The 72089-nt window shown below is 44.6% G+C and overlaps 2 protein-coding genes across 3 annotated transcripts; both read right to left on the bottom strand.

Annotated features, from left to right (window-relative positions):
• Positions 1-16680: 16680 nt before the first annotated feature.
• LOC100274190 (uncharacterized) lies at positions 16681-42910 on the bottom strand. 2 transcript variants are annotated; one of them, XR_004851764.1, is made up of 7 exons: positions 42099-42910; positions 41103-41158; positions 28603-28712; positions 28263-28422; positions 28094-28186; positions 27452-27579; positions 16681-21086 (listed from the first exon to the last, which is right to left on the bottom strand). XR_004851764.1 is itself a non-coding variant. In NM_001357783.1 (7 exons), exons 1-7 carry the CDS (start codon positions 42811-42813, stop codon positions 21033-21035), a joined length of 1320 nt encoding a protein of 439 aa, NP_001344712.1. In that variant the 5' UTR covers positions 42814-42852; the 3' UTR covers positions 20540-21032. The 2 variants fall into 2 exon arrangements, 1 of the variants encoding a protein (NP_001344712.1); NM_001357783.1 differs by having other exon boundaries at positions 20540-21086; positions 27452-27583; positions 42099-42852.
• LOC100502317 (uncharacterized) lies at positions 16682-18035 on the bottom strand. Its single transcript, NM_001196795.1, has one exon. It carries the CDS (start codon positions 17443-17445, stop codon positions 16993-16995), a length of 453 nt encoding a protein of 150 aa, NP_001183724.1. The 5' UTR covers positions 17446-18035; the 3' UTR covers positions 16682-16992.
• Positions 42911-72089: the final 29179 nt, after the last annotated feature.

Consider the following 72089-nt stretch of genomic DNA (forward strand, 5'->3'; position numbering starts at 1 on the left):
GAGGAGCCATGCCATGTACAAAGATGCCCCAAGACTGCCCTAGGGGACCCGTCGTGCACTACTGCACGAGGCGTCAGCTGCGGACTCGCTACAGGGACATGAAAGGCGAGCGGTGCCACGTCAGGAGTACGACCGCACATAGGGCCCATGAAGGGCCCACCATGGCAACCAAATCTCTCTCTCTCGGCTGTAAGTTTCATCCCTTGAAGTATAAAATGGAAACCCTTTTATTGTCCTACACATAAGCACACAATCTACTGCAATTCCATGATCAGCACTACACTAGACTAGGGCCCCGACCTGAACCGGTATAAACTCGTGTCTCAGATTTCTCACCGAGTCCCAGTGACTCACCATTTGGAGTGAGTCCGCGCTTGCATCCCCCACCGAACAAAAATTTATTGTCCCCAGTTTTCCGAAACCACGATAGATGTCTACCAAATTCTTGTACTGGTTGGTGATCTTCTTCCTCTTTGGAACCATCGTGCCTCTCACGAACGGGAAATAGCAATGGTTGGGATGAGATTGAAGGTTGAAATCAAGGAGGAAGCAAATTTAAAGTTTCTAGCGGAAGCAGATAACCGAAATAGATATAACCCCAACTCCAAGTTTTATGGTAACATCAGCACTCGGAATTCAGTCAGCCAAGAAACACAACTGTTCCTATTCTTAGTGCACAAGATATCAAGCGTGATTAGGGAATCAAAACTCAGAGAAACACAAGCGAGGAGACGAAATATATATTACACAAAGGATCAATTCATCATGAACGACCCCCATAGAAGACCTCCATCATCCCTACTACACTACTACTACTACTACTACTACTACTACTACTGCTACTACTACTACTACTACCACCACTACCACTAAACTATACTACACTACTTAAGCCGATGGCGCTTTGCCACCGGCGCTGCAGCCACTGGCGCCCATGCTGCCTCCGTCGCCCTTGCCATTGTCGTCATCGTTGCCACCGCCCTTGTCACTGCCACCGCCCTTGCCCTTGCTATTGTCACCGCCTTTGCCGATGTCACCCTTGTTGCCTCCTCCTCCTTCGTCTCCTGCTTGTCCTCGTCCAACTCATCAGAACTGGCAAGGCCCTGATGCTCCACGGCCTTGAGGAAGGCTCACTCACTTGGGGTGACACCCATCAAGTTGTCGATATTAACCAATAAGGAACTCGATGGCGAGTGTGGAGGCGACGAGGAGGTACCCCTTAGAGCCGGTGTACTCCTCTTCAAAGTACTCTGAATCTTCGAAGGACTCAGAGAATGGTGTAGGCACCTTCTTATGCTTCCCATCGCTGGCCATGGTGCTGGAAGAGTGGGTTTTTCTCTGGTTTTGAATAGAGGGAGAAGACCTCAAAGAAGTGGGAGTGGAGCGAGTGATGAAGGCAACACTAGGGAGTCCCTCATTTATTAAGGTGAACGGGCGTCCCTTCGTCTCCCATCCATATGATGAACAGTCACAAGTAATCAAGAGTTGCTTTGATTTCCAAGAAAAGACATATCTCTGGTGAACACAGCAAACACGACATCATAGGTCACTAACATGCATCATTACTTTATGTCAACTTAGAGAATTGTTTTATGGAAAAGACAGCAAGCACACCCATTGGGCACACCCATTGGGTGCACCACATTAGATTTTTCTAAAAAGTCTGATTCTGGGATAAAAGCAAGAGATTTCCAATCCAGTTCGCCACCGGTCAGTACGAACTCATCAAATGTCGGTCGGTCAGACTTAAGTCGGTAGAATCTCAATCAGTTAGAGTTTAGTCGAACAAAATTCAGTCAGCCGGACCTCAATTGGTTGAATTTCAGTCAAGTGAACTTAAGGATTGAAAGGGAAATAGTCTCAATATTTCCTATAATCGATTTTGGTGTTTGACGACCATCACAAACCTTTTGGACTAACCAGTTTGCCTAGTTGATCATTTCACAGGTGCATAAGTTCATCTACAACTATTCTAAATCGACTGTCCGGAATACCGTTCGGGCCCTTGCGGCGGACCGTCCGCGGCACTAAGGTGACCCTCGGACATGAACACCGCAAAAACACAAGTCTACAATATGGACCGTCCGATGGTGAAGCGAGCACCGTCCGAGACCAAGCGCGGACCGTCCGGCCTCAGGCGTGGACTGTCCGGTCGGTGAAAACCAAAAAAACCCGAAGGTGACGGGTTCGGTAAAATGAATTATAAGCGTCCTCGCGGACCGTCCGGGGTGCACGACCGGACCGTCCGCGACTGCGGTACCTAACATCTGACGACGCATTTAATGCATAGTAGCCGTTGATATAGCCGTTACTGCTGACCGTTGCGATTCTAGTCGTTGATGTGCAGGGGTGGACCGTCCGGACCAGGGGCACGGACCGTCCACAGTCGGCAAAAAGGGAGCAACGACTAGGAAGTGATTGGGGGCTATAAATACAACCCCAACCACCTCCATTTACTTCAATCAAACAATCCAATCTTCCACATTCAATACAAGAGCTAGCAATCCATTCAAAGGCATAATCAAAGCTTCCAATCTCTCCAAGTTCCACAATTGAGACAAGTGATCATTAGTGATTAGAGACTTGAGAGAGAGGGAGAGTGATCTGTGTGTTATTTGTCGCTCTTGTCGCTTGGCTTTTGCAATCGTGCTTTCTTCTTTTCCCATTCTTATTCTCAAGTGACTTGTAATCAAAGCAAGAGACACCAAGTGTGTGGTGGTCCTTGTCGGGCCTAAGTGACCCATTAATTAAGGAGAAAGCTCACTCGGTCTAGGTGACCGTTTGAGAGAGGGAAAGGGTTGAAAGAGACTCGGTCTTTGTGACCACCTCAACGAGGACTAGGTTCTTTGGAACCGAACCTCGGTAAAACAAATCACCGTGTTCATCCACTTTATTTCTTGGTTGATTTGTTTTCCCTCTCTTTCGAACTCGGATTTAATTCTAACGCCAACCCCGGCTTGTAGTGTGTGCTTAAGTTTGTAAATTTCAGATTCCACCTATCCACCCCCCCTCTAGGCGACTTTCAATTGGTATCAGAGCCCGGTACTTCATTAGAGTCTAACCACTCCAAGTGATGTCGGGAGGATCCGCCAAGAGGGAGATGGAAATGGCCACAAGCCATGAGAAGGCTCCATCAAGGGAGTCCGGCGCCAAAGGAAGGGAGGAATCACCTCGCCGTGTCAAGTCGCACCGGAGTGGCGACAAGAAGAAGAAAATGAAGAAAGTGATCTACTACGAGACTGATCCTTCGTCGCCCTCCACATCCGGCTCTGACGCACCGTTCGTCACTTCTAAGCGCCATGAGCGCAAGAAGTTTAGTAAGATCCCCCTACGCTATCCCCGCATTTCTAAACGCACTACTTTACTTTCCGTCCCATTAGGCAAACCACCGGTTTTTTATGGTGAAGATTATTGTATGTGGAGTGATAAAATGAGGCATCATCTAACCTCACTCCACGCAAGCATATGGGATATTGTTGAGTTTGGATCATAGGTACCATCCATGGGGGACGAAGGCTACGACTCGGAAGAGGTCGCCCAAATCCGGCACTTTGACTTCCAAGCCACCACTATACTCCTCGCCTCTCTATGTCGAGAGGAGTATAATAAGGTGCAAGGGCTAAAAAGTGTCAAAGAGATTTGGGATGTACTAAAGACCGTGCATGAAGGGGATGAGGTGACCAAGATCACCAAGTGGGAGACGATCGAGGGGGAGCTCAGTCGATTCATCCTCAACCAAGGAGAGGAGCCACAAGCAATGTACAACCGGCTCAAGACCTTGGTCAACCAAGTGCGCAACCTTGGGAGCACAAAATGGGATGACCATGAGATGGTCAAGGTTATTCTAAGATCCCTTGTCTTTCGCAATCCTACTCAAGTATAATTAATTCGTGGGGATCCTAGATATAAATTAATGTCTCCCGAGGAAGTGATAGGAAAGTTTGTGAGCTTTGAATTGATGATCAAAGGCTCCAAACAAATCGTCAACTTGGAGCAAGGCGGCACCTCCACACCCGAGGTGTAACCCATCGCATTCAAAGCGATGGAGGAGAAGAAAGAAGAGTCTACATCAAGTAGGGTCCCTATCGACGCCTCCAAGCTCGACAACGAGGAGATGGCGCTCATCATCAAGAGCTTTCGCCAAATCCTCAAGCAAAGGAAGGGGAGTGACTACAAGCCCCATTCCAAAAGGGTGTGCTACAAGTGTGGTAAGCCCGGTCATTTTATTGCAAAATGTCCTATGTCTAGTGATAGTGATAGGGGCGACGACAAGAGGGAAAAGAGGAAGGAAAAGAAGAAGTACTACAAGAGGAAGGACGGCGATGCCCACATGTGTCGGGAATGGGACTCCGACATGAGCTCCACCGACTCCTCCTCCGACGAGGATGCCGCCAACCTCGCAGTCAACAAGGGACTTCTCTTCCCCAACGTCGGCCACAAATGCTTCATGGCAAAACACGACAAGAAAAAGAAGGTACAAGCTAGAACCACCCCCAAGTATTCTACATCTAGTGATGAGGGTAGTTCTAGTGATGATGAAGATAACCTGCTTAGTCTTTTTGCCAACCTCAACATGCAACAAAGGAAAAATTAAATGAATTAATAGGTGCTATTCATGAGAAGGATGAACTCTTGGATAGCCAAGAGGAATTCCTTATTAAGGAAAATAAAAAGCATGTTAAGGTAAAGAATGCTTATGCTCAGGAAGTAGAGAAAATGAAAATTTGTTTAGGGGGCTTAGCATTTGCCATGACACTATCTCCAACCTTAGAACTGAGAATGTTAGTTTAATTGCTAAGGTTGAAAATCAAATAGTTGTCATGATTCAATTGCCAATCTTAGAAATGAAAATGATAGTTTGATTGCTAAATTGATAAATTGAATGAATCAATTTCTAGCCTTAAAATTGAAAATGCTAGCTTAATTTCAAAGGCTAACGACTTGAATGTTTGCAATATTTCTATTTCCAATCTTAGAAATGAGAATGCTATTTTACATACTAAGATTAATGAATTAAATGCTTGCAAACCCTCTACATCTACCGTTGATCATGTCACTATTTGTACTAGATGTAGAGACATTAATGTTGACGCTATTCATGATCACCTAGCTTTAATTAAAGAACAAAATGATCACATAGCTCAACTAACTGCTAAAATTAATGAGCATGAAATTGAAAATGAAAAATTTAAATTTGCTAGAAGCATGCTCTATAGTGGGAGACGCCCTGGCATCAAGGATGGCATTGGTTTCCAACAGGGAAGCAATGTCAAACTTAATGCCCCCAAAAGATTGTCTAACTTTGTAAAGGGCAAGGCTCCCATGGCTCAAGATAACGAGAGTTACATTTTATATCCTGCTGGTTATCCTGAGCACAAGATTAGGAGAATTAATGCTAGAAAGTCTCATTCTGTTTCTCATCATGCTTTTATATACAAGAATGAGGCATCTAGCTCTAGGCATTCTACCCATGTTAAAATGCCTAAAAAGAAATCTCCTACTACATCAAATGATCATAACATTTCATTTAAGATTTTTGATGCTTCCTATGTTTTAACAAACAAATCAGGCAAAGTAGTTGCCAAATATGTTGGGGGCAAACACAAGGGGTCAAAGACTTGTGTTTGGGTACCCAAGGTGTTTGTTTCTAACGTAAAAGGACCCAAGACTGTTTGGGTACCTAAGAACAAGGCCTAAAACTGTTTTGCAGGTTTATGCATCCGGGGCTCAAGTTGGATAATTGATAGCGGATACACAAACCACATGACAGGGGAGAAGAAGATGTTCTCCTCCTACGAGAAAAACGATGATCCCCAAAGAGCTATCACATTCGGGGATGCAAATCATGGTTTGGTCAAAGGACTTGGTAAAATTGCTATATCACCTGACCATTCTATTTCCAATGTCTTCCTTGTAGATTCTTTAGATTACAATTTGCTTTTTGTATCTCAATTATGCAAAATGGGTTACAACTGTCTTTTTACGGATATAGGTGTTACTGTCTTTAGAATAAGTGATGATTCAGTAGCATTTAAGGGAGTATTAGAGTGTCAACTATACTTAGTTGATTTTAATAGAGCTGAACTCGATACTTGCTTAATTGCTAATACTAATATGGGTTGGCTCTGGCATCGCCGACTAGCCCATGTTGAAATGAAGAATCTTCACAAGCTTCTAAAGGGAGAACACATTTTGGGACTAACCAATGTTCATTTTGAGAAAGATAGGATTTGTAGCGCATGTCAAGCAGGAAAGCAAGTTGGCACCCACCATCCACACAAGAACATCATGACGACCGACAGGCCGCTTGAGCTACTCCATATGGATTTATTTGGCCCGATTGCTTACATAAGCATCGGCGGGAGTAAGTATTGTCTTGTAATTGTGGATGACTATTCTCGCTTCAATTGGGTATTCTTTTTGCAGGAAAAATCTCAAACCCAAGAGACTTTAAAGGGATTCTTGAGACAGGCTCAAAATGAGTTCGGATTGAGGATCAAGAAAATAAGAAGCGATAATGGGATGAAGTTCAAGAACTCTCAAATTGAAGGCTTTCCTGAGGAAGAGGGCATCAAGCATGAGTTCTCTTCTCCCTACACACCCCAACAAAATGGTGTAGTGGAGAGGAAGAATAGAACTCTACTGGACATGGCGAGGACCATGCTTGATGAATACAAGACTCCGGACCGGTTTTGGGCTGAGGCGATTAACACCGCCTGCTACTCCATCAACCGGTTATATCTTCACTGAATCCTCAAGAAGACATCATATGAACTCCTCCCTGGTAAAAAGCCCAATGTTTCATATGTTAGAGCTTTGGTAGCAAATGTTTTATTCTTATTAAAAGAGGTAGAAAATCTAAATTTGCTCCTAAGGCTGTAGAAGGTTTTTTACTCGGTTATGACTCAAACGCAAGGGCATATAGAGTCTTCAACAAATCCACTAGATTAGTTGAGGTTTCTTGTGATATTGTGTTTGATGAGACTAATGGCTCCCAAGTGGAGCAAGTTGATCTTGATGAGCTAGATGATGAAGAGGCTCCATGCGTCGCACTAAGGAACATGTCCATTGGGGATGTGTGTCCTATGGAATCCTAAGAGCCTCCACAAGCACAAGATCAACCATCATCTTCCATACAAGCATCTCCAGCAACTCAAGATGAGGATCAGGCTCAAGACAATGAAGATGAAAATCAAGAGGATGAGCCACCTCAAGAGGAGGACAATGATCAAGGGGGAGATGAAGTTGATCAAGACAAGGAAGATTATGAGGGTCAAAGATCGCCACACCCAAGAGTCCACCAAGCGATTCAAAGATATCACCCCGTGAACTCAATTCTCGGTGACATTCATAAGGGGGTAACAACTCAATCTCGAGTCGCTCATTTTTGTGAACATTACTCTTTTGTGTCCTCTATTGAGCCATACAGGGTGGAGGATGCACTAAGATATTCGGATTGGGTGCTGGCAATGCAAGAGGAACTCAACAACTTCAAGAGGAATGAGGTATGACATTTAGTTCCACGTCCTAACCAAAATGTTGTAGGTACCAAGTGGGTATTCTGCAACAAACAAGATGAGCATGGTGTGGTGACAAGGAACAAAGCCCGACTTGTGGCCAAGGGTTATTCACAAGTCGAAGGTTTGGATTTCGGTGAAACCTATGCACCTGTAGCTAGGCTTGAGTCAATTCGTATATTACTTGCCTATGCTACTTACCATGGCTTTAAGCTTTATCAAATGGATGTGAAAAGTGCCTTCCTCAATGGACCAATCAAGGAAGAAGTCTATGTTGAGCAACCTCCCGACTTTGAAGATAGTGAGTACCCTAACCATGTTTACAAACTCTCAAAGGCGCTTTATGGGCTCAAGCAAGCCCCAAGAGCATGGTATGAATGCCTAAGAGATTTTATTATCACTAATGGCTTCAAAGTCGGTAAAGCCGATCCTACTCCCTTTACTAAAACTATTGCAAAGGATTTGTTTGTATGCCAAATTTATGTTGATGACATCATATTCGGGTCTACTAACAAATCTACTTGTGAAGAGTTTAGTAGGATCATGATTCAAAAATTCGAGATGTCTATGATGGGGGAGTTGAAGTATTTCCTAGGATTTCAAGTCAAGAAACTCCAAGAGGGCACCTTCATCAGCCAAACCAAGTATATTCAAGACATACTCAACAAGTTTGGAATGAAGGATGCCAATCCCATCAAGACACCCATGGGAACTAATGGGCATCTCGACCTCGACACGGGAGGTAAGTCCGTAGATCAAAAGGTATATCAGTCAATGATAGGATCTTTACTCTATTTATGTGCATCTCGACCGGATATTATGCTTTTTGTATGCATGTGTGCAAGGTTCCAAGCCGATCCTAAGGAAGTTCACCTTAGGGCCGTTAAAAGAATAATGAGATATTTAGTTTATACACCTAAGTTTGGACTCTGGTACCCCAAGGGATCCACTTTTGATTTAATAGGATATTCTGATGCCGATTGGGCAGGGTGTAAAATTGATAGGAAGAGCACATCAGGGACTTGTCAGTTTTCGGGAAGATCCTTGGTGTTTTGGGCTTCAAAGAAACAAAACTCAGTAGCTCTTTCTACCGCCGAAGCCGAGTATATTGTTGCAGGCTATTGTTGTGCACAATTACTTTGGATGAGGCAAACCCTCAGGGACTATGGCTACAAATTAAACAAAGTCCCTCTCCTATGTGACAATGAGAGTGCAATCCGCATGGCGGATAATCCCGTTGAACACAGCCGCACTAAGCACATAGACATTCGGTATCACTTTTTGAGGGATCACCAACAAAGGGGGGTATCGAGATAGCTTATGTTAGCACTAAAGAACAATTAGCCGATATCTTTACCAAGCCATTAGATGAGAAAACTTTTACCAAACTTAGGAATGAGCTAAACATTCTTGATTCCCGGAATTTTGATTGAAACATTGCACACATAACTCATTTATATACCATTGATCATATCTCTTTTATGTCTATGATTAATGTGTTTTCAAGTGTATTTCTATGCTAAGTCGTAGATTGAAAGAAAAAAATTCTTCGACGAAGACAAGGCTTCCACTCCACTCTATCGGTATTATTTACCCTTCGCCGTCACTCCATATCACTCTAAATTTGTATAATCCTTCGCTCTTATTTATTTGTACCAATGGGGAGAAAGTAAACAGGACTCACCAAGCCTCCGTTTTTGGTGATTAATGCCAAAGGGGGAGAAAGTATTAGCCCAAAGCAAAAGGACCGCACCACCACCTTTCAAAAAAAATTAATTGATATACTTACCCAAAGCAAAAGGACCGCACCACCACCTTTCGAAAAATTTTAATTGATATACTTCAAATTGGCATGTTGTTTTTAAATTGGTATATTTTCAAAACTAGCATCTCAATATATTTCCAATTGGTATCTATTAAACCCTCTTGAAAACTAAGAGGAGAATTTCATTCAGGGGGAGTTTTATTTAGTCAAAGGAAAACACATTTGAAACAGGGGGAGAAATTTCAAATCTTAAAAGTGCTTCTTGCAATCTTACTCATTTACCTTTGACTATTTGCAAAACACTTTGAAAAGATTTTTCCAAAAGAATTTGCAAAAACAAAACAAGTGGTGCAAATGTGGTCCAAAATGTTAAATATCAAATCAAACTTATATACTTAGAAATGCTTTTATTTCAAAATAACTTATGTGCATCTATCAAAATGCAAACTAGTTACATTTCTACACTTTATATTTGCTTTGGTTTGTGTTGGCATCAATCACCAAAAAGGGGGAGATTGAAAGGGAAATAGTCTCAATATTTCCTATAATCGATTTTGGTGTTTGACGACCATCACAAACCTTTTGGACTTACCAGTTTGCCTAGTTGATCATTTCAGAGGTGCATAAGTTCACCTACAACTATTCTAAATCGACTGTCCGGAATACGTAGATTATTCCGGATAGGAGAAGCTTTTTTGGAAAAACATCTAAGCGCGGACCGTCTGGGCCCTTGCGGCGGACCGTCCGCGGCACCAAAGTGACCCTCGGACAGGAACACTGCAAACCACAAGTCTACACTACGGACCGTCCAATGGAGAAGCGAGCACCGGCCGAGACCAAGCGCGGACCATCCGGCCTCAGGCGCGGACCGTCCGGTCGGTGAAAACCAGAAAAACCCGAAGGTGACGGGTTCGGTAAAATGAATTATAAGCGTCCTCGTGGACCGTCTGGGGTGCACGACCGGACCGTCCGCAACTGCGGTACCTGACATCTGACGACGCATTTAATCCATAGTAGCCATTGATATAGCCGTTACTGCTGACCGTTGTGATTCTAGCCGTTGATGTGCAGGGGCGGACCGTCTGGACCAGGGGTGCGGACCGTCCACGGTCGGCAGAAATGGAGCAATGGCTAGGAAGTGATTGGGGGCTATAAATACAACCCCAACCACCTCCATTCACTTCAACCAAGCAATCCAATCTTCCACATTCGATACAAGGGCTAGCAATCCATTCAAAGGCACAATCAAAGCTTCCAATCTCTTCAAGTTCCACGATTGAGACAAGTGATCATTAGTGATTAGAGACTTGAGAGAGAGAGAGAGTGATCTGTGTGTTATTTGTCGCTCTTGTCGCTTGGCTTTGCAATCGTGCTTTCTTCTTTTCCCATTCTTATTCTCAAGTGACATGTAATCAAAGCAAGAGACACCAAGTGTGTGGTTGTCCTTGTGGGGTCTAAGTGACCCGTTGATTAAGGAAAAAGCTCACTCGGTCTAGGTGACCGTTTGAGAGAGGAAAAGAGTTGAAAGAGACCCGGTCTTTGTGACCATCTCAACAGGGACTAGGTTCTTTGGAACCAAACCTCGGTAAAACAAATCACTGTTTTCATCCGCTTTATTTCTTGGTTGATTTCTTTTCCCTCTCTTTCGGACTCCGATTTAATTCTAACGCTAACCCTGGCTTATAGTGTGTGCTTAAGTTTGTAAATTTCAGATTCTGCCTATCCATCCCCCCTCGAGGCGACTTTCAAGGATCCTCAACCAAACAAGCATTAGTTGGCCGGGCCTCACTTGAGTACAGTTTAGTTGGCCAGATTTTAGTTAGTCAGAATCTCAATCAACCCAATACCAAGTCAATAAGACGATCCACCAAAGTGATGTTTTATGGGACCTTCGAGTCGATTGCTACCTAATTCGGCTCAAAGCTTGGGGGCTACACCCATTGGGTGCACCTTGTATCAGAATATTAGAAGGAAATTATATTAAAGAAAAGCAATCAACCAACTTGGTAGAGATACTTCATTAGAACTAGGATTCGCTTTTGAGAGTCTCGAGCCAATTATACTCAAAAATCGACTTGTGCCTCGGGGGCTTATAGGGGATAGATATCCCCCAGGTCATCATGGCACTTTTATGCTTAGTGGGCTGCCTACAAGGCCCCTAATGGGCCGACTGTAAGGCACCTAGTGGGCCTCAAACGGGTGCAACCGAAAACAACCGAAGGAGACGTACGTGTGGGCGCGAAGATTCCCAAGATCGCGCCCTACACATGAAGCATATGTACAGGCCTCACAAAGACCAACTGAACACCAGAAGACGTGGCACGCTTCTAGCAGAAGTCGGTGGATAGGAATGGTTCTCTGAGATTGTGTGGGATGATCTTTCCTTAGTCGGATATAAGGCTGAGAGGGAACCCCTACGAAAAGGGTAGACTCACATGTCGTAATCGTCTTTATCCTCTGTATTTATTTGTAATCATCAACCTCCAAGCAATTCTCTGTGTTCTGACGTCCTCCGCATGAACCATCGAGCTACGATCGACATTGTCGTCCTCCCAAAAGTATTATGTGGTATGTCCCGTAGTGCGTCGTCGATACCAAACACCAATAGCAACCAATTATTAGTTTTATCATATACAAACAAAGAAACAAGTTCACCTTATAATCAATGGTATAGCCGAAGGTGCCATGTTCTCATCATCCTTCCCTACTTAACAATCAACTCTCCTTATTTGAACTTAATTGGAGGACTCTTGTAGCTAGTAATCAAGATTACACGTCTTCTTATGACTTATCATTTTTCTTTAAAATAAAACTAGAGGAACATGACATGATAAGATTATAGCTATTATAGTAGTTAGTTGATCAAATTTTTGCACAATAAAATAATATTTTATATTTGAATATATATAGACTTGATACACACTATAGTCTCTAATACAATTATACCTATCAATAAAATTGTATGTACATCTAGATAATTGTAAGGAAAATGGACCTCGGTCCATTTGTTCAGTGATTTTGGTGTTTGATGATCAATATAACAATTTGCTAATGTGTTTGCTAGTGTTTATGGTTATAGTTCAAAGGATGCAATGTGGGCTTGTACTAAGGCAATGAGGAGAGCAACCAAGGTTATTAAAACGACGAAACGTTGAAACGCTCATGGATGGAGTTTTGACTTTTAAACATTTTAAACAAAGTTTAAACGTAGTTTTAAACAACATAGGAAACTTTCAATATATGATAATTTCAGACAATACATAAAGTTAAATACTAAACAACCAACATAGGTTAACATAATAATATTGTGCAAAATGACATGTCCACAACCACATTACCACAATAACACAAGTTCAACTAATAGCATGTCGACAACTGCAAACAAAGTGGAATGGGACGTCTAGTAGTCCACAATCACAAACATAGCACAAAAGCAACTAAAGTGGAATGCAATGTCCACAACCACAAGCACACAAGTGTTACTCAAGCACTCAATAGCCATCATCCAAATCATCTAAACCAACACCATCCTTTTCTTGCTCATCACCACATCCACCATTGTTGTTTGTTGCTTCTTCATCATCCATGTCAAAGTCATCAAGCACAAAATTTTCATCGTCTTCATTCTCTTCACCCACATCAAGCCCGTCTTCATCATCCTCAAGAATTGGCACTTGAGTACCATGAGCTCTCCTACGAAAGTTGCGGCCATGAAGTTGTGTATATGCACCTACGGCATGATAAACATGCTCCCTTGTGAAAAGAGGGTTATCCCCAATAACAGACGAATTAGCAAATGGATCAACCCACTCATTGTCCCAATCAAAATCTTCAAGAACCAAAGTATCGAAGTCCTTCCCTTCTTCACACATTTTTTGGAACCTAGTGGCCATCTTTCTATTGTATGAAACATACACCAAATCATTCAATCTTTTGTGCTATAGCACGTTCCTTTTCTTGGTATGCATCTACAAGTTGCAAGTAACAAATAAATGGGTAATAAATACAAATTTAATAGTGTAATATGATCCTGTTAGTTAACTTACAAATTCAAACTTGATCCAAATCCGCTCACAATCAGATGATGAAACATGAAGACTAACAATTTGTCTTGAAAACTTATATAACTCAATGGTTCGACCACCATATGCAAGCCACCAATCACCTAAAATGGCAAAATATGTTGGATTTATATGATGGAAATGAAGTTATGCATGCTGACAGTAACAATTAAAGTGGTACTTTTAGAATACTCACGTGGTTTCTTGTTTGAGCAGTTTTAATACCATTGGGTTTGCAAATGCTTCTCTTTGGTTCTCATTAAGGACTGCCTAAGCATCAATTTTGTCTCTAAGGTCTTCATATAGCACCATTTTAACAAGTACATCATTGAAGCAACCCCTTAGCTCTACAACATAACCTTCATCATGACTTTGCTTCATGCTATAGAATTTTTCAGGGTCAAGTAAAGTGATTCTCCATACAATGGAGGATTCATTTGTTTCACCCAACAGTTGTCAACAATTTTAATGATGTGGTTGAGACAAGCTTTCTTGCTTTGAATAGAGAATGACAAAGTAATCTTTTGCTTTGCTATCTTTATAGTTGTTGCAACCTCAGGCATGGCTGGCTTATCATCACCATCAACCAATCTAAGCACAAGTAGTGGTAATGAAACTCTAAGGCAATCCTCAACTGAATGCCAAAATTCTATTGAGAAAACAATGTTATATGCTTTTTCCCTGCTTCTATTTTAGCTACTTTGGAGCGAGTGAAAACATCACCAGAAAATAATGCTCTTAATGGATCCTTGTGCTTATGTAAAGTCCTCAATGTGAGGAATGCAATAGCAAATCTAGTAGCAGTAGGCCTCATAAGATCCATACCTTTTGTATGCACCCACATGTCACTTAGAGTCCTCCCATGTCTATATATGAATGTTGTGACATGACGAGCATGTGCAATAGGCTTCATAAAATACTTCCATTTTCCTATGTCCCCATCATAAGGTCTCAGCAGTGAGCAGCACATGGGGTCCAAAACAAGCTCAGAGTGATCTGAACCAAAATGTGCCCTACAACCTTATAGTTGGCACCATTGTCAGTTACAACTTGTATGACCTTATCCCTGCCAATCTACTCAATTATTTTATCTAGTAGTTTTGCAAGCATCATCGCATCATGAGACTCACTCGATGCATCCAGTAATTCTAAAAAGAATGTACCTTCAGGGCTATTAACTAGGAAGTTGATCAAATGGCGACCCCTCATGTCTGTCCATCCATGTGACATGAGGGTGTAGCCATGTTGGGGGGCCTCCCTTAGCCGAAGGTCCTCAAAACATTAATTCAACAATTGTTTCTAAGTATGTCCCAGGCCTAACAAGGTGATTAATGAAGGATACCTTCATCTCAATCAACATTGCGGCTGATAATCACAAAAGGACGAAGGAGAAGCATCGAACTTTGGCTCTCAATATGAGCATGTTGACAAAGGCATAAATGAAATCTTCAAGGCTTATTCAACACGACTACGAAGGAAATGTCGACAATGCCCTCGATTGATTTTGTAGCTCACATGTAAAGGACTGAGGACATAAATGTAATTTTCACAAAGTTGTACCCCACCATTATAAATAGGTGTACAGTATCATGCATAGGGAACACCTTTTTTGGCTCTGATCTGTTTTGTTCCACCTATGAAGTTGTACCTTCTTCACTTCTTCTACCTACAAAAGGTATACTTGTAATTGTACATGATGAAGAAGAAACACTAAAAGGAGTGCGGTAGTAATTTCCTTTTTCCTAGATGTCTTCATCTTGTTCGAAGATCTCATCATTCTTATAATCTTCTTCCTTTAATCTATCTTATGAATAGATTGAAGGAATGAAGGCCCCTTGTCATTAATTGTTTTGCCCTATTTTGGTCCCTTTTAGGAATTAGAGCAGGTGACCAACAAGCCATATTGACTCCATGCATCCTCGTTCTTTTTCTTCGCACCATCTATCTCTTTGACAACCTTCGCAAGCAATGGTTCTCGTAGATCATGGAAAGTAGCAGGTTTGAACCTCATACCATAATGTGTAATGGCCTCTACAGCTACCTTAATTGTCTTGAGTTGGCATCATTGAAGGGTATGCCACGCTCACAAAAAAAATTGGCTATCTCCATACAAACAACTTCTCTTCTTTGGGCTTCATTGCAGCATTGATGGTTCTCTGAGTTGCCCCCTTGGCATACCTTTCTGCTACAACCTCTTGGGTGTACATCGGAGCAAAGATGTAATGGGTTTTTTGTTGCCCCAATGGTTGATGGCTTGCTTGATAATTCCTTTCTTTTGACAGTTGTTCTAGTGTTGTTGCCTCCACTAGATGATGACCCAGTTACTTCCACAACATCATCATTTTCATTCTCATTTGTTTCAGTTTCGTCAAAGCACCACCCCTTTGGTCTTTCCCTTTTTCATTCATCTAGAGTCGCCTTTAACTCTCTAGCAATTGCAGTTGTGGTATTGGGACACTTGAGGATATCTTTGTATCCACCCACAAGATGTTTCTCCACCCTCAAGATTCCTCTATAAATCCGCCTCAGACAAACAGTGCATTGGATCAACTCTCGCTTGCTAGGCTCTACATAATAGGCATACATCCAGCCTGGATCATCAGATTTGGGCTTCTTTTTGGATCTTTCAGTGGATCATATACATCACTTTGTATTTAAGAGCCAGTTGTAGATGCTTCCATGCTAAAATAAGTCATCTCCCCTCTAATATACTCTGCAATAATGGAATGCATATGCTTAGAACATAAAATCCTTTAACAAGCGAGCAACAGAGCTCTTTGGAGGTTATAGGTTAGTAGGCAGTAGGATTACTAGATTACCACCAGTAGTCTAGGAATGAACCAGCAAAGGATTTTGCTATGTGTGTTGTCCAGGCCAACACAAGAGGCAGATACAGGGAGTCGGCGTGTGCATACTATAGAGGATATCGGACGACGTTGGGAGAGGAGCAGCGAACGACACCGACAAAGGAGCAGTGGACCAGAGGAGCAGCAAACGACATTAGTGGCTAGCGGCGTTGATCGGCATGGACAACACAGGCGAGCAGCGCTAGGCGGCCCAACTAGAGTGGGCGAGTGGTAGTGGGAGCCTGAACCGATGGCACGGCTAGGCATTAGCGAACAGCGAGAGGTGACATCAGCCTGGAGTGGCGACGGTCGACCTGGAGCGCCCGCAGTCGTGCACAGGGGAGGAGCGTTTGACCTTAACTAGAATAAGACAGCGCCCTATAGGGCGCTATGCGATTCACATAAGCATGTGAAATTGTAATAAGAAAAAATCACTCAAATAGCACCATAATAATTTTTCACAAAAAGAAGCATAAAACAAAACATCAAAGTGGCTGCAAAAGTCTCTTTATATAACAATCTCCTACATCACATTTGCTTATGGTTTACATGTATGGTTACAGTGAACAATGAACTGCTACATATAAAACCAGTATCAATTTGTGAACCTTAAAATATGTAAAGGAACATATAAAAATCTTGATACTGTAATAACTATCTAACCAGCGACGTCCCCTCAGAAGGATTGCTGCTCTTTCATGGATCTAATGTCATACAGTTGCAAAATGAATTAGCAAATGGACCAAAATCAATAATTTACTGGCATCAAAAAACAAACTTATCGATCCTGGTTATAGGATGGATTAGGCCATCTCCATAGATAGTATAGAATTCTGGTTATAGAGTGCACACTGTAATCCGAAAATTCTTTGAAGAAGATAGAAAAATAAAAAGCACAAGCCACGGACCTTAATAATCTGATCCTTTGAGGCAGTCTGCACCCAGTTCCCATTTTGATTCCACTTCACACTACCATTCTTTGAATTTAGCCACGAATTTAGCAGAAATTGCAGCAGGATAAGCAGGTTTCGTAGGTGTAGGCAGTAGCGTGGGTATGGGATACCTTTTTTGGTTTGTGTAACCAGGCTGCCTATGCTATGCCTGGCCGGAGCAGTGGCCACCACTGTCGTCGGATGAGGAGAAGAGGGTTCCAGTTGCGGTGTGGGTCTCTTGGCCGAGGAGAAGAGGGTCCTCGGGCGGTTCTGGCTCCCACCTGTCCCCGTCAATCCGCAGTCAAGTCGGCAATCCCAGTCCATGCAAACACCGCTTCTTTCTCTTGCGTGCGCGGTCTGCGGTGTGGCTGGCTAGTGGCTGCGGCTTCCATCCGTCGTCTCCGTCCATCCGTCCCTGGCCGACTGCCTGCCTGCTGGCTAGGGCCAATGCCACAGGGAGCAGGATCACCAGCGGCAGCCGGCAGCGAGACGAGGCGGGTGCTATGCTGTCACAGCGATTAAAAGCAAAAGCGGCAGCAGGATGAGGAAAGCAGGGGAGATTGGGAGAAACACCTGGACACCGAGCGGTACCGCCCACTCCCAATCGCGCGGGGCCGTTTCCTCCCAGACCGCTGCGGCGTCGAAGCCGCAGCAGCAGCAGCCTCCTCCTCCTCGGCCTCCACGGCAGCCGCGACGACCACCGTCGCCTCCATCTCGGCCGCGTGCTCGGCCGCCTTCACCTGGAGAAACACAAGTTACACATATCAGCAGCACAAATACAGGAAGACGATGGAGCGGCGGACGGATTGAGAGGACGACGGTTCCATGGGGGACCGCAATCAGCGGCGAGGTCGTGAGGAAAAGGCAGGGCACGGTGGGAGGGAGGAAGCGAGGTCGAGAGGATGAGAGGGAAGTGGACAGCGGGCAAGAGAGGAGACGCTCAGAGCTTGATTGAAGAAAAAATCGGGTCCGGCCTACGTGCCACACGCGGACAGGTGTTCGAGCAAGGGCCACGAGCTAAATCGCGAAAAGACAGAGGGCCTTTATGCAAAAACGCGACCACGAAACGCGGGGAGCGCTTCAAACAGCTTCAGGTTTTAATAACTCTGATGGCTTGAGCGTGAGAGAGGGGCTGAGGTCGGGTAGGGCTGAACTGGACTGGATTGGGCCAAATTGCACAGGTGAGCAGTATACTAAAATACTAGAAACGCCACGTTTTACTGCATATAGCGTTTAAACGCCAAAATGTGAAGTTCAAATGACATAAAACAATGTTTTACGACAAATTGGAAAACGTTACAGCGTTTCACCACCTATATAGCGTTTTGTCGTTTAAACGACGTTTGAATGTCATTTTAACATCGTTTTAATAACCTTGAGAGCAACACCTTAAATAATACATTAGAAGACCCATTGAAGACTTAACAACATCATGCAAGAGACCAAGACACAAGACAGGAAAAGCCCCAACAAAGAAACATGAAGAAAAGAAGTTGGGCTAAAATTGGGTGCACCAGACCGGTCCTATGGTGCACCAGACCTGGCACTGAACTCGACACTCAGAGAGGGTCCAAAACACACCCGAGCCTCATTGCACACCGAACCAGTCCAATGCACACTGGTGGCACACCAAACTCAGAGGCTCAACGGTCAAGAATATATAGCTCCAACGGTCAAGTGACATGGGAAGCGCTGGACAAGTCTGGTGTACACTACTGACTCACTGGACGGGTTCGATGTGTTGTCAGAAGGCTGGCAACATCCAATGGGTAGCTAATATGGAAGGCACCAAATCTGGTCTAGTGTACACAGATGGTCAACCGGACCGGTCAGGTGTGATGCAGAAAAGTCTACTTCCTTCCAACGACTCTTTCAGTCTTGGGGCTCTATATATACCCACCTAATCGACTATTTGCAAGTGTGGAGAACCAAGAAACATAGTGGTGTGTTGAGACACAAATCCTTCAGCTCAAAACACCCAAGTGCTAAAAGAATCACTAGATGATTAGCGTAGGTGTTTTGCGAAGTGTTTAGGTTAGTTAGACCGCTTAATTGCGTTTGCTCTAGGTTATGCCTCGGTGATTAGAGCGAGGTTAGACACCCTCAAACCCACTGACGCTTGCGTGCATCGTTGTAATTGTACCAAGTGGGGCAAGAGTCTAGCGAGATCACACCAACCGTGTTTGTTGTGTGGTCGCCACTATTTACCGGAGAGAACGAGTCTCGTGATGTTTTGGCCGGAAGCTTGATAGTAAAGACGACGGGGAGCATTCGAGAGAGGCTAGAAGCGAAGCAACACTTACGCATGGAGAAGACTCGCAGCTATCTACGGAGTTACCTCACTACACCAAACTAGTGAACTTCCTAGAGGCAAATAACTTCCTACGGGCTTTTTGGAAACCGTAGGAAATAAATAACTTCCAAGAGGGGTTGTTGGATCTATAGCTAACTTCCTAGAGGACCCTAGGAAATTAAGCTACCTTCCGACCAAATTTTTCTGAGAGCTTAACTTCTAAGGGTTTAGCTAATTTCGAAGAGTTTAAGGCTAACTTTAGGCTCTAGAAAGTTAACCGGTTTGGTGTAGTGTATATCATGGTGCTTGCCCCACGCGTGTGCTTCCCTTGTGTAGGGGCACCAACGAGTATTAGTAAGAAGCTTGCACAATTATTAATACCTCGATAAAAATACCAAGACGACAACGGGAGTTTATATCTCTATCTTATTTAAGATTCCACATTTATATTACTTTCTTTAGTTGTATGTTTATCATTTCTAGCTTAGATTATATGCTAGTTGGTAGGACTGGAACTTAGATTGCATAACTTTATTTTACAAGATAGCAACATTTAGACAAAACCTTAGTTGTACTAGCTTGTCTAGTTATCCGCATATGTTTTGTCGGATCATGGGTTGGCTGGTGTGGCCCATACCCGACTCATGCCTAGTGTTACGTTGGTATGTGCCTCCCTATTGTACATGTTGGACTGGTTTTTTTAGATTGGATTGGATTTTTTAGCTTTGGGTCAGATTTTAGGTCAAAAATCATGGTCCACAGGACCACAATCATGGTCCACACTCAACCCATGGATTATTACGGGTCAAAAAAATATGACACATACCTACCTTTGTATTGGCTATTGGCTAGGTTAGGTTAGATCAGGTTTTTTCCGACCAAGTCAGATCTGGTCGAAGGGTCTACTTGTGTGCCTATACAACGATTTCTCAACAAAATCATACAACTCATCAGGAATTTCTCTTTGCTTCTGTAATCAATGGTAACCAGCAACAGCAGACTCCCAATACGACCACGAAATAATGACATATACAATATCATTTAATACAGCCTTTTCAGAAATAAGGGTTAAATAAAAAATATAAGAGAGATCTCTTTGCAAAGAGTCTCTCTACACTACACATTGTCTATTAACTATATTTATTATGTGATTAATATTGAAGACATCTCATTATATCATACAGTTTTTTAGCTCTTAAAAAACCAATTCTCATCGCACAGTTTTTGTAGCTCTTAAAATAACAATTCAAAGACTCAGGTTGTAGATGTCCTAACCAACTACAGCTGCAGAAGAGAACTCCCAATACGGCCATGATACTCCCAATACGGCCACGATATTAGGCATGGCGGTGGGCGCGTTTGGTGAGCAGAATCGATCATCTGAATATACGAGGTTTTGATGACATTGCACATATTAAAGAGCACCCCTCTATCAAATGCACATGAACGGAACAATTGATTCAGCATTTGTCTGGGGGGCCCGTGCAGATCTGTCCCTAAGATTCTGTTGAGAAGGGAATCTGCAGTATGCTTGATTCTTGTCTTGGTAGCATACTGCATAATGCATGTTAAGAAAGTAGGAATACCAAAACTGCGTCAGGGGCTTCAAAGCCTTCATCTATGGTTGACGAATGGGCATTGCAAATCCTTCTGTATTCTCATTTGGCAAACTCTGCATAAGTCAGGACAATAATAAGATAAAATGGTGTCTAGAGTTTTTAATAGAACTTGTGCAATTGGTGTCTAAGTTTTTAATAGAGACGTGCATTGGCGTGGGACAGACGAAGAGGTCTTCTAACCACAACCTAAAATTCGCTCCCACGAAGAGTCACTCAAGACATCAGGGATTCAGGGCTACTCATCACCTAACCAACCAACTCAACTAGAGACAATTTCATAAATTTAAATATATATAGTATGAGTGGTCTAGTTTTGTTCATAAAAATCTCAGAAACACAAATATAAAATCGGTTCGATGATTAAATCTTTTAATTAGAAGATATAACAAAAAAACAAACTAAAAACGATTATTGGTTTTCGTGTCCTGCATGAGCAAGGGTTGTATGCCGCATGCATGCACGCGTACGCGCGAGGCCTGCTGCCAAATATGTGTGCGTGCATGTGACATGAGTTAAATGTATGAGCAGCCCTAAACTTGTCAAGCAATACTATTTAGGTCCACGAACTTTAAAAATTCATTTTTAGGTCCCTGAACTTGTTAAGTGGCACAATGCAGTGGTTGGCATAGTCCCAAAAATAGAATTGTGATGCACCATTTGTATAAGTTTAGGGGTGTGTACATCACTTAAAAAGTTCAATGACCTAGAAATGCATTTTCAAAGTTGATCAACCTAAGAGCATCCACTGACAAGTTCAGTATATATATAGACACATATATACATGGTATCATTTGCCTAGGTTTAGCCTTTCGCTTCTTGACGGCTGCTATGGCTAGCAACCCTCCTGCGCTACCACTGTCGCTGCTTCTAGCGTAGCCGCCAACATGTACACAATCGTCGTTGCTGCTCTCCAACAGGGTGATGTTGCTCGCCTTGCCAAGGAGCGCGAGTGCATGGCCTAGGCCGCCTAGCCTAGGCAAAGCGCGATGATAGCATCCACGCCGCCCTCGATCGCATCTGAGCCACCTCCGAACGACACCAACCTTGATGAGGACAACCTCAAGAACGACGCATCCACCGCCGATGCACCAGACATCCACAACGCCCTTCTTCGTGAAAAGTCGTCGCCCCTCAATCTTAGGTCGTCGCACTCAATCTCCATAGTACATATAGGTTATTGTCATGCAGCACATTCATGTGTTCATGCCTCTCGTCCTCGACGTTCTATGCCTGCTGGCAAGAGGCGTTCCACCTCGCCATTGGTCGATAGTCCCTTGAGGGCCATGTCCTCTAGACCGTTTCTACCCGACTCCCCTAGGTCCACATGGATTGCGTCGTGTGAACGTGGATCGTCAACACCATCTCCAATGATCTTGTCAATGTTGTCATTGGGCGTGGCACCTCCACTCACGCCGCCTCGCTTGACCTCGAGTCAATTATTCAGCAATTGGCCAATCGCAAAACTCGTGTCGTCTTCCTCAATGTCGCCCATCGCACCTTCACCCAAGGGGACCTCACAATCACCAACTACTGCCATAAGCTCAAAGGCATGGTTGACGCCCTTTGTGACCTCGGCGAGCCAGTCTCCAACCACAGCCTCGTCCTCAATGTCCTCTATAGTCTCAACAGTTGTTTTGAAGTTATCGTGCTTCATCTTTATCGTCGATGCCCCTTCCTTTCTTTTTTGCAGGCGCACAACAACCTCCACCTTGAAGAGCTCACCATGGAATTTTGAGTTCTTACTCTCCTTCATTGACCCTATGATGGCTCCTCTAGTGGCATCATGTTTTTCCTTCGACATGACTCCCCAGCGACTCTTGTACACAACCACGTGCAACCAAGGCCACATCTGGGGCACATGGGCCTCCTGTGTCTACTGCTCCTCGCCTGGGCTTAGCGCGATCGCCTCCACGTCCCAAAGATTGCAGTCCTCCACCAAGGCAACAAAGACTGAAGACTGAGATGATGTCCTGACTGAGATGTTGTCCTCTACCCAAGGCTGCAGCAAAGACATGCAAAAGACTGATATTGCAGTCCTCCACAAGAGGCCACAAGGCTTATTCCATCAGACTTCGCCCAACACAGCAAAACCCTTTGATGGTTGTCGACGTCTATGACCGCCACTTCTCCAACGTGAGTTGTGAAGGCCATGACGAAGATCGCATCATGAGAAAGTTCACCGCTCACTGGACAGGCAGGCAAGGCCTGGATACGGATTGCGGGAGGCCTTAGGCTTGGATCTCAAGCAAAGAGTGTCCACACTTAGAAATAGCGTCGAAGAGATGTAAGCGATGGGCCACCTGTTGTGGGGGCATCAGTCGGCATCGTGCACTCTATTACACTAAACAAGGTACAGAAATGGGTGCATGTAATACTTGGACTGTAACAACCTCAAATTAAAGTGTTGTACTAAAGGGCAAACAAGTACTTTAGGGGGGCTACCCCTTCGTTACCCTACTACCCCTGTCCGAATGGGGTGAGGGGACGGTTGACAAGACATTTGTGAACCACTGTTTCCCAATTTGTCTCGTTGTTTTGCCCTATTTGTTCCTCTTGTTTGGTTCCCACCTGTTAGAATTCAACATTTGTGCCTCCCAAGAAGATGAACACCCAATCACAGCATGCTTCGAAGTTCGCGACGACGAAGGCAGTCGTCTTTGACAACACCCCAAAAGCAAAGGTTACCTTCGCCGATCAAAGTCAAACAATAAAGGCGAAGGCAGCCTTCATTGTCCAACCAGCAGGAGTGAGCCCCCCTCCCTAGACCGCAATGAGCCATCAAACAATCCAATCCCCAAAGGAAGTGTCCACATAAACAGCTCAGGGGGGGCTCGTCACACCCTTTTCAACCCCTAAAGCCACCCTTACACAGCCAAAATCTAGCCCAACCTATCAAGAGGCCAACCATCCAATCCTCAGCCAGACGAGGACCAATCCATGTCTTCTTTCCTTAGGCCCACGATCTCAGTCTAGGATCGACACAAGAGGCCAATGCCTTCCCATCCCAACGTCAAGAAGGACCACACAAGTTACCCAGATGAAGAGGATCTCGACGTCAATAATGAAAAACAACTGCTCCAGAGCCTTCGTATGAGAAATGAACACCTACAAAAGCATAAAGAGGCCCTAGCAGCCAAAAGACACCGCACTCAAGTCCAAGCAGAACTACAACGCCTAATTAAAGAAAAAAAGACACCGCACTCAAGTCCAAGTACATCATGAGTTACCAGATGGCAGTTGTTGGAGATGTGCCTTTGCCAAAGGTCCTCAAATTAACAAACCTCAGTTATCTTCATGTTTGTTTTAGGATAGTGGCCTTCATCACAGTATTGTCCCGCAGGCTAAAGGAGCGAGTAGAAGCTTTGACATCGGTGATTAGCTGAAGCACCTAAGAGCATCTGAAGTAGATAGCAAGGAGACGAAGAAAGAATCAAGCAATGTGTGCTATGCGTCACCTAAGAGGAAAAAACAGTGACACCCTTAGTGAACTCTTATATATAGGACTTTAGGTCATAAGTGTAATTTCATACGAAGCTATACGCCATGTTTCCCTTACAAATAGGAGTACAATGCCCATGAAAGGGGGGTCTTTTTGGATAGCTCGAGGCACACATTTCTTCTCGACTTGCTCAACATCTGAAGCTGTGAAGTATGTTCATTCTTTGTTCACCTTCGGACATTCCGAAGGAAGTTGGTAAAAAAGTACAATAAAAGGAATGAGAAGAAATTGAATCTATGTTTTGATTTATCATCTACTTATGTTTGTTTATTACCTTCTCCCTCTGACTTGTCTTTTTCCCACGAGAGAATCAAAGGGGGAAGGGATTATGTTATTTTAATTGTGTTGCCCTGTTTTGTTTCCCTTTTGGAATCTTAACAGATAACCAACATAAGTGGCTTCACCAGGAGGGAACGATAATGCAACAATGAAGTCTTTCATCATAGCACTAGAAGGCCTAGCATTGACATGGTACTCAAGATTGCCACCCCTATCCATTGACTCGTGGCGGGCCCTTCAAAATAAATTCCTCCTTAACTTCCAAGGCTACCAGCCAGACACCAATGCCCTCGCATAATTGCCTCTGCAAGCAGCAAGAGAAAGAAAGTCTTTGAGATTACTACAATAAATTCCTCCTGCTCAAGTCACAACTGCCATCGATCGAAGACCACATCGCAGTCTATTACGCCATCAGCGACCTTCGAGCACGACACTTATACAGTCACTGCACCAAGGACCCACCCGTCACTCCAAGAGTTGTACCAGCTCTTCAAAAGAATTGCATGCTCTGAGGAGTTGCACTACAGAAAGCTAGAAACACAGCGGAAGCCAAAGGACACTCCGCAAGCCAACAGCGATCCTGGACAAGAAACCAGCAGCCGCAATACCGCCAACAACCCCAAATCAATAGCATCACTCATCACCAGCAACCTAGCTAAGGGACGCCTTGCAACCAAGAGCATACCAAGCACTCAACAAGGGGGGCGAGGGCCGACAAAGGCAGCGACAGAGGATCCAAACAAGAGCGAAGGTCATATTGTGTCTTCCATGGAGAGGACGTCGGGCATTCAACTAGGGATTGCCCCGTCACCAAAGAGGCCAAGGAAAGAATGGCCAGATCAATTCCAGACTAGCCGACAAAGACCATCGCCCACACTTCATACCAACAGCAATCCCCCTCACTACCAAAACACACAACCTTACCCTCATTTCCCCCAAACTACCACCCCAGCTATCCCACCAAGAAAGGATCCAACTCCACCCTCCCCCTCAAATCATACACCCCCACCTCCCAAAGATGAAGGTCACTTCCAACAATCGACAGTTCACGGCATAATAAACATGATATCTGGCGGGTCTAGCATAGACTTCGAAAATAAAAGGCAACGAAAAGACTTACAAAAGGGTCAATCATGTTGTAGTCACCGGACCAGTGATACAAACAAGATGTCGCATGTCCTCCTAACCTTCGATACAAGGGACACGAATCTTTGAAGTGCCCCACATGTAGACGTCATGGTCATCAAATGCAACATAGCAAGATGGCATATGCACAAAGTCCTAGCCAACAGCAGTAGCCAGGCAGATATCATCTTTCTGCATGCCTTTGATCACACGGGATCAACCACAACAATTGCAGCAAGCCGAGAACCGCTATACGGCTTCAGCGGAAGTGCCACCCTTCCCATGGCAAAATAACACTTCTATTATTCTTCGGCGTCACCCCCAATGCCCAGGACCAATCTTGATAGCCACCATCGATGGTCACCGCCTTCAATAAGAAAGTCCTCAGCTGGACCTCACCACGGTCAAGCTCGTCAGCGCCAAGCTACAAAAGTCCTCGTTGCCATAGTGACCACGGGACCTGTCGTGCGGCTCACTAACAAGTAACAATGAACATTGTCACTAGCATTGGTCCTGCTCTCTAGCGCCAGTCAGAACAATATCACCTGCTAGGTCAAGGCAATCCTAGACACAGCGCCATAGCCCCAATGTGCAGGACTCGGCATGGGTGATCGCCATCTGCAAGAAGCTAGCGCAAGAGCATGCTAAGGTGACGGCTAGCCCCTAGGCATGCATGTTCGTGTACCAAGTGCCCAAGTGCTTCTGCGATGGTGATGAGTGCGCCTACATGCTGCAAGTGCTCATCGGTCCACTCCACCATGGCAGGCGCCGCCTGTGAGAGATCGGCCACAACAAGTGGCATGCACTACACCAAGTGCTCAAGCACAGGTACCATGATGTCACCACCTACTTCAGCGTCGTGTGTGTGCTGGATGATCAGTTGCGCTCATGCTGCGGGGGTCAAGCTACCATAGTGGGGAGCAATGACCAAGCAGAGTATCTCGTACGAGTATCTTGTGTTGGATGGTACCTTCATGCCAGAGCTATTCTGTGGCACCCTAGATGGTGGGAAGGGCTTCATCGACGACTAGGGGTAATCATGGCACAACCCCATCTTCACCATATGCGGGGCCATGCACATTGTGCACATCGGCATGATCATGCTCAAGAACCAGATATCGTTGTTCATGCTCGACCTCCTACTTGGGTTCCAACTCAGCAAACCAGAGCGGACCAGATATGTTGTCCGTGCTTGACCTCCTACACTTTGTACATATAGGAGACTATTACAGTAGTCATTACCACTTTATTGGGGATTTGTATTGGGGAATGACTAGAGATGCTCTCAGGGCATGTTTGGTTTGCACCCTTGCCTAGTAGTCGCAGCTAGGCAAGCAGATCCGACCCAATCAAACGCCTTGAGTTGCTGCCTAGCCAAATGTGCTTTCCAGGGTAGGAAGCAAACAGACCCTTTTAGTCACTAGCATAGGGCAGTATCTGCACTTTGTACATCTTTATATCCAGCCCTTCACATAACAATAGATCTAAGTTGCATTCCTAACAGAAACTACTTACCAGACCAAGAGCCTGTGCAGCTGTTTTTAAGTTACCAGCAGTACAAACGCTCCTGTATAGATATAGAAGGTGAACCCTCTCGGCAACATGCAAATTCTTTTCTAGTCCAGCAGCCACCATTTCCATCTCTGCCTGTAGGAAACAATAAAATGTGATTACGTTTGTATGGATAATCATACAGTAACAAAACCGAATGCATACATGATGTTGGGTTTCTTCAGACAAATAACCATCTTGAGTACACGTTATAACTATATGCTCTCAGCTAAGTACCAGGGAAACTATTTAAAATAGGCATGAGAAAAATATCAATCAAACTGGCACAAAAAATCTAAGCATTATATGAGGGCATGAGGCATCACCTGCTGCTCTAGGCCCCCAGGTCTAAACATGCTACGTCCTAGCTCAGGCGCACAGGACATAAACAACTTACCTGGACTTGCTTCCTAGCTTTAAATAAGAAAGAATTAACATTGCCTAATAGTTATATACTCCTACGCAGGTCCAGATGCGCAATTTTGAACGCACACAGTTCAACCAGCACATCAAGACACACAGTACGTGAAGGGGTGAAAATTGAATTAAATGCAGAACAATTGTAATTCCAAAGGACAAGTTTCGAGCTTAAACGAAATGACATACAGAATTGTCCTCTGGAGGAAATATGTAATGAATTCTACAAATCTTCACGAGTTCATCCAGTGCTTCTGGCCGTTTTCCTTGAATCTCTAGAGCCTAGGGACAAAAAAAACATGGAATCAACATTGCAAGAACATGGACTCTCCACAGCTATGTATAGATAAATGCATACCCAGCATTGCAAGAAGCATGTCCGTGTACGAGTAGCAACTGATGCACATACAAGAGTGGCAGCACGAAACTTGTCTAATCCAATATTGCTAGCAAGGCCGGCGAGAAAATCCCTTGGATCCTCACCATTAAGTTTTGCTGCACCGATGTCTTTTGCTGCTCTTTATTAAGAACAAAATATCAACGAGTCCAGATCAAGGATGGCAATTGTAAAATAAGAACAGCATGTACAAAGAAATACATAAAATTAAAAAAAATGTCTGACAGCAGAAATTTACAAATAGCTGATGAACAGAGTAACTGAAGGCAAAACAAATTCTTTGAACAAAAGCTATAAATACCTGCTGCAATCATCTAAAACAAAGTTCACTGCTGCTCTGTAGAAAGAATCACGAGCATTTTCAGTATCAAAGCAGACCTTTACCCCCGATATCTTGCATAATTGCCGAAGCTGCATACCAAAGCATGATTACACAATGTCGACAAGCATATGGAATAAATTGCAGCACCAATCCAAAATAAATTCAGGTATACCAAAGATTGTGAAACTTGCGGCCTATTTGGCAACAATATTTCTCACAACCATAGTTTTACAGTACTATAGTTTGCAATTGTCATGACAATATCGTAGTTTCGGGCAGCTCGAAAAATACCATGGTTTTGACTTTTTTTTTTCGAATACGCAGGAGGGCTGCGTATCATTAAATTAAAGTAGAGGGAAAAAGGGCCTATGGCCCGGGATGGTTTTGACTTTTGAAAAACATTGTTTAGATACAACATTTTAAACCATGGTATTAGGTAAAAGCTAGCCATATCATGAAAACTTTGGGTTGGAGTGGAGTTTACAATACTCCAAAAATACCATGGCATCTAGAATAACATGGTTTTGAAAACATAGTTTTCAGGAATGCAACCAAACACCTTATGGCATAAAATATTATGGTATTGCTAAAAACCATGGTATTGCCTAGACACTGTAAAAATACATTATTCCCAAACAGGCCCTTATATGTTTGGTTTATTTACCCAAATAAAGCATAAATATGTTCAGAAATGAAAGGGAAATAGGCCTAAAATCATTTCCACACTTGTTTTGGTAATTGACGACCATCACAACCATTCGAGACACTAGTTTGCTAAGTTATAAATTCAGGTACTCAGAAAATACTCCAAGAAAGATCAACTCTCAAAACAGCATATCACGGACCATCCGCGGCTCTATTATGGACTGTCTGGGACTGGGATGTATCCCGGATAGGAACTTTTTCAAAATATCACATGTACTTCGAATCATCCGGGCCCTCCTGGCGGACTGTTCGCGACACCTCAATGAACTTCGGACGGGAACTATACCAAATGCACATTCCTACTATGGACCGTCCGAAAGATATGTGAATATTGTCTGGCACCAAGTGCGGATCGCCCGGCCTCATGCGCGGACCGTCCGTCCGTTGAGAATCAATCCAACCCGAAGGTGCCGAGTTCGGTAAAATGAATTATAGCGTCCACGCGGACAGTCCGGAGGCACGATCGGACCGTTTGCGTCAGACTTTATCTGACATCTGATGACGCATTTAATGCGATTATAGCCGTTGATATAGCCATTGTAACTGACTGTTGCGATCCAACCGTTGATCTTGCAAGGGCGGACCGTCCAAACCAGGCCCGCGGACTGTCCGCGTGTGGCAGAAAGGTGGCAACGGTTAGGTGGTGGTTGAGGGCTATAAATACCACCCCCCCTTCAAGGGAATCCAAACTTCCACAACTTTCATTCAAGCCACACTCAAAAGCCTCAAAACTACTCCAAGTGTCATAATTGTAATTTGTAATCTTCAGTAATTAGCGTCTTGGAGAGACTCTAGAGAGAGTGTGATCTTCTGTTTTCTTATTGCTCTTCTTGCTTGGTTTTCTTGATCGTGCTTTCTTCCTCTCCCGTCTAATTCTCATTGACTTCTAAAGCTAGCAAGAGACAACTAAGTGTGTGGTGATCCTTGCAGGGTCCAAGTAACCCTCGTGATTAAGAAGAAACACTCAATTGGTCTAAGTGACCGTTTGAGAGAAGAAAAGGGTTGAAAGAGACCCGTCCTATGTGGACTCAACGGGGAGTAGGTTCTTCGGAACCAAACCTCAAGAAACAAATCGCTCGTGTTCATTGTGTTAATCTTTGCTTTGCGATTTGGTTCTTCCTCTCCCCTCTCTCTTGTTCTCTTGCTTGCATTTGATCTCATATCAATTCGAGTTGCACCCAAGTAATTTTGCAATCATTAGTGCAACTCTTGGCAAGAGAACACCTCTCCCGCACTCCGATTGACTTTATACTCGCTCTAACGCTAACCCGGGATTGAAGTTTGTGTTTAAGTTTACAAATTTCAGATTTCGCTTATTCACCCCCTCCCCCCCCCCACCTAGGTGACTTTCAAGAACCATGGCTAAACATATAACATCACAATCTGCAATTGTTAGGTTCATTGTGTAATGAAAGGAATAAACAACTCCTTAAGATTGTATCACTGCACTGAATGAAGGTTATGATGGATGTATCATTGATAAGTTTATGGTCACATAAGGGGGAACAAGTAACTTCATTTAGGTTTGAAGTTTCATGCTAATTGCTTCGAAGTCCTAGGATTTCACATCTAGTTGGTAGCTTCTTCCATGTGTTTCACCTCAACTTCTAGATTGGAACTGGAGAAAGATGAAACTCACAGGTGGGTCGGAAGCTCATCAAAACTCAAAACACATTTCACCTCAGTCCCAATCAGTTTGCAGCTCTACGTCCACTCGCCTTTAGCAACTGTCGTGGGCATTAAGAGATGGACCATGACCTTTACCCTTTATTATTGTTAACGTATTGTGTGTCTTATCATTGTAATGGGCCTTGGCCATGTACTTGGCTATATATTAATACATCCCCTGTCCAATTAGGGTTAGGGTTTTCCAATTATATCATGGTATCAAGCCCCAATCCCTCCCTCTCTTCCCTAACTCAGTCGTCGACCTCTCTATACCACTGGCAGCACCAGTCGCCCCCTTCTCCCCCACATGGATGCCGCCACCTGGGCAGCCATCACCGTTGGTGTGGCCGCCTCCGGCACCGCCCCCTCCCGCGCCGGGTGCCGCGACTGCCTCAGGCGCGGCCACGCAGCACCTTCCTATGCACGGTGATGGATCCCCTGCCACCCGTGCGACCGTCCGCCCCGACGGCACTGCCGACTGCATCCACGCCATCCCCTAGCTGGGCGCGCGTCTGCCCTCGCCCCCAAGGGCGCCACCGCCCGCCCCACCCACCCTCTCGCAACTCCGTTCCTCTCCGCGGACAATGCGCCCCCACCGTCGCCATGTCCTCTGCCCGCAAGCCGAGAACCGACCACCATCCGGCTTTCTTCCCAAACCCCGGCGACGCCTACTGTCGCTGACGCTTCCCATGGCGGCTCTGAGCAGTCACACAGCACTTCCTCCGTCCTGGTGCCTCCTCCCCCCTCTCGGTCCGCACCTCCCACCAACCCGGCGCCGCCCAGCGCGCTTCCCCTCCCCTCATCCTGGGCGGCAGTGACTGCTTCAGCATGCACCTTTACCATCGGCATCGTTACCTTTGACTCTAGACTCTTCTGCCACAACTCCAGTTTCCTATTTACTCCTACTCGGTTTTCATCAACTAGCACTACATCGTCCAGAAAAAACATACACCAAGGGATATCCCCTTGTATGTCCCTCGTGACCTCATCCATCACCAAGGAAAATAGATAAGGGCTCAAAGTTGACCTTTCATTTAGTCCTACTCCTATTGTAGTCAGGGAGTCGTCAAACCCCATCATTTGTTCAAACACTAGTCACAACATTGTTGTACATGTCCTTAATGGGTTCAACTTACTTCGTTGGAACTTTATGTTTGTCCAAAGGCCCCCCCCCACATACTATTCTTTGATATTTTGTTATAAACTTTCTTCAAGTCAATGAAAATCATGTGTAGGTCCTTTTGATCCATATACTACTCCATCACTTGTCTTATTAAAAAAATTGCTTACGTGGTTGATCTTTCGGACATGAAACTAAATTGGCTAATAGAGATCCTCTTATTTCTCTCAGACGATACTCGATAACTCTCCCATAACTTCATAATGTGGCTCATCAACTTAATTCCCCAATAATTGGTACAACTTTGAATATCTCCCTGATTCTTGTTGATCAGTACAAATATACTTCTTCACTCATCTATAGCTATGTCTAGGAGGCATCTCCACGCCTCAATTGGGATACCATCAAGGCCCATCGCCTTACACCCTTTAATCCTTTTCAATGGCTCTCTAAACTGGTCAGATTCTTGGATCCTACACAAAGCGCTTATTGGTGTCATCAAAAGAGTCGTCCAACTGAAACGTTGTGTCTCATTCTCCCCATTGAACAATTTGTCAAAATACTCTCGCCATCTATGTCTAATCTCACCCTCCATCACTAAGATGTGCTCCATTTCATACTTAATGCACTTAACTTGATTGAAGTCCATTGCTTTTCTCTCACGGATCCTAGCCATCCTATATATGTCCTTCTCTCCTTCCTTTGTACTCGAACGTTGGTAAAGATCCTCGTACCCTTTGCCACACTTAGAGGTCGCTTTGCGGTCTTCTTTGCTATCTTTGTACTTCTTTATGTTGTCCACACTCTTATCATGGTGCATATATCTATAGCATCCTTTCTTCTCCTTGATATTCATTTGTACTTCCTCGTTCCACTACCAAGTATCTTTAGCTTCACCTCCACTCCCTTTGGTTCGTCCACGCACCTCTGAGGCCACCTTCCAAATGCAAGTTCCCATCTTCTCCAAGATGTCGCTAGGTTTTAAAGTCAACTCTAGTCACCTGAGCATTGATAAGGTGACTAATCGCGATAAGTTGTTGATTTGCTCGATTAGTCGAGCCTAGTCGACTTATAGTCGTCCACCTATAACAGGACCATATGTGTGTGTAGTTGTAGCAGTATCATAGGTTCAAAATTCAAATGCAAGTCATAAGATTAAATATAGGACAGAAGGGCACTCCATTGCAAATAGCATTTCCTCCACTTGTTTTCTCGTTGTGCCAGAACTTGGTACTTCTCTTGCATCACCAGCTTCCTATTATCCCTCTTCTACATCCTCCTCTTCATTATCTAACACCACCATCTTATTCCTTGCATTCTTCTTGAAATAATCTACCATCTTCTGCCTAACCACTTCAGGCGCTCTTGGGCACTTCCATATATTACCAAACCCTCCAACAAGATGTTGTTTGAACCTTTTGATTCTTGCTGGTACTTCTTGGCAAAAAATATGCTGCATCATCTCCTCCTTTGCAATACCTGGCCAAAATCCACAATTCAACCCTAGGTCTAAAGGTCGAGCCTTTCTCTTAATATCCTTAGCCATCTCAACCATTTATGTGAGTAGCATAGCAATTGCTTTATCTTTTATGGAAGAACCAGTTGCAACATTATATGAAGCTGATGCAACTGATTCACGCTCGAGAATGGGGGCAATAGAGCAAGGGTAGCGTTGAGCAGGGCGCACGCCGCGTACAGATGCTGACGGCTACATTGTTGCGTATCCAAGCTTCCAGGTAGAGCAAAACAATGTATTCCTACTACTAATTAAGCATGGACTGTGGGCGCCTGGCGCTTCCATGGCTCCGCCTCGCTATCACTGCCATACTGGCCCTACTAATAACCTTGCGTCCCATCTCGCCTGCCCCGCACACCAATCAAACACCGGCCACCACACCTCGCCTTGCATACCCCGCAACGGCGACTGCAGAATCCCCTCCACCCGGCCATGCCCACACCACGCCTCGAATCCGCGATCTCCAACCACGGACGCCATCAACGCCCCCAATCCCATGCCCCAGAAGCCCTTTCGCGGCTGCCTCATAATCCCTTTCGCGACTGCCGCAGAATCCAATCCAACGCCATCAGCGCCCACCATGGAAGCCCGTCCGCGGTTGCCGCTCCAATCCCTTCCGCGGATGCCGCATAATCCCAATTGACGTAATCAGCGCCCCGTCTGCGGTTGGTTGCCGCAGATTCACCATCAACGTTCATCGTTCCATCCTCCCGTCCGCGGTTGGTTGCCGCAGAATCGCATCCGAAGTAATCATGCTCTCGACCATGCCCTGCCTCGAATCCGGGATCTCCAGGATCTCTAATCCCAGACGCCATCAGCATCCGCCACCAGCGCCCGCCATCACCAATTTGGAAACACCGGTGGAGGGGATTTTGCGGCAACCAACCACGGACGGGAGATCCACACCATTTTGCCAATGACACCGCAGATCCAGTCACACCAATATTAAAATGATGGCAGCCCCTATCATCATCCGCTCATCCTCTTCTCACCCTCCTAAACGTCCAGTTCCTGTGTTCGCGTCATCCCTTTCATCCGGTAGTTCCCGTGTGTGCTCCTTCCCTTTCATCCGTCTGCGCGCCTTCACTCTCATCTGGTGAGTCCCGATTACATCACAATCCTTCTTTTTGTTGTGTGTCTGTGTGAAAATTGGAGATGTGTGAGTTGCAGTGTGTCGATGGCACCTTTTAATTTTATAGATTATGGATTGCATTGTTAAGTTTAATAGATGTTGCACTGATCTGCCATGACTTGTTGCACTGATCTGCCATGTATCATGAAATGTGATCCCATACGTGCCATATTTCCTCCACACATGATTATTGTGTAGTTGAGGTTTAATCTGTTACAAAAATAAATTAAAGTTTCCAGTAATACACATGCTCTATCCAAAGTTTTTTCTCATGTTACTCTTCAATTTCAACGTTAAAATGATGTGCAGGGCATCTGAATATTACACAAACACATATAACTCCCTACTGTAAAAGATCTGCAGAGCTTTCTTAACGATGTACAAATAAACTTTCTCTATTCATAGTGTTTTTGTCTGGAATTATGAGAGATAAGCACTTCCATTTGCACTTCAGCTGATGTTCAATTGATCTGAAGTTCTGAACAATACTAAAAATTAATTAGTAGTTCTTTTGAATACTACACAGACACGCATGATTATCATAGTGTTTTTGCCTGGTATTATGAGAGATAAGCACTTCCACTTGCACTTCAGCTGATGTTCAATTGATCTGAACAATACTAAAAATTAATTAGTAGTTCATCTGAATACTACACAGATACGCATGATTATCATAGTGTTTTTGCTTGGTATTATGAGAGATAAGCACTTCCACTTGCACTTCAGCTGATGTTCAATTGATCTGAACAATACTAAAAATTAATTAGTAGTTCATCTGAATACTACACAGATACACATGATTATCACAATGTTTTTGCTTGGTATTATGAGAGATAAGCACTTCCACTTGCACTTCAGCTGATGTTCAATTGATGTGAACAATACTAAAAATTAATTAGTAGTTCATCTGAATACTACACAGACACGCATCAACATTCATAGTGTTTTTGCCTGGTATTATGAGAGATAAGCACTTCCATTTGCACTTCAGCTGATGTTCAATTGATCTGAACAATACTAAAAATTAATTAGTAGTTCATCTGAATGCTACACAGACATGCATGATTATCATAGTGTTTTTGCCTGGTATTATGAGAGATAAGCACTTCCACTTGCACTTCAGCTGATGTTCAATTGATCTGAACAATACTAAAAAATAATTAGTAGTTCATCTGAATACTACACAGACACGCATCAACGTTCATAGTGTTTTTGCCTGGTATTATGAGAGATAAGCACTTCCGTTTGCACTTCAGCTGATGTTCAATTGATCTGAACAATACTAAAAATTAATTAGTAGTTCATCTGAATGCTACACAGACACACATGATTATCATAGTGTTTTTGCCTGGTATTATAAGAGATAAGCACTTCCATTTGCATTTCAACTGATGTTCAATTGATATGAACAATACTAAAAATTAATTAGTATGTCATCTGAATACTACACATACACACATGATTATCATAGTGTTTTTGCCTGGTATTATGAGAGATAAGCACTTCCATTTGCATTTCAGCTGATGTTCAATTGATCTGAACACTACTAAAAATTAATTAGTAGTTCATCTGAATACTACACAGACACGCATGATTATTAAGTCTGTGTACTTCAAGTTTCCAATTTCACACGCATGATTTATGTGTAGTTGAGGTTTAATCTGTTACAAAATTAAATTATGGCTTTTAGTAGTGGTTGCTCACGCAAGTAGTAGTTTGTAGAAATACACTTCAATTAATTTATAGTCTTTTGGTCTGGTACTCTTCCAATTCACCGTTACAATGGTGTTCAGATCATCTGAATACTACACAAACATATTTAAGTTACTACTGAAATAGATCTGCAATGCTTTTTTATTTTTATTTTCAAAACTACTTACATAAACCCACCGGTTTCATTTTTTGTTCCATGTATGTCTATTTAATAGGTTTACTCTCAATGGTTCACTAAAATCTTGTTCAGTGCATTCTGAATCTAGGTTCAGTTCAATTATGTACATTTCTATTTATTGGTTATGTTAGAATATCGTTTGAGGTGGCGAACATTGTTCAAAAACAGTAGTCTTTGAGCGTAAACCTGAATTTACAAATTAACTCGTATATAGAGGTTTGTTTAAATTAAGAATAAACTCCATACATATTAATCTTTGTAGTATGTGCAAGTGTGGATGGTCCTTTTAGTATCAGTCCTGTCGGTCGATGTGAACTGGCCTCCATCTGATTGCTTATGATGATCGGTGATTTAAAATCTTGGAGATAAGGCTAGATGAGGTTTTTTAGTTCAATTTCGCCTAATGATGTTTTTAGTTCAATTTTAAATTTACTAACAGAATGATAAAAATGTTGTACTAACCAATTGTTTGGCATGATTTTGTTTTGACGGGATAAAGCAGTTTAAAGTATGTTTAGCATACATCATCTTTGGAAGTTTGGTTTTGGATACTTGTTAATTCTCCTTTACATAAGTTCTTAGACCAAGTCATTCTCTCTTTTGTTAAGTTCAGTAATATACATTGCAGGCTATGATGCAGCCCCTAAATCAGTTCCTCCATTTCAGATGAAAGAAATACTTGGTGATTATGATGCTATTCATGTGAGACGTGGTGATCTATTGAAGAATAGGAAAGATAGATTTGGTATTGAACGGAGCCTTCATCCTCATCTAGACAGAGACACCCGACCTGAGTACATTATAAAAAGAATTGCACAATGGATTCCACCAGGTCGAACTTTATTCATTGCATCAAACGAAAGAACTCCAGGCTTCTTTTCCCCTCTGTCAGACAGGTACTGTCTGCACTATTTTCTCATTTCTCTGTCCAACTAGAATTTCTGGTGTTATTTAAATTAGCATCTATTTTCCTGTTGCATCCTAATGCATTGCAGTGCACTTCTGGGTAAGTGCACTTGGAAAGCTGTTCTCATTCTTGTTATTATTAAGGATTACTTAAAGAAATTAAATTTATATTTCTGTTCACTTTCCATTTTGCCATGGTTAAACATTTCTTAGCAATAAGATGTTTTGTTGTGGCTGGTCATGTCAGTTCTTCAATCTGTATGCCGATTAAATCTTATTCAGGTTTCTACCTCCATGTGTGCTTACCTAAAGTGTTTGATCATTCATTTGGCAACAATTCAGGTACAAGTTAGCGTACTCGTCCAACTTTAGTAGCATATTGGAGCCAATAATTGAGAATAACTATCGGTTATTCATGGTAGAGAGGCTAATGATGCAAGGAGCAAAGACATTTATCAAGACAATGTGAGAATTTGACAGTGATTTAACCCTTTGTGATGATCCCAAAAAGAACACCAAAGTCTGGCAAAAGCCAGTATATACAGATGATTGACGTTAGTTGGTCGTCAAATATAATGCAGACTTGCAGAACTCACTCTTTTAGCAACCTGATGGCCTGACATGGACAACTGATTAAACCTGAAGCTGGCATTGTAGTGTTTGCTGTTATTGCAGAAGCCATCTAAAATCAGCCAACAGTGGTGGACACTACACCTACGGTTCATTTCAGTGCATCTGTTCATACTACCACGTGTACTTATAATCTGGAAAAAGCCAAAAGTCGTGACCTTTTTTTTCATAATTTTACAATTAAGAAGTAGTTCACAACTTACAAGAGAAGATTTGTTTGCAGATTTAGAATGCATATACATGTCACATCCTTCTGTACAGCATGTGTAAGAATGAACCATCACTGTGAGGCTTATGTGTGGAGAATATCAGTAATTGTTATTATCTTTTAATTCGTATGGGTGTGTAAGAAACAACCTGCACAGTGTGGAGAATATCATGAATTGGTTGTTATCTTCTTTTAATTTTATATCTGTACAGAGTACTGGCGAATGGCGATCAAGGCCCCATGCAACAATTGAGAATCGAGACAATCAAAATATGTCACCTCAGGATCCACCCCTTGTTGCACTGAGGGGGCTCTTCCAGCGGGCTAATTGTGATGAACTGCGAGCACTACTTAGTTTGCTGATGAGCAATAGAATTCTTGGCGACAATTCTAGGCAGCAGGCTTGCCAAATCCTTGATGAGGAGATTGCGAAGCAATGGCACTGACCAGCGTAAATACAGGATGTTGTACTAACCAATTGTTTAGCATGATTTTGTTTTGACGGGATAAAGCAGTTTTAAAGCTTGCTTCTTCCGTTGCCCTTGTGCCCATTCTTTTCATTCTTGTGACCATACCCAATTATGTAAGAATTGCTACCTTATTGAGTGATATAAGAGGTGCCTCATCTACTACTACAGGGTTGCAAATCATGATCCTTGTTTTTTCTTGATCAGTTATTGCAAGTGGTGTCAAGAAGCATGAGGCTACAGCTGCATCACCTATAAGGAAGTCAAAAGTAAGAGGCACATGCATTTGTAATGGCATCATAATGTTCTTTATTCCCATTTCATTATGGTTCATCACTATTTCTGAATAGTTGTGGCTGATTGTTATGTTGCCCAATGACAAGGGTGAGCAACGTATTACCAGCTTCTGCCGTAGCAATATTTGATGAGGCACCCCTAGCCCTCCAGTCACCACTTCATTCCTTCCATTGATGTCAATACCAGTCCTTGAGTAACTTCGACTCTTGCATTAGGAACCACTTCACCAATACGCTCTCGCATTAGGAACCACTTCATCAGCACGTTGTTGTCATGTAGCCCTCGCATTAGGAACCACTTCATCAGCACGGTGTTGTCATGTAGCCCGAAGCTTTTTAGGAACCACTTGATCAGTACGTTGCCCGTGAACTTACATGCAACCTATGAAGCATAATGAAATTAAATAGTTGTGACCTCACCACATAAGAATCCAACTAGGTATATGCTCGTGCGTTGCTATGATAAAACACATTGATATGTAAAAAATATCGTGTTTTATAATATTGACTCCGTAGCAACGCACGGGCATATACCTAGTTATACCTTTAAAGATAGTGGGATGGCCCATAGAAAAGAGACCGGATACTGGCCCAAAATGGACAAAATTAGTCAGTTATAACTCTAGTTGGATGACTGATCATAATTAGTCAGCGACTAGGACAACTAATCGCTTCCTAGTCGCCCTAGTCGAGTCGACCCTGATCGAGCATGCTCCAGCGATAAGGTCGACTAATCGTGATTAGTCGGATGACTTTAAAACCTATCGCTTCCTTCCAAGTGCCCTCTTTGATGACCCTTTCCTTGAAGACTTCTGATGTATCACCTTTTAGTTTCCACCACTTTATTCTCGCAAACTTGGCGTGTTTATCCCTACGGGCACGCACCTAAAAACAGATCACCACCACAAACTTATGTTGAGAGACAACAGCCTCCGAGTATCACCTTGCAATCCAAGCATGCATTTATCCTCTCTTCTTGTGAGGACAAAGCCAATCTAACTAGAGCGTTGGCCACTATTGTAGGTCACTAAATGGGATTCTCTTCTTAAAGGAAGTGTTGGCTATGGTGATTCCGTGATTGGCGACCAATATAGCCCCTTGTACTTTTCTACATTTCATGGTACTCAATGCGGGTGCACGCGTGACTATAGGGGCCAACACTAGCACTGTGCAGCAACCTCAAGTGCCATATAGCCTAAGTCGTGTGCCAGTATGCTATGTCAAGGTTGTAATGTCGCCCACAGCACATGTAATGCGATGTGCCCAAGACTTATCCATTAAGCTATGGCCAAGGTATAGTTTCCAAGGCTTTAGAAGTGGAGTCCATCCCTCGGGTTTGTACTACGCCCAGTGGGCCTACAACATCCTTTTGCCCCAAGACAGGATTGGGTTTAGCCAACCTGAGTCCTCGACTCCTCCAGGGGGTCCCTGAGCCTTGAATGGCATGGGCCCCGACTATTAGAATACGGGCTCAAGAACTTCAGGGACCTGAGTAGCTTAGCATGTGTTCGAGGGCTGGTCTTGCACTGAGCATCCTATACACTATCCCGAGGCACAAGGGCCCCGACAGCCTACACCACCAGGTGTCCCGAGGCGCGAGGGGCCCTGAGAGGCTACACCATTAGACGTGGGGCCCCAAGGACCTACACCGTCAGGTGCCTCGAGCGCGAGGGGGCCCAGGGGCTTATGTTTGCATGTCACGGGATGCGGTCCTAAAGACTTAATTTAGAGGAGACCCCCATATAAACCGACTCAGAGTCAAGGCCAAAGGAGGTCCCCAAGCCATGGGGCCCCGAGAGTAGGATCCCCCCTGAAGTCAGTCTCCTGAGACAGGATCCTTGAGCACGTCTTGGCAATAGCTGAGTCCCCAAACGTTGATAGAAATCATTCAAACATATGAAAAATCATAGCACCAATGTTAAGAAGGAAAAGGTACTAACTTGAATTGCATCATCATATCTGTAATCCCTCCCCATGACTCTACTATCAATTATTGCTGACACAAAAAAAAGGTTTACAAATTTCAGTAATAGCAACATGTAATTCTACGCAATGATAAAGGACAATCTACTTTACTTCCCAAAGGAAAAGGGTAAATATGTTATATGTACCTATAATTTTGGTTCGCCGATTGAGTATATTAACATATATGGAGAACAATAGTAACATCCCGCACTGCAAGTATGAAGTGGGTAACTTGACTTCGAATACAGTACAAGAAGGTTTCTCCTTTTTTGTTTAACATTTGAACTATGTATATAGTACACTGATAGAGATAACAAGATTCGTATGCAATTTTATTCACGTGCCAAATTTTAGTCATTGTTATATTTCTAGCAAAACTGTAAGAACAATTACAATTTCAAGGGAATAATCATGACAAGAGCAAAGTTATCATTCAAATTTCGAAGAATATAATATCAGCTAGTTTTAAGTTGCTATTAAAGAATGACAAATGCAAGTTGTAGGAACAAATAAAATGTGTTACAAGGAAATCATCCTCCAAATGTCACATTTCTGTTAATTCCCGGAAATACTAAATCTATTAGAACTTCAAAGGAAAAGACATTTTCAAGAGCAAATTCTGCGAAGTATATAAACAAAACTAACCTCTGTACCATTTAAAATCTCCTAGTTTTATATAATAATATAATGTTGTAGTGGCATTATGTTGATGCTATTCGAACTTGAATGAGAGCAAACAGAACCAATGTTACCACACTGAGAACCCCCATTTATATACTATCAATAACAGCATCAGCATGCATACGAGCTCAAATTATTGGGCTTTTGAAATACAAACCCAATTTGCAAATAATTTTATACCCAAAAAACAGTGAAAGGTTAAAAAATAAAAGATGTACCAGACTGGTGCATTTGGGCAACACATTCAGAATTACGCCAGCAACCTAGAATTGAAATTTACAGGCATTCACCTCGGACCAATCTGTTTGCCATTCTTGCCCACTTCTCCATCTCTGGCCCAGGTTCCATCACCGTCGCTCCAACATTGGGCCACCAGTCTGGCAACTTAGCTTGTGAGTACCCCCTCCAGACCTCCTTTGCTGGCTCTGCGACACGACTGGTCCGAGCTGCCTCCTTAGGCGGCGACGACACAGCAACCACCACCTCCTTCCCTCCCAAGCTGCGGTCCCTCCTTCGCACAACCGCCCTGCCGCCTTCACCCCACAATCCCCTCCTCAAACCCCGCCGCTGCCACGCCCGTAAGACCATCCCCAGCAGCAATCGCGCCGCGATGGCGCAGGCGAGCAAGAAGAGGAGTGCTCCGGTGAGGTAGCGCAGCGACGAGCGGCGGAAGGTTAGGACGACGCGGTCTCCGCTGACCTCGCGCACCGCCGAGCGTAGGTCGCGGTAGGCGGCGTCGGCCTCGGTGCCGAGGCGGTGGATCTTTAGCTCCACGAGGCGGCGCAGGCGCCAGAGCTCCGCTTCGAGTGCGCCGAATCCATCGTCGGGGTGGGCGACCTGGTCGACCTTGCCTCGGGAGCGATCGGGACTAGGTTTTACACCGCGAAAACGGCGTGCAAAAGCTATCGTCGTGGTGGAGGCAGGTCGGTGGCCACGAGGGATATGGGAGTTGAGGAAGGATGGGGGAGATGGCGAGAAGGTGACGGTGGCGGTGGCTGCGGCCATCGACAGTCTTACGGCGACGGCGGAGGCGACGGAAAGAGCAGGGAAATTTGTTTTTTTTTCGCTTGTGGTTGCTTTTAGCAAAGGGAACGTATTATGTGCTCATGGAGCTCTTGTGCTCATATGAGCACTTTAAATCTGGTGCCTTCATTTCTCATCCAGGGGTGAGGGCAGCAGTGGCACACAGAAGAGACACGGCGCAGGTGGTCAAGGGTGACACACAGAAGAAACTAGAAAATGTAAATATTAAACTCTATAAATAACATTTGTAGTCATTGGCCGCACTTAGAACATCACTCACAGACTTTATTTTTGACTCGACTCTTTATTTGTCTCTGTGTAAATATTAAACTCTATAAATAACATCTAATAGCAGCTCCAACAGACTAGCTAAACAGCCCGTGCTCTATAAAAAAAAGAAAAACTCCGTGCAAAAAGCTTCCAACAGTCTCTTCATCAACTTCGCCATCGCATCTGGCTCGCCATCGTCTCCCCGTCGCTGGTCATTTTTGGCTAGCTCTTAGGATTCGCCATCTCCCAGCCGACGCGCTCTCCTGCCCTCCTGCTTCCTCCCGCACTCTCTCGCTTTGGTTCCCATGGCTCCCCGGGCAAGTTTGTCGTCTCGCAGTGATGAGTGAGCTCTCCCCTGACGAACCCACCTTTCCATTACCGTTGCTTCTTGCTTGTTTCGTCCCTATAGCTTCACCATAGTGACATCACATTCCAGTTGAACTGGTTCAAAAATGGGATTGTCAATGATACTAGGGAATATGAATCCGATGTTTGAACTGTTCAGTTGGCCCAGCTCCCATTTAGTTTAATCCAACTGTGACAGATGTGTTGTTATGGCTTCTTGAACACAGATTGTCTAGTTTGTTGAAGTGGAATGAAAACATAATCCACATTCTTTTCTAGTTTGTTGAAGTGGACTGAACAACTTTGTGTCTGTATTATGTGCTTGAAATTGGCACCAAATGTTGTGTCTGGGTGTCAGACCGATTCAGAACGGTCATGCGCCATGTCCGTCGGCTACAGCAGATGAAAATTCATGCGCAAAAAAAAGAACCGTATGAGTTGGCTAGTTGAGAGTTTTATAAGTCATCATCTATATTTGAAGAGTTTGTTGGATACACTCACATATTATGAACTTATCTATTTTTTACAGCTCTCAATACTTCAAATTTAGCTAGGATTTATACCTAGTCTTTTGGAGTTGCTCTAATTCAAAAACTCTCTAACTCTATAAATAACATCTTATTCCAAAAACTCCCTAACATGCAAGTTAGTTTGGCTAGCGAGAGTTACTAGCCAATTTTAACTAGTGATAGAGTCAATTTAGCCCCTGTTTGATTCAGCTTCTGGGGAGCTTCTGCCCGCCAGAAGCCAGAAGTTGAACCAAACGCAAAACTTCTGGGGGGCTTCTCCCGCAAGCGCTTCGGGCCGACGCGGCTGTCCCTACGGCCGCCAAGAAGCGGCAAACAAGTCGCTTCGCCCCGACACGCGCTGTACCCCCGCACTCCCGCACGCACCGCAAACGCAAACGCTCTCTGCGCTAGGGTTTCGCCGTCGCCATCTCCTGCCGCCAGGATCCCGTACCCGCGCGAGCGAATGACGGAACCATCACCTCCGGCCACCACCGCGGTATGTTCTTCTCCATTCCACGTCCCGATTTGTGCTCCTCCATCCCAACCATCTCTTCTCGTCCACCTTCGTGCCCGATTCGATTCGGCCTTTGTGCTTATAGATTCGTAAGTCCCCCAATCTAAGCCGCGAACAGGCTTGTTTCTAGCCGTCGCAATGTGTTGTTAGGGTTTTGGGGTCTCCCCCCAACTCTCCTCCACCGTCGCTCCCATCTCAGCCGCGAATAGGCTTGTTTCTAGCCGTCGCAATGTGTTGTTAGGGTTTTGGGGTCTCCCCCTAAGATCAGTCGGATTTTGGGATTATTGTCTAGGGTTCATCCACCCTCTGTGTTTAGGGTTTATCCCCCCTCTATTGACTACGAATTATACGATTTGTACTAACGATTAACGTTTGAAATGTGCATTTCAGATCTGGGAGACAAATCCAGTATTCGTCGTCGGTGAAAACATCCACTGCAAGAAAAGTGATGTAAACCTAAACTTGTTGGTTATGGCAATGTTTTGCATATGCAATATTAAGGTGATTAAACTATTTAGGGTTCTAGGGTTATTGTACTGCTTATTAGTATCACGGTTTACGGTTCCTTTGCGAGTTCATCCCATGATGTGTTTGTTACCAGCCGAGCGAATTCATAACTGATTCCTGGTACAATGTACCCATGTCATACTAACTACCTAAATCCACATGAGATGGATTCAGCAAACTCCATAGCCGACAAGGCTATTGGAAGGATGCACAGATGCGGTTTTACCAATTTTTGTTTATGGTTTACTAGGGATACCATTGATCTGTTGTATCCCTATTATTTGTTCAGGGTTTAGTTCATAGTTTGTTTGTCAGTACCTGTATGTTATGGGTTTAGTTCATATTTTCTTTGTTAGTACATGTATGTTAGTAGCTTGAACCCTAGTTTGTCTATGTTAGCACGCAATTCATGTCAATACATGGAAGTTAGTAGATTGTCCCCCTGTCTAGTACACTAACCATCTAAATCCACATCAGATGGATTCAGCATACTCCATAGCCGACAAGGCAATTGGAAGGATGCAAGAGATTGCAGATAAGATATTTTTCGTAGCTCGGGAAACAATCCGTCCTGGACGCGGGTTGACCTCATTTGACGCTACCAAACTTCGTGTAGCATTGAAGGACATTGCTTGCATGATGGAGCAAGACTCTCTGGTGTTGCAAGAGTATTTGAACAAGGTCAACAACGTTAACAACCAGGCCAACAGCAACTATGAACCCTCAGACTTGTCCTCACCACCCCCTGGTGAAGACGACCTTAGTCCAGACTGGGACTTTGCCGAACACTTCGAAAAGTTTTGGGGTCTTGAATATGACTCCGATCAGATGCCTTCGTTTAGTGACAATGAGGTTTAAGTTAGAACATGGTTAACCTGTAGTAAGGTCTTAGGGAAACAGGGATAGGATCAGGCTTTTGCGTAATGCGGTGATGTTATGTGTTCCCTGTCCTTTTGTGTTCATCGGTAGTTGAATTATGGTAGTCTATATGTAATTATAGAAAACCGAATGTTACTACTTATGCTACTACCTAATGTTATTATGGTCCCTTCAGTGTTAATTTTGTTTTCTTCTTAAATCGACTGCACTACGTATTTTCAAAACTGTACACTTGTTTTGCACTAGATGGACAAGTCTGGCAAAGTGATTGCAAAGTGGGATAGTAGAGCAACAAAAATTTACACAGAAATTTGTGTAGAAGAGGTCAATGCACGGAATAGGCCACAACATTTTCTAAATGCAGAAGGGCATGCTAACCTCATAAGGAAGTTTAAGGAACGGACTGGTCGCACTTACACCAGAGATCAAATGAAGAATAGGTGGGACTCCTTAAAGAGAATGTTCACCCAGTGGAAAACACTTAATGAAAGGGCTACAGGTCTTGGTCGAGACCCTCATAGTGGTTCAATCAGTGCACCAGATGAGTGGTGGGCTAAGCAAAATGAAGTAAGTAGACTTAATTTTTTGTTTTCGTAGATTAACAATACTAATGGACATCTGAAAGTAGGAAATAACATGTTACTGCAGGCAATGCCAGGGTGTATTATGTTCAAAACAGCCCCCCTTGAGAATGAGGACGAGCTTAAGGTTATGTTTGGACCCATTGTCTGCGCCAATGAAACAACCCTTGTTCCTGGAGTTGAGGATGCAAATTCTTCATCTGATGACCACGTCCAAGCCAATTTAGGCGGGGGTGAAAACAACACACCTGACCCCTGCTCAAATGCGTAAGGTGCTGCATGATTCACCTAAACCTAAGAAGAAAAAAGATACGAAGGATGAATACATGAAACGCCTAGTGGAGGCTTTTGAGTCGCGTTCCATGAACACTAACAAGTCCATAACCTCATTTGAGACCGACCCAGTTCGTGTAGAGGTTGCTGCTCAGTTGCAACAAGTCATCGAAGATGGTTCAGAGGAAGGCAGCGACTTACATTTATTTGCCACTCATTTGTTGATGGAGAAATGGTATAGAGATGTATTTGCAACCCTGAAGACCAAAGAAGGAAGGAACGCTTGGCTGCGCCGTGCTTTCGAGATGAATGTTAAGTCCAGTTAGATGGTGCTCGTCCGACAACGATGCTGGTGGTCCGAAATATGTTGGTGCTGCTGTTATAGTTTATAACTATCGTCAGTTTGAGTCTTTTTTGTCATGCAGTCGTGTTACAAACTATACCTGTCGTATGCATCTGTTCCGCATCGCACAATTTTCCAATTATTCGAGTTGAACATGTATTTTCAATAATAAGAGTTGTATGTGTGTGAACAATGTCAATCTGTGAACCTTCTTTGAGTTATGATACATGAATATGTGTGTAATATATTGTGCTTATTCAAGAAATGTTGTTATTGTATCCGTGTTTGCAGATGTGTGAACCTGATACACACACATCTGATGATGAGAGGGCTGGAGAATTGATTGTTGCCCTATGTGCTGTAGACATTTGGGGGAGCTCGCCCAGTGGGGTTTCTAGAAGAACAATGGTTGAAACAGGTATCCAATGGGTTGAGCGAACATTGGAGAATACTGACAACTGCTTCGACATGTTTCGCATGCGACGTACTGTTTTTCGACGTTTGCATGATACGTTGGTGGAAAATTATGGTCTGCTTCCAAGCCGAGGTGTCAGTACAACAGAAGCTTTAGGTATTTTCTTGCGGGCATGTGGGGGTCCACACTCATTTAGGCAGATAAGGAATAAGTTTGGTCACTCTTTGGAAACTATTAGTCGCAAGTATAGTGAAGTCCTTAATGCACTATATAAGATGTCTTCTGACGTAATCAAGCCAAAAGACCCAAATTTCATAGAGATTCACCCTTGATTGCGAGAGAGTAGATTTTGGCCCCATTTCAAGGATTGCATAGGAGCAATTGATGGAAGTCACTTTCCCGCATCTGTCCCGGCCACAGAGCAAGCAAAATATATTGGTCGGCACGGTTACGCATCACATAATGTAATGATCGTTTGTGACTTCGATATGAGGTTCACATTTGTTGTTACGGGTTTGCCAGGTTCAGTGCATGACACTAGAGTATTACAAGATACTTTGATAACTTATGCAGACAGGTTCCCGCATCCACCTGAAGGTATATAAGTATGTTGTACTTTTGTATCATACGTTATTAATTTATGTCATATGTATTTAACTTGATATTTTTGTGCAGGTAAATATTATCTTGTGGATTCTAGTTATCCAAATAGAAAGGGGTACCTTGCACCTTATAAGGGTCAGAAGTACCACATTTCAGAATGGCAAAATGTGAGGCAACCTATTGGGAGCAAAGAAGTATTCAACTTTGCACACTCTTCGCTATGCAATGTTATAGAGCGATCGTTTGGGGTGCTTAAAATGAAGTGGAGAATTCTCCTAAGTCTCCCTTCTTTTTCGCTTAAGAAACAATCGAAGATAATTATTGCTTGTATGGCATTGCATAACTTCATTAGAGACAGTGCTCTATAGGATAGAGACTTTGATCAACTTGGACCTAATAGCCTTGGTCATGATGTACCCGTAGGTGAGAGTAGTAGTAGCACATCTGATGAGTTAGACATGAGTGCATTTCGAGATGCAATTGCTAATGCATTAGTGTCGTAGTTTAATATGTAAATGTAACCCTGGTTATGTTGTAATGAACTCTACTAATTATAATGTAATGACCTTTTGTTGGTTCGATGTTTATGTGTATCGTTTGTTCAAACAGAATCTGCAATCTGAGAATCTGCGTATCCAAACACCTAGATTCTAACCAACAACTTTTCTCCACAATAGGCGAACCAAACACCTAAATTCTAACCACCAGCTTTTCCCCACAGCCAGCTTTTCCCCACAACCAGCTTTTCAGAAAAGCTATTCAGAAAAAAGCCGAACCAAACAGGCCCTTAGAGAGTCGTATAGCTTGACAAGTTAAATGGCTAGTCTGTTGGAGAATTATTTTCTATTATGTAGCTAAAATTTAGTTTAACAAGCCATTTAGTTAGGGCCTGTTTGTTTCGGCTTCTGGCAGCTTCTGGCCACCAAAAGCTGCTGCGGACTACCAAACGCTCAGCTTTTCAGCCAGCTTCTATAAAATTCGTTGGAGCAAAAATCATCCAAAATCAACATAAACACATAATCGGTTGAGTCGTTGTAAAAGTAGGAATCCGTCACTTTCTAGATCTTGAGCCCTATGAACAATTTTATCTTCCTCCACACGTAATCGTAATGATACTCAGATTCTCTCCACAGCCAGATTCTTCCCACAGCCAGATTTTCAGAAAAGCTGGTCAGAAAAAAGCTGAATCAAACAGGTCCTTAGTCTCTTAGAGATGCTCTTAGGTTGTGTTGAGTGGTGACCTCTATATTTCAAACCGTGTCTTGATAGAGTAACAAGTGAAAATTTAGAGTCCACCTCGACGTGAATTAGGAGCGATCGGCGAATCACAAGTACCACGGGAAAAATTCCAGTGTCTTTTTTCTCTCTTACTTGTTTCAATTGCAAGTAGCCAGTGATTATTGAATTGTCATTTACTTCTAGTTTTAATATTGTTGTTTCCTATTTATTGCATACTTCTAATAGTTAGAGAATTTATAGCTCTTGTCGTATTGATTAAATTTCTCTATTGTATTTGATTTTAGTCAAAATCGTCTATTTACTCCTAGGATTGAAAACGGTTGGGAACAGTCAGAAAAACCCTCTACCATTCATGTTACTTAGCCGGAAACGGTAGAGGGAACAGAAAAGTCGGACGAGAAAACAAAATCGACATTACCATATATCGATAGCAGAATATTTCGATCAGGAATATGTCAATTACGATCAGGAATCGAGAACATCGTGTCACTATGTCAGCTTGCTATGCTCCACCACATATTCACATGGCCCACCTTGAACAGCTCTGCGAGTTGCCGGGTGAGGCACAGACCCCCGGGGAGTCACGTGGCCCACCTCGAACAGCTCCGCGAGTTGCACGCCAAGCTCGAAGAAGAACAACGATGACTACAACAGCTTCGATAGGTTCTCGAAAGAGAAGCAATCGGCAAGGTTCTTGACGAGGGTGCACGCGCTAAGGCACGCGACATTCATCGTCACTTCATGGAGGACACCGAGGCCGAAGCCCCTCCAGCCTTTCACAAGGCTAGTCAAAACCTCGTCGCAGCAGTGATCTTGCTCTGCACCATGTCGGAGCCATCCACCACCGAGGGACGCCGAATCCACAGTGAAATTCGGGGACTCCTAGAGTGTGTTGCGGTCTAGCAGGCTGAGAGCTCGATCTCTCAGCTTTGGGAGCCCGCCTCGGAGCACCGGGCGGGACCCTCTCACTTCGAGAGGGAGGCCTCGGTCCACCCCGAACCCACCAGGGAGAAAGCTCCCATGGTACAAGACCACCTCCTCGACAACCGCCAGAACTGTGGTGTTCATGACCACCTCGACGAGCGAGTCCACCACCACGACCAGCGACACGCCACACACGGCTACCACCCCTCGCTTGGGTGGTCGCTACAACACGAGGAAGATCGAAGCCCCTCTCCCGAGCCACCGGGTCCATAGGTCTTTAGTCGAGCCATTCGTAGGACACCATTCCCGGCCAGGTTTCAAGCCCCGACTACTATCACCAAATACTCTAGGGAGACCAAACCGGAACTATGGCTTGCCGATTATGGTTGGCCTATCGGCTCAAGGGAATGAGTGATGACAACCTCATCAATCGTAACTTGCCCCTATTTCTGTCGAACTCCACCCGAGTGTGGCTGGAGCATCTCCTGCCTGCCCAAATCCATGACTGGGAGGACCTAGTCAGGGTCTTTGGGGGAAATTTCCATGGCACATACGTGCGCCCAGGAAATTGTTGGGACCTTCGGAGTTGCCGACAGAAGCAAGATGAAACCCTACGCAAATACATTTGTCGGTTCTCTAAGCAGCACACTGAGCTCCCCAACATCACCGACTTCGACGTCATCGGAGCATTTCTCGCCGATACCTCCTGTTGTGACCTGGTCAGCAAGCTAGGTCACAAGATCCCCACCAAGGCGAGCGAACTGATGGACATTGCCACCAAGTTCGCTTTGGGACAGGAGGCCGTCAAGGCCATCTTCCACAAGGACAAGGGCAACGGGAAGAGGAAGGAGGATGTCCCCAAGGCGTCCTCCCAACGCAACCCCAAGAACAAGAAGAAGAAAGTGTCGCAGGGCCAGCACGAGGCTCTCACCACAGATCTTGTCACCGCGATAGAACGACAGAACCCCCGAGGCCCCCAAGGGGGTCCCAACGTTTTTGACAAGATGCTGAAGGAGTCCTACCCTTACCATAAGGGGCTCATCAAGCACACCCTCGGAGAATGTGACATGCTCTGGCTTCTACAACAAGCCATGTCCCTCGACAGAAGATGGCAAAAAGAAGGGCCTCGGAGACAGGGAAGACGACCAAGGTGAGGAGTTCTCTGACGTCCACAACTGTTACATGATATTCGATGGACAGACTGTGAACCCCTCCTCGAGGCAACGGAAGTAGGAGCGTCGGGAGGTCTTCTTGATCGAGGTAGCGACTCTGGTCTATCTAGACTGGTCCGACCGCGCCATCACCTTCGACAGTGATGACCACCTAGGCTACGTCCCGAATCCCGGAAGGTACCCGCTCATCGTCGACCCCGTCATCGGCAACACTTGTATCACTTAAGTGCTCATGCATGGAGGCAACAACTTCAACATTATCTATGTTGACAAATTGGATCTACTGGGAATAGGCCGCTCCGAGGTCGGGCTGGGGCTGCACCGTTTCATGGCATCACCCCTGGCAAAATAGTTCACCCCCTTAGGCAGATCGATCTGCCCGTCTGCTTTGGGACTCCGACCAACTTCAGGAAGGAGGTCCTGACCTTTGAGGTGGTCGGGTTCCGAGGCACCTACCATGCTGTGCTTGGGAGGTCATGTTACACCAAGTTCATGGCCATCTCGAACTACACATATCGCAAGCTGAAGATGCCTGGATCTACATGCATCATCACTGTCGGCCCCATGTATCGCCACGCCTACGCGTGCAACGTTGAATGCGTCAAATACGCCGAAGCACTCGTGGAGTTTGAGGCACTCCTCGCCGACTTGGAGAACCTCGTCGGGGAGGTTCTTGACCCCAAGAGACACGCCGGTAACTTCAAACCAGCGGAAGCAACAAAGACTGTCCCCCTCGACCCAGCGGCTCTGGCGAGAATACGCTTGGATTAGCTCCCAGCTCGACACCAAATAGGAAGAAGTACTCATCGAGTTCCTCTGTGTGAATGACGAGGTATTTGCGTGGAGTCCCTCGGACATGCCAAGCATACCGTGGGAGGTCACCAAGCACTCCTTGGACATCCACGCCAGCTCTAGACCAGTGAGACAACACTTGCACTAATTCGACAAGGAAAAGCGCAGGGTCATCGAGGAAGAGTTTCACAAGCTCTTGGCGGCCGAATTCATCAATGAGGTTTTCCATCACGTGTGGTTATCAAATCCCGTATTAGTAGGAAAAAAGGGGCAATGGAGGATGTGCGTAGACTACACCGGTTTAAATAAAGCATGTCCAAATGTTCCCTACCCCCTGCCTCGGATCAATCAAATCGTTGACTCCACCACTGGATGTGAAACTCTATCCTTCCTTGATGCTTACTCCAACTATCATCAAATCCGGATGAAAGAGTCCGACCAGCTCGCGACCTCTTTCATCACCCCACGTGGTATGTATTGCTATACTACCATGCCCTTCGAGTTATAGAATGCTGGCACCACATACCAACGTTGCATGAACCACGTGTTCGGTAATAACATATGGTCGAAGCCTATGTCGACGACATTATGGTCAAGACAATAAAATCTTATGACCTCGTCTCCGATCTAGAGACAGTCTTCGCTTGCCTACGGGCCAAAAGCGTCAGGCTCAATCCCGAGAAGTGTGTCTTTGGTGTCCCCTGAGGCATGCTTATGGGGTTCATCATATCGGAACGCGACATCAAAGCCAACCCAGAAAAGATCTCGGCAATCACCAACATGGGTCCGATAAAAGACGTTAAGGGAGTTCAATGGGTCATGGGATGCCTTGCGGCCCTGAGCCGCTTCATCTCGTGCCTTGGCGAGAAGGGCCTACCCTTGTACCGTCTCTTAAGGAAGACCAAGCACTTCGTTTGGACCCCCGAGGCTGAAGAAGCCCTTGACAAGCTTAAAAACTCCTCACCAGCACACCTATATTAGTGCCACTCACCGAAGGAGAACCCCTCTTGCTCTACGTCGCCGCAACCACTCAGGTGGTCAGCGTCGCGATTGTAGTCGAAAGGCAAGAGGGGGGACACACCTTGCCTGTTCAGAGGCTAGTGTACGTCATCAGTGAGGTATAGTCCGAAATAAAGACTCGCTACCGATAAGTCAAAAAATTGTTGTACGTAGTAGTCCTAGCTTGGCGCAAACTACGACACTACTTTGAGTCACACCCAGTGACGGTAGTGTCGTCCTTCCCTTTGGGGGAGATCATTCAGAACAGGAGGCCTCAGGCAGGGTAACCAAATGAGCGGTTGAACTCATGGGAGAAAAACTCTCATTCGCCCACAGAAAGGCTATCAAGTCTTAGATGTTGGTTGACTTCCTAGCTGAATGGACCGACACTCAGCTGTCGACGGCTCCAATACAGGCCAAGCTATGGACTATGTACTTTGATGGATCGCTGATGAAAATCGGGGCAAGCGCATGCCTATTCTTCATCTCGCCCCTCGGAGTACATCTGTGCTTCATCTTACGCCTCCACTTCACTGCATCCAACAACGTGGCCAAATACGAAGCCTTGGTTAATGGCCTGCGCATCGCGGTTGAGCTAAGGGTCCGACGCCTCGACATTCGAGGGGACTCCCAACTCGTCATCAACCAAGTTATGAAGAACTCAAGCTGTCGTGATGCCAGGATGGAGGCCTATTGCGGAGAGGTTCGACACCTAGAAGACAAGTTCTTCGGCCTAGAACTTAAGCACATTGCACGACGCTACAATGAGGTTGCCGACGAACGGGCGAAGATAGCCTCAGGGCGAACCACGGTTCCATGATTGTCTTTTCTAGGGATGTCTACAAGCCCTCATTGTATTAAAGAGGCGTCTAAACTTGCTCCCAACACCAACACGGCCCCGGTCAGTGAGCCCGAAGCCATGTAGATCGACGGAGAATAAGGCAGGGCCACACCAACCTTAGACCGGTGAACATCATACCTAGAATACCTCCTTTGAGAAGAACTCCGTCTCGGCAAGGTTGAGGCTAGACGCTTGGCTAGGCGGGCAAAATTTTCCGTACTGCTCGAAGAGGAAAATGTGTTGTACCGACGCAGCCCCTCGGGAATTGAAGCGCCCCAATCCTCTGGGACTCAAATGTGATACTATTACTAGTCCCAGGAGGCTAGTAACCACATTCCTTACTTCAAATAGTACATAGTTCGAATAAAAGTTATTACAATACCATAGTACAAGCTCTAGCAAGCCTGAAATACAAAGCGCAGTGGAAGATCAACTAGCCCAATCCACAGGCAGACTGGGTGCAGACATAGCCCCCTTCTAGTCGAGCATAGCCAAAAAGAAGTCTTCAGCTGCTGAAAAACATAAGTAAATCTGGGTGAATACACTAGGTATTCCGCAAGCCCATCCCGCCCGTAAAGAGAGAGGGACCTATATAATACATGCTTTATATGGTGGAGTTGAAGTCACTCTTCTTTTTCAGGAAAAGACAATACTTTGATGGTTTTCCCCGAAGGAGGAAGTAGCACATTTTCACACTCAACCACCACTGAGCTTCCTGCTCCCGTGGCATTGTTTTCATTTCCAAAAACACACCCACTCTCACATTTCCCTATTCGCGGAGGTCATAAACACTAATTGTCATACCACACCAGACTCGCCCATACCAGTGGACACGGACTATTCGAATAGGTTTGAACTCTGCGCAGAGGGGTACACTTTACCCACTAGTCCGGCTCTGCGGTCTCATGGCCAATGAGACCCGAATTCGAATCTCTTTCTTTCCTCGCATGTCCTTACTTTAACGGTTATACCGGAAGGAGTCAGGCCACCGTCATGTCCAAACCGGACAAAACATTCCCCCTCCTTATCCTCCCGGTGCTCCCCAGCCATCATAACCCTGGGGTTTGGACCGTACGAGTTCAGATTGAGTGACTACCCATACAGTCTCGAGTGGTTGTACTTGTCATGAGTACAGGTAGTGAAGGATGACAAACTGGTCCTTATATGAGGGGACAATCCTTCTGCTCACACCAAACCCGGTTGAGCCAACACCTGAGGCCCTCCCCTAAACCAGGGAGTCCCTAATTATCCCACTCAAAAGGTGATAAGGGTGAATACCCTTCATCATACACTTTTTGAACACATCGTTTAATAAAAACACCACTCTTTTCTCATCCCATATTTTGTACTCAAATGATATTCTTTAATGCGGGCTATCTCTCTTCTCACAATGCAAAGGACCCAACCCTTATTCAAGGCTTAGGTAGTGGTAGAAAGAGTAGGTAATTTATGCATCAAGGGAAGAATGGACTTGCCTTCGTCGAAGTTCTCCTGGCACGAAAGATCTATTTCGAAGAGGTCGGATTCCTGCTGAAAGTCGCCTAGAGGGGGGGGGGTGAATAGGGTGAAACTGAAATTCTCAAAAAATAATCACAACTACAAGCCGGGTTAGCGTTAGAAATAAAATCGAGTCCGCGAGAGAGGGTGCAAAACAAATCGCAAGCGAATAAGGAGTGAGACACGTGGATTTGTTTTACCGAGGTTCGGTTCTCGCAAACCTACTCCCCGTTGAGGTGGTCACAAAGACCGGGTCTCTTTCAACCCTTTCCCTCTCTCAAACGGTCCCTCGGACCGAGTGAGCTTTTCTTCTTAATCACTTGGAACACAAAGTTCCCACAAGGACCACCACAAGATTGGTGTCTCTTGCCTCAATTACAAGTGAGTTTGATCGCAATGAAGAATCAAAGAAAGAAGAAAGCAATCCAAGCGCAAGAGCTCGAAAGAACACAAGCAAATCTCTCTCACTTATCACTAGGGCGTTGTGTGGAGTTTGGAGAGGATTTGATCACTTGGGTGTGTCTAGAATTGAATGCTAGAGCTCTTGTAAGTAGTTGAAGTGGGAAAACTTGGATGACTTGAATGTGGGGTGGTTGGGGGTATTTATAGCCCCAACCACCAAACTAGCCGTTTGGTGGTGGCTGACTGTCGTATGGTGCACCGGACAGTCCGGTGCACACCGGACATGTCCGGTGCGCCAGCCACGTCACCAGGCCGTTGGGATTCGACCGTTGGAGCATCTGACTTCTGGGTCCGCCTGGCTGTCCGGTGTACACCGGACAAGTACTGTAGATTGTCCGGTGCATCGTCTCGCGCGTGCCTGACTTCTGCGCGCTTCTGGCGCGCATTAAATGCGCCTGCAGGTGACCGTTGGCGCGAAGTAGTCGTTGCTCTGCTGGTTCACCGGACAGTCCGGTGTACACCGGACAGTCCGGTGATTTATAGCGGAGCAAATTCCCGAGGCTGGCGAGTTCCAGAGCCGCTCTTCCCTGGGGCACCGGACACTGTCCGGTGTACACCGGACAGTCCGGTGAATTATAGCGGAGTGCCTCTGGATTTTCCCGAAAGTGAAGAGTTTGACTTGGAGTCCTCTGGTGCACCGGACACTGTCCGGTGGTGCACCGGACACTGTCCGGTGCGCCAGACCAGAGGTGCCTTCAGTTATCCCTTGCTCTCTTTGTTGAACCCCATACTTGGTCTTTTTATTGGCTAAGTGTGAACCTTTGGTACCTGTATAACTTGTACACTAGAGCAAACTAGTTAGTCCAATTATTTGTGTTGGACAATTCAACCACCAAAATCATTTAGGAAATAGGTGTAAGCCTAATTCCCTTTCAATCTCCCCCTTTTTGGTGATTGATGCCAACACAGACCAAAGCAAATATAGAAGTGCATAATTGAACTAGTTTGTATAATGTAAGTGCAAAGGTTGCTTGGAATTGAGCCAATATAAATACTTATAAGATATGCATGGATTGTTTCTTCAATTTTTAACATTTTGGACCACGCTTGCACCACATGTTTTGTTTTTGCAAATTCTTTTGTAAATTCTTTTCAAAGTCTTTTTGCAAGTAGTCAAAGGTAAATGAATAAGATTTTGCGAAGCATTTTCAAGATTTGAAATTTTCTCCCCCTGTTTCAAATGTTTTTCCTTTGACTTAAACAAAACTCCCCCTAAATGAAATTCTCCTCTTAGTGTTTTAGAGGGTTTTGATATATCAATTTTGAAATACTAATTTTCTCCCCCTTTTGAACACAATAAGATACCAATTTTAAATTTATCAATTGAAAATCATACCAATTGAAAAACTCTTTTTTAAAATTAGGTGGTGGTGCGGTCCTTTTGCTTTGGGCTAATATTCTCTCCCCCTTTGGCATGAATCGCCAAAAACGGAGTCATTAGAGCCCTTAGAAATACTCTCTCCCCCTTTGGTCATAAATAAATGAGTGAAGATTATACCAAAGAACGGAGTCCTTATCTCCCCAAAGATGGAGAGTTGCTCGGAGTGATGGCGAATGATGAGTTACGGAGTGGAAGCCGTTGTCTTCGCCGAAGACTCCAATTCCCTTTCAATACACCTATGACTTGGTTTGAAATAGACTTGAAAACATATTAGTCATAGCATATGAAAGATACATGATCAAAGGTATATAAATGAGCTATGTGTGCAAATCAAAAGAAGTTCCTAGAATCAAGAATATTTAGCTCATGCCTAAGTTTGTTAAAAGTTTGTTCATCAAGTGGCTTGGTAAAGATATCGACTAATTGATCTTTAGTATTAATGTAAGAAATCTCGATATCTCCCTTTTGTTGGTGATCCCTTAAAAAGTGATACCGAATGGCTATGTGTTTGGTGCGGCTATGCTCAACGGGATTATCCGCCATGCGGATTGCACTCTCATTATCACATAGAAGAGGAACTTTGGTTAATTTGTAACCATAGTCCCTAAGGGTTTGCCTCATCCAAAGTAGTTGCGCGCAACAATGTCCTGCGGCAATGTACTCGGCTTCGACGGTAGAAAGAGCAACAGAATTTTGCTTCTTTGAAGCCCAAGACACCAAGGATCTTCCCAAGAACTGGCAAGTCCCCGATGTGCTCTTTCTATTGATTTTACACCCCGCCCAATCGACATCCGAATAACCAATCAAATCAAAAGTGGATCCCCTAGGATACCAAAGCCCAAACTTAGGAGTGTAAACTAAATATCTCAAGATTCGTTTTACGGCCGTAAGGTGAGCTTCCTTAGGGTCGGCTTGGAATCTTGCGCACATGCATACGGAAAGCATAATGTCCGGTCGAGATGCACATAAATATAGCAAAGAGCCTATCATCGACCGGTATACCTTTTGATCGACGGTTTTACCTCCTTCGTCGAGGTCGAGATGCCCATTGGTTCCCATGGGTGTCTTGATGGGTTTGGCATCCTTCATCCCAAACTTGTTTAGAATGTCTTGAGTATACTTTGTTTGACTAATGAAGGTGCCCTCTTGGAGTTGCTTCACTTGAAATCCTAAGAAGTACTTCAACTCCCCCATCATAGACATCTCGAATTTTTGTGTCATGATCCTACTAAATTCTTCACATGTAGACTCGTTAGTAGACCCAAATATAATATCATCAACATAAATTTGGCATACAAACAAGTCTTTTTCAAGAGTTTTGGTGAAGAGTGTAGGATCGGCCTTTCCGACTTTGAAGCTATTAGCGATAAGGAAATCTCTAAGGCATTCATACCATGCTCTTGGGGCTTGCTTGAGCCCATAAAGCGCCTTAGAGAGTTTATAAACATGGTTAGGGTACTCACTATCTTCAAAGCCGGGAGGTTGCTCAACATATACCTCTTCCTTGATTGGTCCATTGAGGAAGGCACTCTTCACGTCCATTTGATAAAGCTTGAAGCCATGGTAAGTAGCCTAGGCTAATAATATACGAATTGACTCAAGCCTAGCTACGGGTGCATAGGTTTCACCGTAATCCAAACCTTTGACTTGGGAGTATCCCTTGGCCACAAGTCGGGCTTTGTTCCTTGTCACCACCCCATGCTCATCTTGCTTGTTGCGGAAGACCCATTTGGTTCCTACAACATTTTGATTAGGACGTGGAACCAAATGCCATACCTCATTCCTAGTGAAGTTGTTGAGCTCCTCTTGCATTGCCACCACCCAATCCAAATCTTGAAGTGCTTCCTCTACCCTGTGTGGCTCAATAGAGGAAACAAAGGAGTAATGCTCAAAAAAATGTGCAACACAAGATCTAGTGGTTACCCCCTTATGAATGTCGCCGAGGATGGTGTCGACGAGGTGATCTCGTTGGATTGCTTGGTGGACTCTTGGGTGTGGCGGCCTTTGTTCTTCATCCTCCTTGTCTTGATCATTTGCATCTCCCCCTTGATCATTGCCGTCATCTAGAGGTAGCTCATTTGCTTGATCTTCTACTTCATCAACTTGAGCTTCATCCTCATTTTGAGTTGGTGGAGATGCTTGAGTGGAGAAGGATGGTTGATCTTGTGCATTTGGAGGCTCTTTGGATTCCTTAGGACACACATCCCCAATGGACATGTTCCTTAGCGCGATGCACAGAGCCTCTTCAATACCTATCTCATCAAGATCAACTTGCTCTACTTGAGAGCCGTTAGTCTCATCAAACACAACGTCACAAGAAACTTCAACTTGTCCAGAGGACTTGTTAAAGACTCTATATGCCCTTGTGTTTAAATCATATCCTAGTAAAAAGCCTTCTACTGTCTTAGGAGCAAATTTATATTTTCTATCTCTTTTAACAAGAATAAAGCATTTGCTACCAAAGACTCTAAAATATGAAATATTGGGCTTTTTACTGGTTAGGAGTTCATAATATGTCTTCTTGAGGATTCGGTGTAGATATAACCGGTTGATGGCGTAGCAGGCGGTGTTGACCGCCTCGGCCCAAAACCGATCCGAAGTCTTATACTCATCAAGCATGGTTCTTGCCATGTCCAATAGAGTTCGATTCTTCCTCTCCACTACACCATTTTGTTGTGGGGTGTAGGGAGAAGGGAACTCATGCTTGATGCCCTCCTCCTCAAGGAAGCCTTCAATTTGAGAGTTCTTGAACTCCGTCCCATTGTCGCTTCTAATTTTCTTGATCCTTAAGCCGAACTCGTTTTGAGCTCGTCTCAAGAATCCCTTTAAGGTTTCTTGGGTGTGAGACTTTTCCTGCAAAAAGAACACCCAAGTGAAGCGAGAATAATCATCCACAATAACTAGACAGTACTTACTCCCGCCGATGCTTATGTAAGCGATCGGGGCGAATATGTCAATGTGTAGGAGCTCCAGTGGCCTGTCGGTCATCATGATGTTCTTGTGTGGATGATGGGCACCAACTTGCTTTCCTGCTTGGCATGCGCTATAGACCCTGTCTTTCTCAAAATGAACATTGGTTAGTCCTAAAATGTGCTCTCCCTTTAGAAGCTTATGAAGATTCTTCATCCCAACATGTGCTAGTCGGCGATGCCAGAGCCAGCCCATGTTAGTCTTAGCAATTAAGCAGGTGTCGAGTTCAGCTCTATCAAAATTTACTAAGTATAGCTGACCCTCTAACACTCCCTTAAATGCTATTGAATCATCACTTCTTTTAAAGACAGTGACACCTACATCAGTGAATAGACAATTGTAGCCCATTTTGCATAATTGAGAAACGGAAAGCAAATTGTAATCTAGTGAATCTACAAGAAAAACATTGGAAATAGAATGGTCAGGAGATATAGCAATTTTACCCAAACCCTTGACCAAACCTTGGTTTCCATCCCCGAATGTGATAGCTCGTTGGGGATCCTGGTTTTTCTCGTAGGAGGAGAACATCTTCTTCTCCCCTGTCATGTGGTTTGTGCACCCGCTGTCGATTACCCAGCTTGAGCCCCCGGATGCATAAACCTACACAACATTTTTAGTTCTTGACTTTAGGTACCCAAATGGTTTTGGGTCCTTTGGCATTAGAAACAAGAACTTTGGGTACCCAAACACAAGTCTTTGACCCTTTGTGCTTGCCCCTAATATACTTGGCAACTACCTTGCCGGATTTGTTAGTTAAAACATATGATGCATCAAAAGTTTTAAATAAAATGCTATGTTCATTTGATGCACTAGGAGTTTTCTTCTTAGGCAACTTAGCATGGGTTGGTTGCCTAGAACTAGATGTCTCACCCTTATACATAAAAGCATGATTAGGGCCAGAGTGAGACTTCCTAGAGTGAATTCTCCTAATTTTGCTCTCAGGATAACCGACAGGGTACAAAATGTATCCCTCGTTATCTTGAGGCATGGGAGCCTTGCCCTTAACAAAATTAGACAATTTCTTAGGAGGGGCATTAATTTTGACATTGCCTCCCTGTTGGAAGCCAATGCCATCCTTAATGCCAGGGCGTCTCCCTCTATAGAGCATGCTTCTAGCAAATTTAAATTTTTCATTCTCCAAGTCATGCTCGGCAATCTTAGCATCTAGTTTTGCTATATGATCATTTTGTCGTTTAATCAAAGCCATGTGATCATGAATAGCATTAACATCAATATCTCTACATCTAATACAAATAGAAGTGTGCTCAACGGTAGATGTAGAGGGTTTGCAAGATTTTAATTCTACAACCTTAGCATGCAATGTATCATTCTTAGTTCTAAGGTCGGAAATAGTAGTATTGCAAACATCAAAATCTTTAGCCTTAGCAAGCAATTTTTCATTTTCATTTCTAAGGCTAGCAAGAGAAATGTTTAGTTCTTCAATCCTAGCAAGCAAATCATCATTATCATTTCTAGGATTGGGAATAGAAACATTACAAGCATTTGAATCAACCTTAGCTAACAAATTAGCATTTTCATTTCTAAGGTTGTCAATAGTTTCATGGTAAGAGCTTAGCTCACTAGAAAGTTTTTCACATTTTTCTACTTCTAGAGCGTAAGCATTTTTGACCTTAACATGCTTCTTATTTTCTTTAATAAGGAAGTCCTCTTGGGTGTCCAAGAGATCATCCTTTTCATGAATGGCACTAATCAATTCATTAAGTTTCTCTTTTTGTTGTATGTTTAGGTTGGCAAAAAGAGTGCGTAAGTTATCTTCCTCATCACTAGCATTTTCATCACTAGAAGACTCATATCTAGTGGAGGATTTAGATTTAACCTTCTTCTTTTTGCCGTCCTTTGCCATGAGGCACTTGTGGCCGACGTTGGGAAAGAGAAGTCCCTTGGTGACGGCAATGTTGGTGGCGTCCTCGTCGTCGGAGGAGTCGCTAGAGCTTTCGTCGGAGTCCCACTCCCGACAAACATGGGCATCGCCGCCCCTCTTCTTGTAGTATCTCTTCTTCTCCTTTCTTCTCCCCTTCTTGTCGTCTCCCTTGTCACTCTCACTAGATATAGGACATTTTGCAATAAAATGACCGGGCTTACCACATTTGTAACACACTTTCTTGGAGCGAGGTTTGTAGTCCTTCCCCCTCCTTTGTTTGAGGATTTGGCGGAAGCTCTTGATGACGAGCGCCATTTCCTCATTGTCAAGCTTGGAGGCGTCGATTGGTTGTCTACTTGGTGTAGACTCCTCCTTCTTCAACTCCGTCGCTTTAAATGCAACCGGTTGTGCTTCGGACGTGGAGGGGCCGTCAAGCTCGTTGATCCTTCGTGAGCCCTTAATCATAATTTCAAAGCTCACAAAATTCCCGATTACTTCCTCGGGAGTCATTAGTGTATATCTTGGATTGCCATGAATTAATTGTACTTGAGTAGGGTTAAGGAAAATAAGTGATCTTAAAATAACCTTAACCACCTCGTGGTCATCCCATTTCTTACTCCCAAGGTTGCGCACTTGGTTCACCAAGGTTTTGAGCCGGTTGTACATGTCTTGTGGCTCCTCCCCTTGGTGAAGACGGAAGCGACTGAGCTCCCCCTCGATCGTTTCCCGCTTGGTGATCTTGGTGAGTTCATCACCCTCGTGCGCCGTCTTGAGCATGTCCCAAACTTCCTTGGCGCTTTTTAGTCCTTGCACCTTGTTGTACTCCTCCCTACTTAGAGAGGCGAGGAGTATGGTTGTGGCTTGGGAGTTGAAGTGCTCGATTTGGGCCACCTCGTCCTCATCATAATCCTCATCCCCTATGGATGGTACCTGTGCTCCAAACTCAACAACATTCCATATACTTTTGTGGAGTGAGGTTAGATGAAATTTCATTAAATCACTCCACCTAGCATAATCTTCACCGTCAAAGGTTGGCGGTTTGCCTAATGGAACGGAAAGTAATGGAGTATGTCTAGAAGTACGAGGATAATGTAAGGGGATCTTACTAAACTTCTTGCGCTCATGGCGCTTAGAAGTTATGGAGGGCGCGTCGGAGCCGGAGGTAGAAGGTGATGAAGTGTCGGTCTCGTAGTAGACCACCTTCCTCATCTTCTTTATTTTGTCGCCACTCCGATGCGATTTGTGGGAAGAAGTCTTCTTCTCCTTCTTCTTTTCCTTCCTCTTCTCCTTGTTGCGGGACTCTCCCGATAGGGCTTTTTCGTTGCTTGTAGTGGGCTTTTCGCCGGTCTCCATCTCCTTCTTGGCGTGATCTCCCGACATCACTTCGAGCGGTTAGGCTCTAATGAAGCAACCTGCCTTTGATACCAATTGAAAGTCGCCTAGAGGGGGGGGGGGTGAATAGGGCGAAACTGAAATTCTCAAAAAATAATCACAACTACAAGTCGGGTTAGCGTTAGAAATAAAATCGAGTCCGCGAGAGGGTGCAAAACAAATCGCAAGCGAATAAGGAGTGAGACACGTGGATTTGTTTTACCAAGGTTCGGTTCTCGCAAACCTACTCCCCGTTGAGGTGGCCACAAAGACCGGGTCTCTTTCAACCCTTTCCCTCTCTCAAACGGTCCCTCGGACCGAGTGAGCTTTTCTTCTTAATCACTTGGAACACAAAGTTCCCACAAGGACCACCACAAGATTGGTGTCTCTTGCCTCAATTACAAGTGAGTTTGATCGCAATGAAGAATCAAAGAAAGAAGAAAGCAATCCAAGCGCAAGAGCTCAAAAGAACACAAGCAAATCTCTCTCACTTATCACTAGGGCGTTGTGTGGAGTTTGGAGAGGATTTGATCACTTGGGTGTGTCTAGAATTGAATGCTAGAGCTCTTGTAAGTAGTTGAAGTGGGAAAACTTGGATGACTTGAATGTGGGGTGGTTGGGGGTATTTATAGCCCCAACCACCAAACTAGCCGTTTGGTGGTGGCTGACTGTCGTATGGTGCACCGGACAGTCCGGTGCACACCGGACATGTCCGGTGCGCCAGCCACGTCACCAGGCCGTTGGGATTCGACCGTTGAAGCATCTGACTTCTGGGTCTGCCTGGCTGTCCGGTGTACACCGGACAAGTACTGTAGATTGTCCGGTGCACTGTCTCATGCGTGCCTGACTTCTGCGCGCTTCTGGCGCGCATTAAATGCGCCTGCAGGTGACCGTTGGCGCGAAGTAGCCGTTGCTCTGCTGGTTCACCGGACAGTCCGGTGAATTATAGCCGAGCAAATTCCCGAGGCTGGCGAGTTCCAGAGCCGCTCTTCCCTGGGGCACCGGACACTGTCCGGTGTACACCAGACAGTCCGGTGAATTATAGCGGAGCGCCTCTGGATTTTCCCGAAGGTGAAGAGTTTGACTTGGAGTCCTCTGGTGCACCGGACACTGTCCAGTGGTGCACCGGACACTGTCCGGTGGTGCACCGGACACTGTCCAGTGCGCCAGACCAGAGGTGCCTTCGGTTATCCCTTGCTCTCTTTGTTGAACCTCATACTTGGTCTTTTTATTGGCTAAGTGTGAACCTTTGGTACCTGTATAACTTGTACACTAGAGCAAACTAGTTAGTCCAATTATTTGTGTTGGGCAATTCAACCACCAAAATCATTTAGAAAATAGGTGTAAGCCTAATTCCCTTTCACCTGCCCTTCTTCCGGAGCTACAAATTCCGGAGGATCGGATCCCTCTTCTCCTAGCAAAAATAGGTAATGAACAATACATCAACCATGGTGGCTTGGTGGAGTGTGCCAAGTTTTTAAATATTATTATTTTGTGCCCTATAATTTATTTAGACTATTTTTGGTGCATAAAATATCAATATATGCATATGTATATGAAAATAGGAAAAAGAAATGGAAAAGGAAAAAGAAAAGGAATTTCCATGCTAACTAGGCCGGGGGGAGATTTCGGCCCAGCCAGGGGGCGCGCGCGCGGCAGGCGACCCAGCTTGGCCCGCCAGCGGGGGACGGCACCGTGGGTGCAGGCCCACGTGCCAGAGGGAGGGGGAGGCTGACGACGTCGGGTGGCCGGACGGGGGAGGGGGCGAACCGGCCAGGGTCAGGAAAAACCGACCGCCGACGAGGTTCCGCGGCGGTTCTCCGCCGTGGTTCCAGTTCCGGGTGGTCGGGGAGGTGGTTAAGCACGGGTAAGGGTAGGGGATCATGGTGGAGGGGTTAATTTGGTCGGAGGGTGCTCGGGATGGCCGATCCACGGCGAGGTGGCGGGCGCCCGCGGCTGTGAGATCGCCGGTGAGGCTGCCAGGCGTAATAGGTGAAGGGAAGGGGTGCACCGTGTTGGTAATGGAGCGGTGAACCTTGCGAGCCAACCCAATTGAACTCTAGGCTACCAGAGAAGGGAGGGAGCACTCACCGGAGCGGAGGAAGGGTGTGGCAGCGCGGCTCGATTGAGGTCGGGGGAGGGGTGTGGGGAGGCCGAGGCCGGTGTGAGGAGTTGGGGGAGCTCGGGGCGGTCCTTTTATAGGCGGTCGGGAAGGGGAAGGGAGGAGAGGTGGCGCGCACCGGTGATGCTTGCCGCAGCGGCGATGATGGCGTACAGTGGCGACGGGATGGCTCGGGTAGGCGGGTGATGGGATGGCTCGAGCAAGCGTAAGGAGACAGGGTCGCAAGGCGCCAAACCTTGCTGGCAAGCGCGATAATGGCGAGGCGACGGGGCGAGCGGCGGCCGACGGTGATGAAAGGGAAATAGGCTTACACCTTTTCCTAAATTGATTTTGGTGGTTGAATTGCCCAACACAAATAATTGGACTAACTAGTTTGCTCTATTCTATAAGTTTTACAGGTGCCAAAGGTTCACAATAAGCCAATAAAAAGACCAAGAAAGGGTTCAAACAAAGAGAGCAAAAGACATCCCAAAGGCACCCTGGTCTGGCGCACCAGACAGTGTCCGGTGCACCAGGGAACCTGAAGCTGAACTCGCTACCTTCAGGAAAATGGGAGACCGCTCCGCTATAATTCACCGGACTGTCCGATGTGCCAGTGGAGCAACGGCTACTTCGCACGCAACGGTCAACTGCTACGCATTTAATGCGCGTTTGTGCACGCAGAGGACAGAGCACGCGCAGAAGGCGCACCGGACAGTCTACAGGACCTGTCCGGTGCACCACCAGACAACCCAGAGGCCCCACCTGTCAGAGCTCCAACGGTCAGAACCCAACGGCCAGCTGACGTGGCTGGCGCACTGGACTGTCCGGTGCGCCATGCGACAGACAACCTCCCAACAGCCACTTTTGGTGGTTGGGGCTATAAATACCCCGACCACCCCATATTCAAAAGCATCCAAGTTTTCCACCTTCCAACCCATTACAAGAGATATAGCATTCAATTCTAGACACAACCAAAGAGATCAAATCCTCTCCAAGTCCGGAATCACTCCAAATCAAATAGTGACTAGAGAGAGCGACGTTTGTGTTCATTTGAGCTCTTGCGCTTGGATTGCTTCTTTTCTTTCTCATTATTTCTTATGATCAACTCAATTGTAACCGAGGCAAGAGACACCAATTGTATGGTGGTCCTTGTGGGGACTTTTTGTCCCGTTTGATTGAGAAGAGAAGCTCACTCGGTCTAAGTGACCGTTTGAGAGAGGGAAAGGGTTGAAAGAGACCCGGTCTTTGTGACCACCTCAACGGGGAGTAGGTTTGAAAGAACCGAACCTCGGTAAAACAAATCCTTGTGTCTCACTCCTTATTTGCTTGCGATTTGTTTTTTGCCCCCTCTTTCGGACTCGTTTATATTTCTAACGCTAACCTGGCTTGTAGTTGTGCTTAAGTTTATAAATTTCAGATTCGCCCTATTCACCCCCCTCTAGGCGACTTTCAATTGGTATCAGAGCTGGTGCTTCATTAGAGCCTAATCGCTCGAAGTGATGTCGGGAGTTCACGCCAAGAAGATGGTGATAGGCGGTGAGAAGTCCGCTACAAGCCACGGGAAGGCTACATCAAGGGAGTCCGCCAACAAGAAGAAGGATGGATCCCCTTCACGCATTCGATCGCACAAGAGTGGCGAGAAGAAGAAGAAAATGAAGAAAGTGGTCTACTACGAGACCGACTCTTCATCGCCCTCTACATCCGGATCCGACGCCGCGTCCATCACTTCTAAGCGCCAAGAGCGCAAGAAGTATAGTAAGATCCCCCCTACGCTATCCTCGCATTAATAAGCATACTCCATTACTTTCCGTCCCATTAGGCAAACCACCAATGTTTGACGGTGAGGATTATTCTAGGTGGAGTGATATGATGAGATATCACCTAACCTCACTCCACAAAAGTATATGGGATGTTGTTGAGTTTGGTGTACAGGTACCATCCGTAGGGGATGAAGATTATGATGAGGACGAGGTGGCCCAAATCGTGCACTTCAACTCCCAAGCCACCACTATACTCCTCACCTCTCTAAGTCGAGAGGAGTATAACAAGGTGCAAGGATTGAAGAGCGCCAAGGAGATTTGGGACGTGCTAAAGACCGCGCACGAAGGAGACGAGAGGTGACCAAGATCACCAAGCGGGAGACAATCGAGGGGGAGCTCGGTCGCTTCCGGCTTCGCCAAGGGGAGGAGCCACAAGATATGTACAACCGGCTCAAGACCTTGGTGAACCAAGTGCGCAACCTCGGGAGTAAAAAATGGGATGACCATGAAATGGTCAAGGTTATTCTTAGATCACTCGTCTTTCTTAACCCTATGCAAGTTCAATTAATACGTGTTGATCCTAGATATACACTAATGTCTCCCGAGGAAGTGATAGGAAAATTTGTGAGCTTTGAGTTGATGATCAAAGGCTCAAAGAAGATCATCGAGCAAGATGTCCCCTCCATGCCTGAAGCACAACCGGTCGCATTCAAGGCGACAGAGGAGAAGAAGGAAGAGTCTACATCAAGTAGACTCCCCATCGACGCATCCAAGCTCGACAACGAGGAGATGACGCTCATCATCAAAAGCTTCCACCAAATCCTCAAACAAAGGAGGGGGAAAGATTACAAATCCCGCTCCAAGAAAGTGTGCTACAAGTGTGGTAAGCCCGGTCATTTTATTGCAAAATGTCCATTATCAAGTGATAGTGACAGGGGCGACGACAAGAAGGGAAAGAGGAGAGAAAAGAAGAGATACTACAAGAAAAAGGACGGTGATGCCCATGTATGCCGCGAATGGAACTCCGATGAGAGCTCCTCCGACTCCTCCTTCGACGAGGACGCCGCCAACATCGCCGTCGCCAAGGGACTTCTCTTCCCCAACGTCGGCCACAAGTGCCTCATGGCAAAAGACGGCAAAAGGAAGAAGGTAAAATCAAAATCCTTCACTAAATATGAAACCTCTAGTGATGAGGATAACTCTTGTGATGAGGAGGATAATTTGCGCACCCTTTTTGCCAACCTAAACATGCAACAAAAGGAAAAACTAAATGAATTAATTAGTGCTATTCATGAGAAGGATGAACTCTTGGACTCTCAAGAGGACTTCCTAATCAAAGAAAATAAGAAGCATGTTAAGGTTAAGAATGCTTATGCTCTAGAAGTAGAAAAATGCGAAAAATTATCTAGTGAGCTAAGCACTTGTCATGATATTATTGCCAACCTTAGAAATGAAAATGCTAAGTTAATTGCTAAGGTTGATTCTAATGTTAGTGATGACTCAATTGCCAATCTTAGAAATGATCATGCTAATTGTATTGCTAAGATTGATAAATTGAATGTCTCTCTTGCTAGCCTTAGAAGTGAAAATGAAAATTTGATTGCTAAGGCTAAAGAATTAGATGTTTGCAATACTTCCATTTCCAATCTTAGAAGTGAAAATGACATTCTACATGCTAAGATTGTTGAACTAAAATCTTGCAAACTCTCTACATCTACCGTTGAGTATGTTTCCATTTGCACTAGATGTAGAGACATTAATGTTGATGCTATTCATGATCACCTAGCTTTAATTAAGAAACAAAATGATCACATAGCTCAACTTAATGCCAAAATAAATGAGCATGACTTAGAAAATGAAAAATTTAAATTTGCTACAAGTATGCTCTATAGTGGGAGACGCCCTGGCATCAAGGATGGCATTGGCTTCCAAAAGGGAGACAATGTCAAACTTAATGTTCCTCCTAAAAGATTGTATAATTTTGTTAAGGGCAAGGCTCCCATGGCTCAGGATAACGAGGGTTACATTTTGTACCCTGCCGGTTATCCCGAGCACAAGATTAGGAGAATTCATTCTAGGAAGTCTCACTCTGGCCCTAATCATGCTTTTATGTATAAGGGTGAGACATCTAGCTCTAGGCAATCAACCCGTGCTAAATTGCCTAAAAATAAAACTCCTATTGCATCAAATAATTCTAACATTTCATTTAAGACTTTTGATGCATCTTATGTTTTAACTAACAAATCCGGCAAGGTAGTTGCCAAGTATGTTGGGGGCAAACACAAGTGATCAAAGACTTGTGTTTGGGTACCCAAAGTTCTTATATCTAATGTCAAAGGACCCAAAACCGTTTGGGTACCTAAAATCAAGAACTAAATTTGTTTTGTAGGTTTATGCATCCGGGGGCTCAAGTTGGATCATCGACAGCAGATGCACAAACCATATGACATGGGAGAAAAAGATGTTCTCCTCCTACGAGAAAAATCAAGATCCCCAACGAGCTATCACATTCGGGGATGGAAACCAAGGTTTGGTCAAAGGATTGGGTAAAATTGCTATATCTCCTGACCATTCCATTTCCAATGTTTTTCTTGTAGATTCTTTAGATTACAACTTGCTTTCAGTTTCACAATAATGTAAAATGGGTTACAACTGTCTTTTTACGGATACAAGTGTTACTGTCTTTAGAAGAAGTGATGATTCAATAGAATTTAAGGGAGTGTTAGAGGGTCAGCTATACTTAGTAGATTTTGATAGTGCTGAACTCGACACTTGCTTAATTGCTAAGACTAACATGGGCTGGCTCTGGCATCGCCGACTAGCACATGTTGGAATGAAGAATCTTCACAAGCTTCTAAATGGAGAACACATTTTGGGACTAACAAATGTTCATTTTGAGAAAGACAGGGTTTGTAGCGCATGTCAGGCAGGGAAGCAAGTTGGTGTTCATCATCCACATAAGAACATCATGACGACTGACAGGCCACTCGAGCTCCTACACATGGACCTATTTGGCCCGATTACTTACATAAGCATCGGCGGGAGTAAGTACTGTCTAGTTACTGTGGATGATTATTCTCGCTTCACTTGGGTGTTCTTTTTGCAGGAAAAATCTCACACCCAAGAGACCTTAAAGGGATTCTTAAGACGGGCTCAAAACGAGTTCGGCTTAGGGATTAAGAAAATTAGAAGCGACAACGGGACAGAGTTCAAGAACTCTCAAATTGAAGGCTTCCTTGAGGAGGAGGGCATCAAGCATGAGTTCTCTTCTCCCTACACGCCACAACAAAATGGTGTAGTGGAGAGGAAGAATCAAACTCTATTGGACATGGCAAGAACCATGCTTGATGAGTATAAGACTTCGGATCGTTTTTGGGCCGAGGCAGTCAACACCGCTTGCTACGCCATCAACCGATTATATCTACACCGAATCCTCAAGAAGACATCATATGAACTCCTAACCGGTAAAAAGCCCAATGTTTCATATTTTAGAGTCTTTGGTAGCAAATGCTTTATTGTTGTTAAAAGAGGTAGAAAATCCAAATTTGCTCCTAAGGCTGTAGAAGGCTTTTTACTAGGATATGATTCAAACACAAGGGCATATAGAGTCTTTAACAAGTCCTCTGGACTGGTTGAAGTTTCTTGTGACATTGTGTTTGATGAGACTAATGGCTCTCAAGTAGAGCAAGTTGATCTTGATGAGCTAGGTGATGAAGAGGCTCCATGCGTCGCGCTAAGGAACATGTCCATTGGGGATGTGTGTCCTAAGGAATCCGAAGAGCCTCCAAATGCACAAGATCAACCATCTTCCTCCATGCAAGCATCTCCACCAACTCAAGATGAGGATGAGGCTCAAAATGATGAAGGAATAAATCACGGAGTTGAGCCACCTCAAAAGGAGAGCAATGATCAAAGGGGAGATGCCCATGATCAAGATGAGGAAGATGAACAAGTTCCAAGACCGCCACACCCAAGAGTCCACCAAGCAATTCAACGAGATCACCCCGTGAACACCATCCTCGTGCGACATTCAAAAGGGGGTAACTACTCGATCTCGTGTTGCTCATTTTTGTGAACATTACTCTTTTGTTTCCTCTATTGAGTCACACAGGATAGAGGAAGCACTTCAAGATTCGGATTGGGTGGTGGCGATGCAAGAGGAGCTCAACAACTTCACTAGGAATGAGGTATGGCATTTAGTTCCACGTCCTAATCAAAATGTTGTAGGAACCAAGTGGGTCTTCCGCAACAAGCAAGACGAGCATGGTGTGGTGACAAGGAACAAAGCCCGACTTGTGTCCAAGGGGTATTCATAAGTCGAAGGTTTGGATTTCGGTGAAACCTATGCACCCGTAGCTAGGCTGGAATCAATTCGCATTTTACTTGCCTATGCTACTTACCATGGCTTTAAGCTTTGTCAAATGGACATGAAAAGTGCCTTCCTTAATGGACCAATCAAGGAAGAGGTCTATGTTGAGCAACCTCCCGGCTTTGAAGATAGTGAGTATCCTAATCACGTTTATAAACTCTCTAAGGCGCTTTATGGGCTCAAGCAAGCCCCAAGAGCATGTTATGAATGCCTTAGAGATTTCCTTATCACTAATGGCTTCAAAGTCGGAAAAGTC

The sequence above is a fragment of the Zea mays genome, chromosome 8, assembly GCF_902167145.1.
Source record: "Zea mays cultivar B73 chromosome 8, Zm-B73-REFERENCE-NAM-5.0, whole genome shotgun sequence".
NCBI classification, from domain to species: domain Eukaryota; kingdom Viridiplantae; phylum Streptophyta; class Magnoliopsida; order Poales; family Poaceae; genus Zea; species Zea mays.

Excerpts from the sequence above, each read along its gene's own strand:
- LOC100502317 (NM_001196795.1), bottom strand. The coding sequence starts at position 17,445 with ATGGACTGGGATTGCCGACTTGACTGCGGATTGACGGGGACAGGTGGG.
- LOC100274190 (NM_001357783.1), bottom strand. The coding sequence starts at position 42,813 with ATGGCCGCAGCCACCGCCACCGTCACCTTCTCGCCATCTCCCCCATCC. Across the intron at positions 41,159-42,098 it reads GGCAAACAGATTGGTCCGAG|CAATAATTGATAGTAGAGTC; the intron begins GTGAATGCCTGT and ends TTTTTGTGTCAG. Across the intron at positions 28,423-28,602 it reads GTTTTAGATGATTGCAGCAG|AGCAGCAAAAGACATCGGTG; the intron begins GTATTTATAGCT and ends TTCTTAATAAAG.